General features: G+C 33.1%; 1 protein-coding gene and 3 long non-coding RNA genes across 7 annotated transcripts; 1 reads left to right on the top strand and 3 right to left on the bottom strand.

Moving 5' to 3' along the window:
* Positions 1-15393: 15393 nt before the first annotated feature.
* LOC147394797 (uncharacterized) lies at positions 15394-23554 on the bottom strand. Its single transcript, XR_015181635.1, has 3 exons — positions 16866-23554; positions 16072-16181; positions 15394-15983 (listed from the first exon to the last, which is right to left on the bottom strand). It is a non-coding gene; the product is annotated as an uncharacterized LOC147394797 (long non-coding RNA).
* A 7101-nt stretch (positions 23555-30655) lies between these two features.
* On the bottom strand, positions 30656-36627 carry LOC147394796 (uncharacterized). Of its 2 annotated transcripts, XR_015181765.1 has the most exons (4): positions 36177-36626; positions 35311-35423; positions 32702-35222; positions 30656-31380 (listed from the first exon to the last, which is right to left on the bottom strand). It is a non-coding gene; the product is annotated as an uncharacterized LOC147394796 (long non-coding RNA). The 2 variants fall into 2 exon arrangements; XR_015181764.1 differs by having other exon boundaries at positions 32702-35423; positions 36177-36627.
* Positions 36628-37863: 1236 nt separating this feature from the next.
* LOC147394794 (uncharacterized) lies at positions 37864-45798 on the top strand. Of its 3 annotated transcripts, none has more exons than XR_015181400.1 (3): positions 37864-38017; positions 44438-44541; positions 45571-45798. It is a non-coding gene; the product is annotated as an uncharacterized LOC147394794 (long non-coding RNA). The 3 variants fall into 3 exon arrangements; XR_015181401.1 differs by lacking the exon at positions 45571-45798 and adding an exon at positions 45353-45564; XR_015181402.1 differs by lacking the exon at positions 45571-45798 and adding an exon at positions 45319-45564.
* Positions 38403-43871, bottom strand: LOC147394795 (lysM domain receptor-like kinase 3). The gene is made up of 10 exons (XM_086454496.1): positions 43187-43871; positions 42231-42428; positions 41946-42085; positions 41757-41846; positions 41532-41637; positions 40511-40662; positions 40226-40323; positions 39964-40102; positions 39599-39697; positions 38403-38636 (listed from the first exon to the last, which is right to left on the bottom strand). Exons 1-10 carry the CDS (start codon positions 43869-43871, stop codon positions 38472-38474), a joined length of 1872 nt encoding a protein of 623 aa, XP_086310622.1. The 3' UTR covers positions 38403-38471.
* Positions 45799-63538: the final 17740 nt, after the last annotated feature.

The following is a 63538-nucleotide window of genomic DNA, read 5'->3' as shown; positions in this document are numbered from 1 at the left end:
ACTATTGACATTGTAAATTCATATCATATTTCCCATTTACATGACATAGACAACCATTTTCAAAAAATATAATTTCAAAATTGGATATATTATAGATTTCTTAAATATTAGAAGAGAGTCAAATTCAATAATTTCCGCAAAATAGATAGCCATTTCTGTAATTTCCCCTTAAAAGTTTTCCTCATCTTCAACCTTAAGATTTACCTCCAACTTTAAAATGTCAAGAACAAGATAAGATTTTTGAAAAATGAAGGATTTTTTGTTAATAATTCTCTTCTCACGTGTTATTATCTCATTCGTACGTTGGACACTCTGGGCTTTGATAAAGTTGTACACAAAGAATTTTCCATCACTTTATAGGCTAAGTGGGTCATGCATAACTAAATTATTAAATAGGAAAATTATTAACAAAATTTTTAGAGTCCTGATAAAATAACTGGCCAGGCGGCATACTCAATCGACTCTTTGATGTAGGCAAGTTCAGAAATCATAGATCTATATGCCTTGGGATACATGACTCCCTTGGGATACACTTTTGTATGGGAAAGTACAATCATGTATCCCGAGGTGCATAGATGGTAAAGCTCGAAGGTGATAAGGATGGTTGATATGCACGAGGTGACTCAAAGTAAGGCGTTTCCTGACGTCTTCTTACACGTGTTCTTGACGATAGAAATTTGTTGCCAGATTAGGTATGGTCGATATGCACAATGCCAATCAGTTAAAGCACACATGTATTTCCTCTTACACATGTCCTCGACCAAATTTGCTGTTATAAGTAGAATAATGATAAACTAACTCCCCCTCTACTCTCCTAACGTGGAATGTGCATAGAACCATAGATTTTTCCTCGGGATACACAACTGCACATCTCCATAATATATGTTCGAAATGCATTATGTGACTCATCTAAGGCAATTCCTGATTTCTTCTTACACATGTTCTTTAAGATAGAAATTTAATGCTAAATTAGGTATGGCCGATATGCATGATATCGATTAGTTAACCCGGAACAAGATTTCCTCTTACATGTGTCCACTCGATCAAATTTTGTTTCTAGTGTGAAATGCAATTCAATCTGGCCTGACCAATCAATCGATATGGATTCAGATATAGTCTTAGTTAATATGATCCAATCCAGATCCGGATCTAGGTCTTAATTTAAATATTTTTAGGATCTGAAGTATATTCAGATCCCGACCCATTCCATTCGTTAATATATTGTAGTTATTTAAAAATACTTTAATTTTTAAAAATGTGTTTAAAATGATTGATGCTTTTGGGTGAATAAATGAGAGAGGTTATATTTTATTCTAAGAATCAACTTATTAAAAAGCGTTAATAGAATGATGTTTACGTTGTGGCAGATGTGCGAAAAGTTATTTTAATTGCATCAAAAGGTGTGAATCTTAATAATGTTTCAAAAACCAAACAAATAACTGAAACAAAAATTTGTCAAATTGGAGGGATCATGATGGGAATTAGGTTCAATTTGGTTGAACCGATTTACATTTATTAAAACGTGTGGTTTACGAAAACGAATCAATCTTAATACAAAATGTCAAATCCAATTGGAACATCAAGTCGAACCAATTTAAAAAAAAAAATTGTCTAAAGTTAAGTGATAGAGATGAATCTTGAACATAACTTTCAGGTGAACCACATAACTTCTTGTCTTGTGGGTTTTGTATTTTTTGTTCTTTATGTGATTGTTTATCTTCTTTTTCATTTGTTACTATTTTTTTAATTGACACTCTATTAACATAATGAAACAAGATCTCAATGGCATAACATAAAAATTGTTTGGTGAATATTAAGACGTGTTTGATCAAATTACCAAGTGAACTTCACTAAGGTGTTCACATACATAACAAAGCAGTAGTAAAATTTGGTAAAAAGTTGATGTGAAGATTAGTTAAAAAGACTAATTTTCAATCTCTCTCCTAAAATTGAATTTCTTATCGGGATTTTCTCAAAATCTTTTCATCCTTAATGTACATCATCTTGCCCTCTTCCATCTCAAGTATTTTTTTTTTTTTTTTTTCAATTTGCTTAAATAGTTTTGCTAAAGAGCTCAATCTTCCCGTAAATTTATGTTATATATGATGCCATTTTCATCAATGTTTAATTATAAAATACAGCATATATTTTGGCATCCAACTCATTCTGAGCCTTAATCAAATACAATTATGATTCAAGTTGTATACATATTTATGTCATTAAAATGTTTTGAGACCACGATTTCTCCCAATACATCAACTACGGAATTTGAAAATGACAATAAATCCTCCAATTGGCCTTGATTTTGTAATATGAAATGAGATCTAATTTTGTTTTCCAAAAAGTCTTCTCACCTGATTGATAAAAAAAGGGAAAAAAAAAAAAAAAAAATTCCACCCAAGATGCGTGGTAATTTTTTGGTGATTTACATACAAATCAGGGTGGCGTTAGCAAAAGTTCACATTTCTACAACATACCTTCTAGTTCAGTCGGTCCACCATAGTTATTCTTTGATGTTTGTAGATTTCTAGAGCCCATTTTCAAATTATAACTCAATTTTCTACTGTTTAAAAACTTTTAGAGGGATATAATTGGATTTTCGGATCAGATTTGGATTGAGATACAATTCCAGATTGGATTCGGATGTACCTCAATCTGATCCGAACATATTTATATATATATATATATTCTTAATTTCATATAAATACATATAGATAAAACATTTTAATCTTTTTGATTTCCCTCAATATTTGAAGTTGAAAAATAGATTTTGATACTCCATATAGAAACACCTGGTTGTAGGCTCCATCTCAAAGCAAGAAGTGAGCATAATGGAATTAGTTGTACATATAGAAAGGCATAGAGTATCAATAACTGATCAAATTAAGATCAACATGGCTATTTCCCTTGCTAGGGAATCATTTCTAAGCAACGGGTGTTTCTATTTTTGCCTATAAAGATCAAATTGGTTTTTGGACACTAAAATTTTCCATATTTTAGTAGATGTAATAATAAAAGAACGGCTAAAATAGTAAAATTATTGGCCATGATTATGTTAATTTCTAGTGGGAATTTAAGTCTGACTTATACCTTCTTCTTCTTGGTTCCTCTTCTTCCGTCGTATGCCTCTCTTATCGGAGAGACATGGGAAAGATTCAACCATGATCCAAGTTTTCCATGTTGATGATTCGTTCTTCCCAACTCATCCATTCCGAATAAAGTATAAAAAAATATATATATTCTCCAGAAACTGAACTTCTTCGTCTCTTTTTATGTAGACAATAATAACAAGGCTATTTTTATATCTTAATCAAAATCTCTTTTGATTTTGTTTTAGGTGGAGGTGGTGGTGGTGGAGAGGCCTCGTTTTATAGTTAGAAAACCTTGAAGGAGATAAGTATGGTTGTTATGAACAATGCAAGTCATTAACGTGTGCCAAAATTTCTTCTTACTTTACCTAGATGGTAGAGATTCCCTGTCAAAATTAGGTATAGGCGTAATGCACGATGTGGCTCAATTAATGTGTAGCCAATTTTTCGGTTACACATTTCCTCGCTGATTTAGATTTTCTACCAAATGTAATGTACACAAATTATAGTTTACCTAAAAATTAAAAAATTTCGGGTGACACGTGTGTAAATTCGTTAGTTAATTTTTTAGGTATGGAAGTAACTATCGTTCTTGTAGTGAAAAACTCTAGTCTGACTAACAAGCCTTACCGAGGCTTTTTAACGCATTATGTGAAAGGAAAATTGGCTATAGTTGATTACCTTACATTGGGTAATCGGATATAACCATTTTCCCCTCCACTGTGAGTGTTCAGAAGCCTTAGTTAGGCTAGCCATGCTCTTTTGTAATTTTTATTTTAAAATATTTAAAAAATAATAATATTTACAAGAATAATGCTATTGCTTGGGCCTTTTTTTTTTCTTCTTTCGGGTATTACCCCGACCCTTATCCCACTCTTTTTCTTGTATCATTTTTCACCAATTTTTACCATTATACACTTATTACATTTATTCTTTTTTTTAAACTATGGTACATTCTTGTGAGATAAAATCATCATTATATTGAAGCCTCATCCGCTTTCGGGTTAAAGGCATAAAAGAGGAAAACACAATAAAGTTTAATATGTATTATTGGAATAGAGGGGGTAAAGATGAAATGTAATAAAGTTGAAAGGGTATTATTGAAATAGAGTAGTTGAGATAGACAACAAACTTGGAGGTGTACTTTTGGCATGGGCAAAGCTACTTTGGGGCGAGTTGACACTATAACCTCTACTGATGTTATAAAAATATTATAAAAAAAGGGGGAGATTTCTTGGGTTCAAATCCCCTTGTTGTGGTTTGTGAGGTATTACATGTACCTGAGGGATTTGGGCAAGATATTGTACTTAAGAGGTCAATTGCCTCACCCTTGCTGGGCAGACCTATGGGTCCAGAACTCCCATCATAAAAAAAATGTGTGATTCTCAACACCATTTGAGCCATTTTTCATTTGCTTAAATGATTTTGCTACATATTACAATTGGATTGCACATAAGAGCTCAATCTTCCCATAAATTTACTTTATATATGATGTCATTTTCATTAATGTGATTGTCTGTTGAGAGTGAGGGTGATTACAAATCAAATTTGTAAGACAAATAGCCTTTTTCAAAATATTATTTTTGTTTTTGTTTTTTGAAAATGTAATAGGGCAGCTAATTTTTTGGCTTCCATTACTAGAACACAGATTGGATTTTTTCTTTGTTACCTCTTGAGATAGGATTATTGTTACTGAGGATGCTCAAGAGAGGGCCTATGTAAGATTGTAATCTTTTTGTGGTTTTATTCTCTAGTACGGGCCTACCTTAACCCCCATTTACCTATCAAAATATATTTAATTATAAAATACTAGAAGGTGGCATGGGCAAACGCATATGTATCAAAAGGGTTTGTTCATAATTTAAAACATTAATTAAAAGGTTTTTGCAGATTAGATAATTAAAAAAGATATTTTAGTAATTTAGAAAATTAAGCAACGCGATTCTAAGGTTGTGGGTAACAATTTTATAAATTTTTGGCTAAAATAACCTTTGATTATACTAAATTTAAATATAAAAGTGAAGGTATTCAAGACCACTCAGATTTTGGTTTCTAACCACTTCTACTCCTCCTCGCATTATAATAGTAAAGATGACATGATCATATTTTGTCAACAAACTCATGGCTTAGTCATTTCTTCAATCAAACCATTTGTCTTCAGAAATGTTCTATACTTTGTACTCCAAATCTTTGGAATAAGGTTATGTTGTTGTTGTTGTTGTTATAGACGTCATTGCTTCAATTGCAGCTGTGTTCTCGTCTTTTTACAGCATTCTATTTGTATGAAAGTGTAATTTCCCGTTAATGCAGTCATAGGTCCTCTTTTGATGTCGGTATGGTTGGTTGTTCGACTTGCCCTGTGAACGTGACGCCGCCTAGTAATGGGAATTAGTACGGTCAGCAAAAATACTTTGATTAGTAAAAAACATGAATAAGAAATAGAGGATTTACAGTTGATAGGACCTTGTAGAATCAGTATGCAACAAGTGGACTTGATGTTATTGGTGTCATTTAGCAACTATACTCTATGTTTGGGTGAATATATAAGATATCTCCCTCCTTCACCTCATTCCAACTGTTGAGGATCAAACAAACAATGTCCAAATAGTTATAATGGTTAATATGATCACATTTCCCATTTACTTATTTACAAGGCATAAAGGTAAATTCATCAACCTATCCCTAACTTAGACAACCATTTAAAAAAAATATAATTACAAAATTGGATATATTATAGTTTTCTTAAATATTAAAAGAGAGTCTGATTCAATAATTTCCGCAAAATAGATTAGCCATTTCTGTAATTTTCCTTAAAAAAATTTCAAATATCAAGCACAAGATAAGATTTTTTTAAAGTAGAAGGTGATAGATATTTGTATGGAGATTTTTGTTACTAATTCTTTTCTCACATGTCGTTATATCATTGGTAAGTTGGACACTCTTGGCTTCTATAAAGTTGTACACTAAAAATTTACCAACACTTTATAGAATAAGTGGGTCATACTCATGCATAACTAAATTACTAAATTGGAATATTATTAACAAATTTTTTAGAGTCTTTGGTAAAATGACTCGCAAGGTCACATACTCAATCGAGTCCCTGACGTGATAATTTTGGAACTGTAGGTCTGTATGGCTTGAGATTCACTTTTTATGGAAAAGTACAATCGTGTATCCCGAAGCATACAAATCTATGGTTCGTGAACTTGTCACATTAAATAGTGGATGAGTATGCTACTGAACAAGTCATATTATCACCAAAATTTTTTTTATAACAAATCAATAATATTAATTGTTGGTGAGAAAATAGCTAAGAATAATACCATTCTTATAGAGACCATTAAAGATCCTTATCACAACCTGCACACCTCTCCTGATAAGTCCTGGCACCAAGGCTAATGGGCATAACCTTGTCAAGATCCAAGTTTCCTGTGTGGACCATTTATTTTTCCCAAATCACCCATTCCGAATAGAATAAAAAGCCCATGGTATTCAAGAAATTCAACTCCAGTGTCTCTTTGTACGCGACGCACCCCATTTGGAGAAAAAATGTCCATCGTATGCTACTTCTACCTACATCTTGCTTGATAACAAACTCAGATTGATGGCCGCGGTGGTAGAGATGTGCATTGTGTATAATGCGAAGATACTCAATGTGTGAAGAGTTGAGTGATTATAGAATGGTGATAGTGCCCATGTAGAGTGAGATATCGTTTTATAGATGGTAAAGCTCTTAGGTGATAAGGATGGTCGATATGCACGATGTGACTCAATTAAGGCGTTTCCTGACGTCTTCTTACACGTGTTCTTCAGGATAGAAATTTGTTGCCAAATTAGGTGTGGGCGACATGCACGATGTGAATCAGTTAAACAACGCCAGGGTTTCCTCTTACACGCGTCCTCGACCTGACTTGGCATGTGCATAGAACCATTGATTTTCCTCGGGATACACAACTGCACATCCCCATAAATATGTTCAAAATGCACTATGTGACTCAATTACTATGGTGTTTCCTGTTTTCTTGTTACACATGTTCTTTATGATAGAAATTTTCTGTTAGATTAGGTACTGTACAATGTGAATCGGTTAAGCCATGCCAAGTTTTCCTCTTACATGTGTCCTCTCGATCAAATTTTCTGTGAAAATTAAGTATGGTCACATTCAACTTGAATGTTCCTTCTGATCGACCCAACTTACATTGTAAATGAGTAATCCATCTCAATTGAATTTATATTAATTTCTCACCCATTATGGTATTTTCCTATATTTTTAGGAAACATATTTTATCTCTTATTTAGGGATCCTTTTTCTGAGGAACATCCTCCGATCTCAACCATTCATTTGAGGCTAGTATTGTTCATTTTTTTTTTTTTGTATTAATTTCCAGAGAGAATAAGTTGAACAATGCCCTGCATCTCTTGCTTCATGTCCTTCCTCGCAAGTCCCACACATATCTTTTGTGGAGAAGATAATTGAAAGATTGAAACATGATCCAAGTTTCCCATGTCGATCGTTCATTTTTTCCAATGTCTGAAAACATATTCACTCTCAACATGTCTCGTTAAAGACGAAGAGAGAGGGCTAGTTTGAACTTTTATTTTTACTGTTGTGGTCATGTTATTTTCTCTACTCTCTTTATTTTACTTGTATTTGCTTTACAACACATTCTTAAGGTTTGGTTGTTGAAATTGATTGCTTGGGTGTTATAAAGGATTAGTTTCAATAATCGGGTTTCCGTTCATTTCATTAGTTTATGAGAAACAATTTCAGATCGAATTCGGATGTATCACAATCTGCTCCGAAAAAATCCAATCCAAACATATTTTAATATTTTTTTATTCTTAATTTCATATAAATGCACATAATTAGAACATTTTAGTCTTTTTTGGTTTCCTTCCATATTTGTAGTTGAAAAATGGATTTTTTTTTTTTAAATTTCTATGATTTTATGTTTTTAAGTTTTTTTGAAAATAAGACATGCTTTTGGATCAGATCGATTTCATATTAAGGATTAAATGAAACGGAACAGATTCAATTCGCACATTCATTAATCCAACCAGATCTGGTACATGTTTAAAAAAAATTGGATCGGTATTTAAGTGTTACTGATCCGATACATGGGTCTGTAACCTTATCATGGATTGATCAATGGTTCTTTGGGTGCCTAGTCTGGATCACTTGGATACAATCCCATAAATTATATGAAGATCTTTCTTTATCTCCAAATATTGATCAATAGTTATAGGAAATTCGTACTGTAAGTTATGGTGCACATTTTAAATTAATATATTTATGAAAAAAAATACAATCTTGATTGGATCAAATTTCATCATCTAACCCAATTTCCATCAATTTCTTCAGTCAATGTATTTATGTCGACAACTTTCTTTTTTTCCTTTTTTATTTTTTTTATTTAATTAATTTATTTTGATACTTTTGTACATGTCAAGTAAGCCCCCTGCTTTTAGTGTTAAGAAACAGAGGCAATCCAACCATGAAACGAATTGAGAAAAAAACAAAATATAAAAAATAAAAATAAAACAATGCAAATCTCACAAGAACACAAGAACACAATCATTTATGTGGTTCCCTATATATTGAAGTAAGTCCACGAATGCACAATCCACTATATGAGAGGTGAAATCGCCAAGATACAACAGTTCTCTTCTCTCAAAACCCTTTCCTTCTCTCAAGAGCACACTAACCACCAAAACCCCTGTTCTCATGAGCACACTTTCCTTCTCTGAAGATCACAATAACCACCAAAACCCCTGCTCTCCCGAGCACAATAATAACATTACCTCAAAATTAGGGAACCCGTTTTATATATGGGCCCAAAAAGGGAATTGGACCCAAAATGTGGAACTAGCAAATGCTCAATTAATTTTAGAGGCTTTGGTCCACAATGTGTGAATCAATGACACTCAATTCACATAGGCACAAGGCAAAGTGAATCAAGCTTCATCTTTGAAATACGAAGGAATCAATCTTCATTTCCTTAAACCATGCATATTGAATCTGTTTATTGAATAAAAATCAAAAATCAAAACAAGATGTGAGCATAAATGAATTAATTGTACATATAAAAGGAGAGAGAAACCCACAAGAGTATGGATAATCGATCAAATTAATTTTTTTTTTTGTGTGTGGCTAAACAAGCGAAATTTTATTAAGAAAAAGAAAAGAATTACAAAATCCAGGTATTTGGGAGACCCAATTGGTCGCAAGCAAAAGCCCTTCTAACTGAAAAAGGAAGATTTTATTAAAGATAAACATATATAACTATTGCCCTTAAAAGAGAATATTTTCTAGGTAACCGATGTTTCTCTTTTCATCTGGTTTGTTGGACACTATGGACATATAGGGAAGTTGGAAACTAGAATTTTCCATCTTTCAATAGATGCAATAAGTCATGAATGGCTAAAATAGCAAAATTATTGATTGATATTTTAATAACTAATGCATTAATGCTAATTGTGGTGAGAAATTAAGATCGATTTATACCTCAACTTCTTGATGATCTGATCATGGGGAAAGATTCAAGCATGATCCAAGTTTCCATATCGATGATTCCTTTTTCCCAAGTCACCCATACCAAATAAAGTAAAAAATTTACACTCCATAAACTCAATTTCCTCATCTCTTCAGATGTAGACAATAATAGCAAGCCGATTTTATTCTGTGTTGGCCTTGATGGTTGTGGTATTGGCAACCCCTTAATATTGTGAGACATGTAAAAGGGGTGAGAGAGTATATAGTAGTGTTGGTGTCAAGGTAGAGGGCGGCCTCGTTTTATAGCTAGAAAACCTTCAAGGAGATAAGTATGGGCGATATGCACAGTGTGAATCACTTAACCCGTGTCCGAATTGCTTCTTACACATTACCTGGATGGTAGAGATTCTCTGAGAAAATTAGGTATAGGCGTAATGCACGATGTGGCACAATTAATGTGTGGCCAAATTTTCGGTTACACATTTCCTCCATGATTGAGATTCTCTATCAAATGCAATGTAAATAAATGATAGTTTACCTAAAAAATAAAAAAATATAATCAGAAAAATATTTGTGTGACACGTGTGTGAATTCTTCAATTAGTGAAATACTCTATCTTGACTAACAAGTCTTACTGAGGCTTCTAGACATGTCATGTGAAAGGAAAACTGGCTATAGTTGATTACCTTGTTAGAGTTTTTCATAGGATGCAATGTAATAATTTTTATTGTGCTAGGCCCTATCATTTAGGCTTAGATTTGAATAACTAAAAGTTTGATTTAGATAATGATGACGATTAGGATAGATTACATTCTAGAATTGTAATGATCTATTCTTATCTTTTAATGTTTCTATTTAAACCCTATGAGAGCTCACTGTGATCATCCAAGAATAATCAAATATCATTCATCTTTATACCCTACATTGGATAACCGAATATAACTGGTTTCCCCTCCACTATGAATGTCCAGAAGCCGTAGTTAGGCTAGCCCTACTCTTCTTTAATTTTTATTTTAAAATATATTTTTTAAATAATATTTACAAAAATAATACTACTATTCTTGGAGTTGAACTTTTTTTATTTTTTTTTTCTTTCAAATATTTACCTTGAAACTAGTTTGGACCATTTGGGCCTTTTATTCTTTCGGGTATTAGCCCAACCCTCATCCCATTCTTTTTATTGTATCATTTTTCACCAATTTGTACCACTATACACTTATTACATTTATATTTTATTTTAAACTATGTTACATACCTTGTGAGATAAAATCATCGTTATTATTGAAGTCTCATCCTCTTTCGGGTTAAAAGCATAGAAGAGGAAAAACAATAAAGTTTAATAGGTATTATAAAAAAAGGAGGGAGAAGATGAAAGGTGTTAAAGTTGGAAGGGTATTATCGAAAAAGAGTAGTTGAATATAGACAATAAAATTCAAGGTGTATTTCTGCAGGGGTGAAGCTACTTTGGACGAGTGGGTACTATTGCTTTGACTGAAATTATGAAAAAAAGTAAAAAGTAAAAAAAGAAGGGGAGATGTCTTGAGTTGGCCACTTAGAAGGATTTATTCCTACTTACCGGGTATGTGTGGTTTGTGGGATATTATATGTACTGGGGTATTTGGGCAAGATATGGTGTTCTAAGAGGCCAATTGCCTCACCCCTGGTAGTCGGGGCTACGGGACTAAAAACCCTGTCATAAAAAAAAAGTGCAAATCCCAACACAATTTGGGCCATTTTTTTCATTTGCTTAAATGATTTTGTTGCAGATTACTATTGGTTTGCACATAAGAGCTCATTCTTCCCATAAATTTGCAAGCATCCTCAATCAAATTTGTTGTTATAAGTAGAATAATGATAACCCGACTCCCCCTCTTGTATACTCCCCTGATGTGGCATGTGCATAGAACCATTGATTTTTCCTCGGGATACACAATCGCACATCCCCATAAATATGTTCGAAATGCACTATGTGACTCAATTACTAAGGCGTTTCCTGATTTCTTCTTATACATGTTCTTTATGATTGAAATTTTCTGTTAGATTAGGTATGGCCGATATGCATGATGTCAATCAGTTAAGACGCACCACTATTTCCTCTTACTTGTGTCCTCTCAACCAAATTGGTTATTAAGTATAGTCACATTCATCTCGAATGTTCCTTCTTATTGGTAATAAAACCAACTTACATCGTAAATGAGTAATCCATCTCAATTGAGTTTATATTAATTTATTACTTATTATAGTATTCCTATATTTTTTGGAAACATATTTTATCCCTTATATGAAGTTTGGATCAGTAATTTGAGCTAACTTTTCTACTATGGAATATAAATCAATTGAGGTGCAAGCTTGGTTACAAAATAATTGGTATAAGGATTTGTACATGCCTCTTAGGGATTCATTTTCTGAGGGACATCCTCCGATCTCAACCATTCATTTGAGGCTATTTTTTTCTTCATTATAACTATCCAGTTTATATTAATTTCAAAAGAGAATAAGTTGGGGGGTTGTACCTTGCTCTTCCAGTTGAACAATGCTCTGCATCTCTTGCTTCATGTCCTTCCTCACAAGTCCCGCACGTATCTTTGTGTGGAGAAGATAACTGAAAGATTGAAACATGATCCAAGATGGTTGTCTAAATGGATTACGGTAGTCCAACACCACAACCCTCTAAATTTCATAGGAAAAAAAAAACAATTTCTTTTGGACTTGATCCAAGGTTTTGACAAATGGACGACTATCGAACTTCCATGGAACTCCTAAATTTTAAATTAAAATTCTAGATAAAAATTAAATTTTTTTTTTCAAAGTTGATAGAATTTTATTGTCTACAACCCTGTTGCATTGGATCATGTATTTTGATAACGACTTGGTTAGTCCGACTCAATTTTATTCTGATGTAGAACCAAGGAATAGGAGTCATTTTAAATATGAAAATAATTGTGACATACCACAAAATAGAAAGAGTGCTCTTCAATCGGCTGACATGGCATGTATAGGGAGATTTTTTTTTCCTTGGGATACACATTTATGCATCTTTTACGAGAATACATAGTTGTGTACTGAGAGGAAAAAGATGTATGATATCGTATCCGTGCCACTTCAGCCGAGTATTGGCTGAGTGAAGGCTTTCTACTTAAAAATTCATTATTCACATAGAAAGTGTGGATGTAGACCGTAGAACCGTGGAATTGGAATCGTATCAAGATGAAAATGGCGTGACATGCATACCACAAAAACAAACAAAAAACACACAAACACAAACATGGAGGTTGGAAACATGATTTCAATCCTCTTTTTAAAGTGGAGGATAAAGATAAAGATAAGATATAGGGAAGTTGGACACTTGAAACAAAAGGGATAAAGATAAAGATATAGGTAACCGATGTTTCTCTTTTCATCTGGTTTGTTGGACACTATGGACAAAGCGGCCTCGTTTTATGGCTGGAAAATCTTCAAGGAGAAGTATGGGTGATATGCACGATGTGAGTCAGTTAACGCATGCACTAGTTTCTTCTTACAAATTACTTGGAATGTAGAGATTTCCTGACAAAATTAGGTATAGGTGTAATGCATGATGTCGCTCAATTAATGTGTGGCCAAATTTTCGGTTACACATTTCCTCAATGATAGAGATTCTCTATCAAATGCAATGTACACAAATTATAGTGAATACTCTATCCTGACTAACAAGCCTTACTGAGGCTTCTGGACATGTCATGTGAAAGGAAACCTAGTTATAGTTGATTACTTTGCTAGAGTATTACATAGGATGCAATGTAATAAGGTGTATTGTGCTACAACTTATTATTTAGGATTATATTTGAATAACTAAAAGATTAACTTAGATAAAAGAATGGCTAAAATAGTAAAATTATTGGCCATGTTTATGTTAATTTCTAGTGAGAATTTAAGTCTGACTTATACTTCTTCTTCTTCTTCTGATGTATGCCTTTCTTATAGGAGAGGCATGGGGAAAGATTCAACCATGATCCAAGTTTCCCATGTTGATGATTCCTTTTTCCCAACTCACCCATTCCGAATGAAGTAAAAAAAAAAAAAAAAATTATTCTCCAGAGAGTGAACTTCTTTGTCGATTCTCGTGTAGACAATAATAACAAGGCTATCTTTATATCTTAATCAAAATCTCTTTTGATTTTGTGTTGGTATTGATATTTTAGGTGGAGGTGGTGGTGGTAGAGAGCAGCCTCGTTTTATGGTTAGAAAACCTTGAAGGAGATAAGTATGGTTGTTATGAACAAAGTGAGTCATTAATGCGTGCCAAAAATTCTTCTTACACTTTACCTAGATGGTATAGATTCCCTGTCAAAATTAGGTATAGGCATAATGAATGATGTGGCACAATTAATGTGGCCAAATTTTCAGTTACACATTTTCTCGTCGATTTAGATTCTCCACCAAATGCAATGTACACAAATTACAGTTTACCTAAAAATTAAAAAAAAATTATAATTAGAAAAACTCGGGTGACACGTGTGTAAATTCTTTAGATATTTTTTTAGGGATGGAAGTAACTATCGTTCTCGTAGTAAAACACTCTAACCTGACTAACAAGCCTTACTGAGGCTTTTTGACACAACATGTGAAGGGAAAACTAGCTATAGTTGATTACCCTACATTGGGTAACCGAATATAACCTGTTTCCCCTCCACTGTGAGCATTTAGAAGCCTTAGTTAGGCTAGCCATACTCTTTTTGTAATTTTTATTTTAAAATATATTTTTTTAAATAATATTTACAAGAATAATGCTACTGCTCTTGGAGTTGAGCCATTTTTTTCTTCAAATATTTGCCTTTAGTTAGGACAAGTTGGGTTTTTTTTTTTCTTTCGGGTATTACCCCAACCAATCCTACTCTTTTTCTTGTATCATTTTTCACCAATTTTTACCATTATACACTTGTTACATTTATTCTTTCTTTTAAACTATGGTACATTCTTGTGAGATAAAATCGTCATTATATGGAAGCCTCATCCTCTTTGGGGTTAAAGGCATAAAAGAGGAAAAACAATAAAGTTTAATATGTATTATTAAAAAAGAGGGGGTGAAGATGAAAGGTAATAAAGTTGGAAGGGTATTATTGAAATAGAGTAGTTGAAGATAGACAACAAACTTGGAAGTGTACTTTTGGCAAGGGTGAAGCTACTTTGGGGCGAGTCGACACTATAGCCCCCACTGATGTTATAAAAATATAAAAAAAGATGGGAGATTTTTTGAGTTCAAATCCCCTCGTTGGCCACCCACAAGGATTTATCCTTACTTAACTGGTATGTGTGGTTTGTGGGATATTGCATGTACCCCAAGGATCTGGGCAAGATATTGTGCTTAAGAGGTCAATTGCCTCACCTCGGCTGGGCGGACCTACAGGTCCAGAACTCTAGTCATAAAAAATAAAAAAAAATTGTGCAACTCTCAACACTATTTGAGCCATTTTTCATTTGCTTAAATGATTTTGCTACATATTACAATTGGGTTGCACATAAGAGCTCAATCTTCCCATAAATTTACTTTATATATGATGTCATTTTCATCAATGTGATTGTTCGTTGAGAGTAAAGGTGATTACAAATCAAATTTGCTGGACAAATAGCCTTTTTCAAAATATTATGTTAGTTTTTGGTTTTTGGTTTTTGAAAATGTAATAGGGCAGCTAATTTTTTGGCTTCCATTACTGGGAACATATATGAGATTTTTTATGTCCGTATCTGTTACATCCTGAGATAGGAATCATTGTTTGGGAGGATGCTCAAGAGAGGGCCTGTGAAAGATTGTAATCTTTTAGTGGTTTTATTCTCTAGTATGGGATCTGCCTTAACCCCTGTTTACCTATCAAAACAATATTCAATTATAAAATACTAGAAGGTGGCATGTGCAAACGCATATGTATCAAAAGGGTTTGTTCATAATTTAAAACATTAATTAAAAGGTTTTTAAAGATTAGATAATTAAAAAAGATATTTTAGTAATTCAAAAAATTAAGCAACATGATTCTAGGGTTGTGGGTGGTAATTTTATAGATTTTTGACTAAAATGACCTTTGATTATATTAAATTTAAATATAAAAGTGAAGGTATTCAAGACCACTCAAATTTTGGTGTCGAACCGCTTCTTCTCCTCCTTTTCTCATTATAATAGTAAAGATGACATGATCAATCAAACCATTTGTCTTTAGAATTGTTTTATACTCTGTGCTCAAAATCTTTGGAATAAGGTTATGTTGTTGTTGTTGTTGTTATAGACGTCATAGCTTCAATTGCCACCGTGTTCTCGTCTTTTTACAGGATTCTATTTGTATGAAAGTGTAATTTCTCGTTGATGCAGTCATAGGTCCTCTTTTGGTGTCGGTATGGTTTGTTGTTTGACGTGCCCTGTTGGACGCCGCCTAGTAATGAGAATTAGTACAGTCAGCAAAAATAATTTGAGTAGTAAAAAACATGAATAAGAAATAGAGGATTTATGGATGATTGGACCTCGTAGAATCAGTATGCAACAAGTGGACTTCATCTTATTCGCGTCATTTAGCAACTATACTCCATGTTTGGGTGAATATTTAAGATATCTCCCCCTTCACCTCATTCCACTGTTGGATCAAACAAACATTCATCAAACTATCCATAACTTAGACAACCATTTAAAAAAATATATAATTACAAAATTGGATATATTATAGTTTTCTTAAATATTAAAAGAGAGTCTGATTCAATAATTTCTGCAAAATAGATTAGCCATTTCTGTAATTTTCCTTAAAAAAATTTCAAATATCAAGCACAAGGTAAGATTTTTTAAAAGTAGAAGGTGATGGATATTTGTATAGAAAAATGAAGGATTTTTGGTACTAATTCTTTTCTCACATGTGAATATCTCATTGGTACGTTGGACACTATGGGCTTTGATAAAGTTGTACACCAAGAATTTTCCAACACTTTATAGGGTAAGTGGGTCATACTCATGCATAACTAAATTACTAAATAGGAATATTATTAACAAGTTTTTTAGAGTCTTGGTAAATGACTTGCAAGGTCACATACTCAATCGACTCCTTGACATGACAAGTTCAGGAACCGTAAGTCTGTACGTCTAGAGATTCACTTTTTATGAAAAAGTACAATCGTGTATCTCAAAGCTTACAAATCTACGGTTCCGAACTTGTCACATTAAGGAGTGGATGAGTAAGCTACCTGACGAGTCATATTATCACCACTAATTTTTTTTATAACAAATCAATAATATTAATTGTTGGTGAGAAAATAGCTAAGAAAAATACCATTCTTATGGAGACCATTAAAGATCCTTATCACAACTGCACACCTCTCTTGATAACTCCTGCACGAAGGCTAATGGGCATAACCTTGTCAGGATCCAAGTTTCTTGTGTGGACCATTTATTTTTCCCAAATCACCCATTCCAATAGAATAAAAAGCCCATAGTCTGTATGTGACGCTTAAAAAAAAATGTCCATCGTATGCTACCTCTACCTACATTTTGCTTGATAACAAAACTCAGGTTGATGGCCGCGGTGGTAGAGACGTGCATTGTGTATAATGGGAAGATACTCGATGTGTGAAGAGTTGAGCGATTATATATTGGTGATAGTGCCCATGTAGAGTGAGATCTCGTTTTATAGATGGTACAGCTCGAATTAAGGCGTTTCCTGATGTCTTCTTGCACTAGTTCTTAACGATAGAAATTTGTTGCCAAATTAGGTGTGGGCGACATGCACCATGTGAATCAGTTAAAGAACGCCAGGATTTCCTCTTACACGCGTCCTCCACCAAATTTGCTGTTATATGTAGAATAATAATAACGTGACTCCCACTCTAATATACTCTCCCTGACAGGGCATGTGCATAGAACTTGATTTTGTGGGGATACAAAACTGCACATTCTCATAAATATGTGCGAAAAGTTATTTTAATCCCATCAAAAGGCATGAATCTTAACAATGTTTCAAAAACCTAACAAATAACTGAAACAAAAATTTGTCAAATTGGTGGGATCATGATGGGAATTAGTTTTAATTTGATTGAACCGATTTACATTTATTAAAACGTGTGGTTCACCAAAACGAATCAATCTTAATATAAAATGTCTAATCCAATTGGAACATCAAGTCGGACAATTTTTAAAAAAAAATTGTCAAAAGTTAAGGGATAGAGGTGACTCTTGGTATCGATTTGCCATTTCTTCATAGTGAGATCTAGATCCAACCCTCATACCTCTTTGGATGTTACTTTCAGGTGAACCACATAACTTCTTGTTTTGTGGGTTTTGTATTTTTTTTTTCTTTATGTGATTGTTTATCTTCTTCTTCATTTGTTACTATTATTTTAATTGACTCTCTATTAACATTATGAAACAAGATGGCGTAACATAAAAGGTGTTTGGTGAATATTTAAGGCGTGTTTGATCAAATTATCAAGTGAACTTCACTAAGGTGTTCGCATACACAATAAAGTAGTAGTAAAATTTGATTAGAAGTTGTTATGAAGATTAGTTAAAAAGATTAATTCGCAATCTCTCTCCTAAAATTGAATTTCTTATCGGGAATTTCTCAAAATCTTTCATCTTCAATGTACATCATCTTGCCCTCTTCCATCTCAAGTATTTAATTTCACTTTTTCCTTAGCTTAAGATAATGAAAAAGGGCTCCAAATCTTTGATAACCTTGTGCTCCATATTATTGATAAAAACTTGGATCATAAACAATGTGCCACTCTCAAACATTTTAATCTTTTTGATTTCCCTCAATATTTGAAGTTGAAAAATAGATTTTTTTTTATAAATTTGATATGATTTATATTTTTAATTTTTTTTGGACATTGATAATTTGAAAATAAGGCTTGTATTCGGATCGGATTGATTTTGGTTTAAGGATGAAATGAAACAGATCAGATTCGATTTGCACATTCATTAATCAGACCGGATCTATAACACGTTTAAAAAATTCCGGATCAGTATTGGAGTGGTACTGATCCTGTACCAAACCAATCCATTACCATCCCTGGTTGTAGGCTCCAGAATAAGGTTACTCGATTCTTAGACTGACCCATCTTTAATGAGTCCGAACTTCTTATGGATTGAACCATCTCAATTGCCAAGATACAATAGTTCTCTCCTCTCTCTAAACGCTATTTTGATCTCAAGAGAACAATAACAAACATTTGGGTCCAAAAATGGGTCTGGGCCCAAAAAATTTCGAGGCCGTTCACTTGGAGCCCTTTCACCTAAGAAAACTAGATCAGACTCCATCTCCCCCCTTGATATGGACCTTCCCTCACCCAATTGATCTAATATGTTTGGAAAAAAAAAAGTCAAAGCAAGAAGTGAGCGTAATGGAATTAATTGTACATATAGAAAGGCATAGAGTATCAATAACTGATCAAATTAAGATCAACATAACTATTTCCCTTGCTAGTGAATCATTTCTAGGCAACTGATGTTTCTATTTTTGCCTTTAACGATCAAATTGATTTTTTGGGACACTAAAATTTTCCATATTTTAATAGATGTAATAATAAAAGAATGGCTAAAATAGTAAAATTATTGGCCATGATTATGTTAATTTCTAGTGGGAATTTAAGTCTGACTTATACCTTCTTCTTGCTTCTTCTTCCGACGTATGCCTTTTTTATAGGAGAAACATGGGGAAAGCTTCAACCATGATCCAAGTTTCCCATGTTGGTGATTCCTTTTTCCCAATTCACCCATTCCGAATAAAGTAGAAATATATATATATATATATATATATATATATATATATATGGGTCCCGTTCAGCAACAAACATTTTGGCAAAACATTTTTCAAAACATGGGTTAGAGGTTTTGGAATGGGCTGATTTTGGTGAGGATGATCTATCCTCACCAAAAATCAGCCTATTCGAAAACTTCTAGCCCCAGTTTACAAGTTGAAAAATCGTGGACCGTCCATTTTTTGTAAACCATTTTCGATGGGGTTAGAAGTTTCGAAATGGGCTGATTTTTGGTGGTGATGATGATGATTTTTGTTGCTGAACATTTCCCTATATATATATATATATATATTCTCCAGAAACTGAACTGAAATATATTTATATCTAAATCAAATTCTCTTTTGATTTTGTGTTGGTATTGATGTTTTAGGTGGAGGTGGTGGTAGAGAGAGGCCTAGTTTTATGATTAGAAAACCTTGAAGGAGATAAGTACGGTCGTTATGAACAATGTGAGTCATTAACGCGTGCCAAAATTTCTTCTTACACTTTACCTAGATGGTATAGATTCCTTGTCAAAATTAGGTATAGGCGTAATGCATGATGTGGCTCAATAAATGTGTGGCCAAATTTTTGGTTACACATTTCCTTGCCGATTTAGATTCTCTACCAAATGCAATGTACACAAATTATAGTTAACCAAAAAATTAAAAAATATAATTAGAAAAATATTTGGGTGACACGTGTGTAAATTCCTCAGTTAATTTTTAGGGATGGAAATAACTATCGTTCTTGTAGTGAAACACTCTAGCCTGACTAACAAGTCTTACTAAAACTTTTTGACGCATTATGGGAAAGGAAAACTGGCTATAGTTGATTACCCTACATTGGATAACCGAATATAACCAATTTCCCCTCTACTGTGAGCGTCCATAAGCCTTAGTTAGGCTAGCCATACTCTTCTGTAATTTTTATTTTAAAATATTTTTTTTAAAGAATATTTACAAGAATAATGCTATTACTCTTGGAGTTGAATCATTTTTTTCTTCAAATATTTGCCTTCAAACTAGTTAAGACAATTTGGGTCTTTTTTCTCTTTCGGGTATTACCCTGACTCTTATCCCACTCTTTTTCTTGTATCATTTTTCACCAATTTTTATCATTATACACTTCTTACATTTATTCTTTCTTTTAAACTATAGTACATTCTTGTGAGATAAAATCATCATTACATTGACGTCTGATCCTCTTTGGGGTTAAAGGCATAAAAAAGGAAAAATAATAAAATTTAATATGTATTATTGGAAAAGAGGGAGTTAAGATGAAAGATAATAAAGTTGGAAATGTATTATTGAAATAAAGTAGTTGAAGATAGAACAACAAGCTTGAAGGTGTATTTTTGGCATGGGCGAAGCTACTTTAAGGCAAGTCGACGCTATTGCACTCACTGATGTTATAAAAATATAAAAAAATGGGAGATTTCTTGAGTTCAAATCCATTCGTTGGTCACCCATAAGGATTTATTTTTACTTACCTAGTATGTGTGGTTTGTAGGGTATTGCATCTTTCAGGAGGATTTGGGCAAGATATTATGGTAAAGATGTCAATTGCCTCACCCTTGTTGGGCTGACCTACGGTCCGGAACTCCCATCATAAAAAAAAAAAAGTGCGACTCTTAACACCATTGGAGTCGTTTTTCATTTGCTTAAATGATTTTGCTATAAATTACTATTGGGTTGCATATAAGAGCTCAATCTTCCCATAAATTTACTTTATATATGAAGTCATTTTCGTCAATGTGATTGTCCGTTGAGAGTGAGGGTGATTACAAATCAAATTTGCAGGACAAATAGCCTTTTTCAAAATATTATGTTTGTTTTTGTTTTTTGAAAGTGTAATAGGGCAGCTAATTTTTTGGCTTCCATTACTAGGAACATAGATGAGATTTTTTTATCTCCATATTTGTTACCTCTTGCGGTAGGAATCATTGTTAGGGAGGATGCTCAAGAGAGTGCCTATGTAAGCTTGTAATCTTTTTGTGATTTCATTCTCTAGTAGGGTGTCTGCCTTAACCCCCATTTACCTATCAAAAAAATATTCAATTATAAAATACTAGAAGGTGGCATGTGCAAACGCGTATGTATCAAAAGGATTTGTTCATAATTTAAAACATTAATTAAAAGGTTTCTGCAGATTAGATAATTAAAAAAGATATTTTAGTAATTTTGAAAATTAAGCAACGTGATTCTAGGGTTGTGAATAGTAATTTTATAGATTTTTTACTAAAATGACCTTTGATTATAGTAAATTTAAATATAAAAGTGAAGGTATTCATGACCGCTCAAATTTTGGTGTCGAACCACTTCTCCTCCTTTTCTCATTATAATAGTAAAGATGATAGTATCATATTTTGACATCAAACTCACGGCTTAGTCATTTCTTCAATCAAACCATTTGTTTTTAGAATTGTTTTATACTTTGTACTCCAAATCTTTGGAACAAGGCTATGTTGTTGTTGTTATAGACGTCATTGCTTTAATTGCAGCCGTGTTCTTGTCTTTTTACAGCATTCTATTTGTATGTAAGTGTAATTTCTCGTGTTGATGCAGTCATAGGTCCTCTTTTGGTGTCGGTATGGTTAGTTGTTCGACTTGCCCTGTGAACATGATGCCGCCTAGTAATGGGAATTAGTAAAAAACATGAATAAGAAATAGAAGATTTATAGATGATAGGACCTTTTAGAATCAGTATGCAACAAGTGGACTTGATCTTTTTCGTGTCATTTAGCAACTATACTTCATGTTTGGGTGAATATTTAAGATATCTCCCTTCTTCAGCTCATTCCACTGTTGAGGATCAAACAAACAATGTCCAAATTGCCATAATGGTTAATATGATCACATTTCCCATTCACTTATTTACAAGGCATAAAGGTAAATTCATCAAACTATCCATAACTTAGACAACCGTTTAAAAAAAAATATATAATTACAAAATTGGATATATTATAGTTTTCTTAAATATTAAAAGAGAGTCTGATGCAATAATTTCCGCAAAATAGATTTGCCATTTCTGTAATTTTCCTTAAAAAATTTTCAAATATCAAGCACAAGATAAGATTTTTTAAAAGTAGAAGGTGATGGATATTTAAATAGAAAAATTAAGGATTTTTGTTATTAATTATGTTCTCACATGTCATTATCTCATTGGTACGTTGGGTACTCTGGGCTTTGATAAAGTTGTACACTAAGAATTTTCCACACTTTATAGGGTAAGTGGGTCATACTCATGCATAACTAAATACTAAATAGGAATATTATTAACAAATTTTTTAGAGTCTTGGTGAAATGACTCGCAAGGTCACATTAGTAATCGACTCCTTGACGTGACAAGTTTGGGAGCCGTAGGTCTGTACACCTCGAGATTCACTTTTTATGGAAAAATACAATCATGTATCTCAAAGCATATAAATCTACGGTTCCCGAACTTGTCACATTAAGAAGTGGATGAGTATGCTACCTATCAAGTCATATTATCACGACTAAAATTTTTATAACAAATCAATAATATTAATTGTTGGTGAGAAAATGGTTCCCGTTCAGCACCAAACATTTTGGCTAACATTTTAGCTAATCATTTTTATCTTACATGGGTTAAAAGTTTTGGAATGTGCTGATTTTTGGTGAGGATGATCTCTACGGTGAGGAGATCATCCTCACCAAAAATCAGTCCATTCAAAAACTTCTAACCCATGTTTTGAAAAATGTTTTACCAAAATGTTTGGTGCTGAACATTTCCCTGAGAAAATAGCTAAGAATAATACCATTATTAGGAAGGCTATCAGAGATCCTTATCACAACCTGCACACCTCTCCTGATAAGTCCTGGCGCCAAGGCTAATGGGCATAACCTTGTCAGGATCCAAGTTTCATGTGTGGACCATTTATTTTTCCCAAATCACCCATTCCAAATAGAATAAAAAGCCCATAGTATTCAAGAAATTCAACTCCAATGCCTCTTTGTACGCGACGCACACCATTTAAAGAAAAAATGTCCATCGTATTCTACCTCTACCTACATCTTGCTTGATAACAAACTCAGATTGATGGCCACGGTGGTAGAAATGATACTCGATGTGTGAAGAGTTGAGCGATTATATAATGGTGATAGTGCCCATGTAGAGTGAGATCTCATTTTATAGATGGTAAAGCTCGAACGTGATAAGGATGGTCGATATGCACGATGTGACTCAATTAACGCGTTTCCTGATGTCTTCTTACACGTGTTCTTAACGATAGAAATTTGCTGCCAAATTAGGTGTGGGCGACATGCACGATGTGAATCAGTTAAAGAATACCAGGATATCCTCTTACACGCGTCCTCGACCAAATTTGCTGTTATAAGTAGAATAATGATAACCTGACTCCCGCTCTAATATACACTCCATGACGTGGCATGTGCATAGAACCATTGATTTTCCTCGGGATACACAACTGCAAATCCCCATAAATATGTTCCAAATGCACTATGTGACTCAATTACTAAGGTGTTTCCTGATTTCTTCTTACACATGTTCTTTATGATAGAAATTTTCTATTAGATTCGGTATAGCCCATATGCACGATGTGAATCGGTTAAGCCGTGCCAAGATTTCCTCTTACACGTATCCTTTCGATCAAATTTTCTGTGAAAATTAAGTATGGTCACATTCAACTTGAATGTTCCGTCTGATTGAACCAACTTACATTGTAAATGAGTAATCCATCGCAATTGAATTTATATTAATTTATCACTCATTATGGTATTCCTATATTTTTCGGAAACATATTTTATCTCATTATGGCATCCTCTGTCTCAACCATTCATTTGAGGCTAGTATGGTTCTTTTTTTTAATTTTCATTATAACTATCCATTTTATATTAATTTCCAGAGAGAATAAGTTGGGGGTTGTACCTTTATTTTCCAGTTGAACAATGCCTTGCATCTCTTGCTTCATGTCCTTCCTCACAAGTCCCACACATAACGAAAGATTGAAACATGATCGAAGTTTCCCATGTCGATCGTTTGTTTTTTCCAATGTCGGAAAACATATTCACTATCAACATGCCTCGTTAAAGACGAAGAGAGAGGGCTAGTTTGAACTTTTATTTTTATTGTTGTGGTCGTGTTATTTTCTCTATTCTCTTTATTTTACTTGTATTTGCTTTACAACACATTCTTGGGGTTTGGTTGTTGAAATTAATTGCTTGGGTGTTATAAGGGATTAGTTTCAATAATCGGGTTTCCGTTCATTTCATTAGTTTATGAGAAACAATTTCAGATCGAATTCAGATGTATCACAATTTGCTTGAAAAAATCCAATCCAAACATATTTTAATATTTTTTTTTCTTAATTTCATATACATACACATAATTAGAACATTTTAGTCTTTGTTGGTTTCCCTCCATATTTGTAGTTGAAAAATGGATTTTTTTTAAATTTCTATGATTTTATGTTTTTAAGTTTTTTTGAAAATAAGACATGCGTTTGGATCAGATCGATTTCATATTAAGGATTAAATGAAACGGAACAGATTCAATTTGCACATTCATTAATCCAACCAGATCTGGTACATGTTTAAAAAAAATTGGATCGGTATTTAAGTGTTACTGATCCGATACATGGGTCTGTAACCTTATCATGGATTGACCCATTTCAATGGTTCTTTGGGTGCCTAGTCTGGATCACTTGGATACAATTCCATAAATTATATGAAGATCTTTCTTTATCTCCAAATGTTGATCAACAGTTATAGGGAAGATCTTTCTTTATCTCCAAATGTTGATCAACAGTTATAGGAAATTCATACTGTAAGTTACGGTGCACATTTTAAATTAATATATTTATGAAAAAAAATATAATCTTGATTGGATCAAATTTCATCATCTAACCCAATCTCCATCAATTTCTTCAGTCAATGTATTTGTGTCCACAACTTTCTTTTTTTCCTTTTTATTTTTTATTTTTTATTTTTTATTTAATTTATTTATTTTAATACTTTTGTATATGTCAAGTAAGCCCCCTGCTTTTAGCGTTAAGAAAACAGAGGCAATCCAACCATGAAACGAATTCAGAAAAAAACAAAATATAAAAAATAAAAATAAAAACAATGCAAATCTCACAAGAACACAAGAACACAATCATTTATGTGGTTCCCTCTAGATTTATGTGGTTCCCTCTAGATTGAAGTAAGCACAGGATGGCACAATCCACTATATGAGAGGCGAAATCGCCAAGATACAATAGTTTTCTTCTCTCTCAAAACCCTTTCCTTCTCTCAAGAGCACAATAACCACCAAAACCCTTGCTATCACGAGCACAACAAGCACATAACCTCAAAATTAGGGATCCCCTTTTATAGTTGGGCCCAAAAAAAGAGTTGGACCCGAATTTTTTTTCGAGGCCTCCACTTCGACACCAGAAGAGCCCTTCACCAGAAGCCTAGATCAAGCCCCACCTCACCAACATGTGGAACTAGCAAATGCTCATAGGAGCTCTTCCAATTATATCACCTAGTAGCTTTGGTCCACAATGTGTGAATTAATGACACTCAATTCACATAGGCACAAGTCAAAGTGAATCAAGCTTCATCTTTAAAATACGTAGGAATCAATCTTCACTTCCTTGAACCATGCATATTGAATCTGTTTAGCAAATAAAAATCAAAAATCAAAACAAGATGTGAGCATAAATGAATTAATTGTACATAGAGAGAGAGAAACCCACAAGAGTATGGATAATTGATCAATTTAAGATTTTTTTTTTTTTTTTGGTGGTTAGACAAGGGAAATTTTATTAAGAAAAAGAAAAGAATTACAAAATCCAGGTATTTGGGAGACCCAATTGGTCGCAAGCAAAAGCCCTTCTAACTGAAAAAGGAAGATTTTATTAAAGATAAACATATATAACTATTGCCCTTAAAAGAGAATATTTTCTAGGTAACCGATGTTTCTCTTTTCATCTGGTTTGTTGGACACTATGGACATATAGGGAAGTTGGAAACTAGAATTTTCCATCTTTCAATAGATGCAATAAGTCATGAATGGCTAAAATAGCAAAATTATTGATTGATATTTTAATAACTAATGCATTAATGCTAATTGTGGTGAGAAATTAAGATCGATTTATACCTCAACTTCTTGATGATCTGATCATGGGGAAAGATTCAAGCATGATCCAAGTTTCCATATCGATGATTCCTTTTTCCCAAGTCACCCATACCAAATAAAGTAAAAAATTTACACTCCATAAACTCAATTTCCTCATCTCTTCAGATGTAGACAATAATAGCAAGCCGATTTTATTCTGTGTTGGCCTTGATGGTTGTGGTATTGGCAACCCCATAATATTGTGAGACCTAATGTAAAAGGGGTGAGACAATATATAGTAGTGTTGGTGTCAAGGTAGAGGCGGCCTCGTTTTATAGCTAGAAAACCTTCAAGGAGATAAGTATGGGCGATATGCACAATGTGAATCACTTAACCCGTGTCCGAATTGCTTCTTACACATTACCTGGATGGTAGAGATTCTCTGAGAAAATTAGGTATAGGCGTACTGCACGATGTGGCACAATTAATGTGTGGCCAAATTTTCGGTTACACATTTCTTCCATGATTGAGATTCTCTATCAAATGCAATGTAAATAAATGATAGTTTACCTAAAAAATAAAAAAAATATAATCAGAAAAATATTTGTGTGACACGTGTGTGAATTCTTCAGTTAGTGAAATACTCTATCCTGACTAACAAGCCTTATGAGGCTTCTGGACACGTCATGTGAAAGGAAAACTGGCTATAGTTGATTACCTTGTTAGAGTATTACATAGGATGCAATGTAATAAGTTGTATTGTGCTACACCCTATTATTTAGGCTTAGATTTGAATAACTAAAATTTTGATTTAGATAACGATGATGATTAGGATAGATTACATTCTAGAATTGTAATGATCCATTCTTATTTTTAATGTTTCTATTTAAACCCTATGAGAGCTCACTATGATCATCCAAGAATAATCAAATATCATTCATCTTTATACCCTACATTGGACAACCGAAAATAACTAGTTTCCCCTCCACTATGAACGTCTAGAAGCCGTAGTTAGGCTAGCCCTACTCTTCTTTAATTTTTATTTTAAAATATATTTTTTGAATAATATATACAAGAATAATGCTACTATTCTGTGAGTTGAACTTTTTTTTCTTCAAATATTTGCCTTGAAACTAGTTTGGACCATTTGGGCCTTATAATCTTTCGGGTATTAGCCCCAGGGCGGAGCTAGTAAGGACCTGGTGGGGGTAATTGCCCCCACAGAACTTTGAGACACCCCTATATTTTCAACTAATTACATGCTTCATTTGTCCCCACTCCCTCACCTCTCTCCCCATTTGCCCCCACACCTTCATCTCCCTCCAATTTTTGCCCCCACACCCACACTTCCCTTCAATCATATTTTTCAGCACAAATAATTTTCCCACCATTCAAGTTTTTCAACTATACAACTACCCATAGTTTGCCCCCACTACAAGAAAATCCTGGCTCCGCCCCTGATTAGCCCAACCCTCATCCCACTCTTTTAATTATATCATTTTTCACCAATTTGTCCCACCATTCACTTATTACATTTATATTTTCTTTTAAACTATGTTACATACCTTATGAGATAAAATCATCATTATTATTGAAGTCTCATCTGGGCTTAAAGGCATAAAAGAGAAAAACACAATAAAGTTTAATAAGTATTATAAGAAAAGGGGGGAGAAGATGAAAGGTAATAAAGTTGGAAGGGTATTATCGAAAATGAGTAGTTGAATATAGAAAAAAAACTTCGAGGTGTATTTCTGCAGGGGTGAAGCTACTTTGGACGAGTGGGCACAATTGCTTTGATTGAAGTTATAAAAATAGAAAAAAGTAAAAAAAAAAAGAAGGGGAGATGTCTTGAGTTCAAGTTCCCTCGTTGGCCACCCAGAAGGATTTTTTCCTACTTACCCGATATGTGTGGTTTGTGGGATATTACATGTATTGAGGGGAATTTGGGTAAGATATGGTGCTCTAAGAGGTCACTTGCCTCGCCCTTGGTAGTCGGGTCTACGGGTCTAGATACCCTGTCATAAATAAAAAAAGTGCAAATCCCAACACAATTTAGGCATTTTTTTCATTTGCTTAAATGATTTTATTGCAGATTACTATTGATTTGCACATAAGAGCTCATTCTTCCCATAAATTTGCATGTGTCCTCGATGAAATTTGTTGTTATAAGTAAAATAATGATAACGCGACTCCTCCTCTTGTATACTCCCCTAACGTGGCATGTGCATAGAACCATTGATTTTTCCTCGGGATACACAATTGCACATCCCCATAAATATGTTCGAAATGCACTATATATGTGACTCAATTACTAAGGCGTTTCCTGATTTCTTCTTAGACATGTTCTTTATGATTGAAATTTTCTGTTAGATTAGGTATGGCCGATATGCATGATGTCAATACGTTAAGACGCACCACCATTTCCTCTTACTTGTGTCCTCTCAACCAAATTGGTTATTAAGTATGGTCACATTCATCTTGAATTTCCTTCTAATTGGTAATAAAACTAACTTACATCATAAATGAGTAATCCATCTCAATTGAATTTATATTAATTTATTACTTATTATAGTATTCCTATATATTTTTTGGAAACATATTTTATCCCTTATATGAAGTTTGGATCAGTAATTTGAGCTAACTTTTCTACTATGGAATATAAATCAATTGAGGTACAAGCTTGTTTACAAAATAATTGGTATAAGGATTTGTACATACCTCTTAGGGATCCATTTTCTGAGGGACATCCTCCGATCTCAACCATTCATTTGAGGCTATTTTTTTCTTCATTATAACTATCCAGTTTATATTAATTTCAAAAGAGAATAAATTGGGGGTTGTACCTTGCTCTTCCAGTTGAACAATGCTCTGCATCTCTTGCTTCATGTCCTTCCTCACGAGTCCTGCACGCATCGATAACCAAAAGATTGAAACATGATCCAAGTTTCCCATGTCAATCGTTCGCTTTTTCCAATGTCCGAAAATATATTCACTCTCAACATGTCTCATTAAAGACAAAGAGAGAGGATTAGTTTGAACTTTTATTTTTACTGTTATGGTTGTGTTATTTTCTCTTACTCTCTTTATTTTATTTGTATTTGCTTTACAACACATTTTTGAGGTTTGGTTGTTGATATTGATTGTTTGGGTGTTAGAAGAGATTAGTTTCAATAGTCGGGTTTCCGTTCATTTCTTTAGTTTATGAGAACCAAAAGGGATTCCTGGTGGTGGTTGTCCATAAAAGGGGTTTATCTAAAATGAGGTTTTCTCTTTATTAGAAAGTGAAAAAATATTGAGTCACTATGTATGTATTTCTTCTTCTTTTGTAAAACCTAAATGTTCAAGATTCTTGAGTGTGATCTTCACATTGTAGTCACGGACTCGTGACAACGGGAGTGAGATCGATTTCTTTATTTGAGTAGTAGATTTCTACTTGCTAGATTGCCCGTGGATGTTATTTTGTGGATACCATCTATTGAATTCGTGCCAGCTCATTACATCATTTGCATCTTCATTTTACCAAAATTGGATTCCTTCAAGAGTGGTTTTGGATCTCCATTGTATCTTTTATATTTTAAGATTCTAATAGTTTTCAGTATTTCTACAACACACCTTCTAGTTTAGGCGGTTAACCATAGTCATTCTTTAATAACGAGAAGCCCCTGAGTTGCATTTCCAAACTCCCATAATGGTCTTCATTTTGATATTTTTGACTTGTTGAGCCGATTTTTCCAACTATACCTTCTTTTGATGGACTTTACTAATTGATTTAAGGTCAAAATTAACCTTATTGCATTTTTATTTTTTTTTTAAGTTTTCGAGGGACCAAACAATCTAAGTGGTTGTAGGTAGGGCTGGCAATGATCCGAAAAAAACATGATTAATTGGATTTTTGGATTGAGATACAATTTCGGATGTATTCCAATCCTATCCGAACATATTTTAATATATTGGAGTGGTACTGATCTGGTACATGGGTCTGTAACCTTATTATGGATTGACCCATTTCAAGGGTTCTTTGGGTGCCTAGTCTCGATCACACTTAGATACAATTCCATAAATTATATGAATATCTTTCTTTATCTCCAAATATTGATTAACAGTTATGGTGCATATAATTAAACTAATATATTTATGAAAAAAAATATGATCCTGATTGAATAAAATTTCATCATCTAACCCAATCTCCATCCATTTCTTCAGTCAATGTATTTGTCTCCACAACTTTCTTTTTTTTTTTTTTAATTTAATTTATTTATTTTAATACTTTTGTACATGTCAAGTAAGCCCCCCTGCTTCTTGTGTTAAGAAAACAGATACAATCCAACCAAGAAACGAATTGAGAAAAAAAAAAATGCAAACCACACAGAGTACACAGTCATTTATGTGGTTCCCTTTAGATTGAAGTCCACGAATACACACCCTCTCAACAGCACAATAACCACATAACCTCAAAATTAGCGAACCCCTTTTATAGTTGGGACCAAAAAAGGGTTTAGGCCTGAAAAATTTTCGAGGCCGTTGTCACTTCGACACCAGAAGAGCCCTTCACCGGAGAAGCCTAGATCAAACCCCACTTCACCAACATGTAGAACTAGCAAATGCTCAATTAATTTTAGGACCATACCATCCCATCCCATAGAAGCTCTGGTCCACAACGTGCGAATCAAAGACACTCAAGTCACATGGGCATAAGGGAGAGTGAATCAAGCTTCAACTTTGAAATACGAAGGAATCAATCTTCAGTTCAAGACACTCAATTCACATGGGCACAAGTCAAAGTGAATCAAGCTTCATCTTTGAAATACGAAGGAGTCAATCTTCAGTTCAGGACACTCAATTCACATGGGCACAAGGCAAAGTGAATCAAGCTTCATGTTTGAAATACCAAGGAATCAATCTCCAGTTACTTGAACCAAATATGAAGGAATCAATCTCCGGTTCCTTGAACAATGCAATTTGAATCTGTTTAAAAATTAAATCAAAGCAAGATGTGAGCATAAATGAATTAATTGTACATATAGAAGGAGATATAGAAAGCCACAAGAGTATGGATAATTGATCAAATTAAGAAATTTTTTTTTTGTTTTTTTGTTGCTAAACAGGCAAAATCTTATTAAGAAAGAGAAAAGAATTAAAAAATCCGGGTATTTGGGAGACCCAATTGGTCGCCAGCAAAACCCCTTCTAATTGAAAAAGGACGATTTTGTACAATTGATCAAATTAAGATAAACATATATAACTATTTCTCTTACAAGAGAATATTTTCTAGGTAACCGATGTTTCTCTTTTCATCTGGTTTGTTGGACACTATGGACATATAGGGAAGTTGGAACCTAGAATTTTCCATCTTTTAATGGATGCAATAAGTCATGAATGGCAAAAACAGCAAAATTATTGATCGATATTTTAATAACTAATGCATTAATGTTAATTGTGGTGAGAAATTAAGTTCGATTTATACCTCAACTTCTTCTTGATCAGATCATGGGGAAAGATTCAACATGATCCAAGTTTCCCATGTCGACGATTCCTTTTTCCCAAGTCACCCATTCCAAATAAAGTAAAAAGTTTACACTCCATAAACTCAATTTCCTCATCTCTTTGGATGTAGACAATAATAGCAAGCCTATTTTATTGTGTTGGCATTGATGGTTGTGGTATTGGCAAACCCTTAATATGGTGAGACCTAATGTAAAAGCGGTGAGAGAGTATGGTGGTGTTGGTGTCAAGGTACAAAGCGGCCTTGTTTTATGGCTAGAAATCTTCAAGGAGATAAGTATGGGTGATATGCTCGATGTGAGTCAGTTAGCACGTGCACTAGTTTCTTCTTACAAATTACCTGGATGGTAGAGATTCCCTGAAAAAATTAGGTATAGGTGTAATGCACAATGTCGCTCAATTAATGTGTGGCCAAATTTTCGGTTACACATTTCCTCAATGATAGAGATTCTCTATCAAATGCAATGTACACAAATTATAGTGAAATACTCTATCCTGACTAACAAGCCTTACTGAGGCATTTGGACATGTTATGTGAAAGGATAACTAGCTATAGTTGATTACTTTGCTAGAGTATTACATAGGATGCAATGTAATAAGGTGTATTGTGCTACAAGGTATTATTTAGGATTAGATTTGAATAACTAAAAGATTGATTTAGATAATGATGATGATTATATTTGAATAACTAAAATATTGATTTAGATAAAAGAATGGCTAAAATAGTAAAATTACTGGCCATGTTTATGTTAATTTCTAGAGAGAATTTAAGTTTGACTTATACCTTCTTCTTCTTCCGATGTATGCCTTTCTTATAGGAGAGGCATGGGGAAGATTCAACCATGATCCAAGTTTCCCATGTTGATGATTCCTTTATCCCAACTCACCCATTCCGAATGAAGTAAAAAAAAAAAAAAAACTATTCTCCAGAAACTGAACTTCTTCGTCTATTCTCATGTAGACAATAATAACAAGCCTAAAGATATCTTAATCAAAATCTCTTTTGATTTTGTGTTGGTATTGATGTTTTAGGTGGAGATTGGTGGTGGTAGAGAGCGGCCTCGTTTTATGGTTAGAAAACCTTGAAGGAGATAAGTATGGTCGTTATGAACAATGTGAGTCATTAACGCGTGCCAAAATTTCTTATTACACTTAACCTAGATGGTAGAGATTCCCTGTCAAAATTAGGTATAGGCATAATGTACGAGGTGTCTCAATTAATATGTAGCCAAATTTTCGGTTACACATTTCCTCGCCGATTTAGATTCTCCACCAAATGCAATGTACACAAATTATAGTTTACCTAAAATTTATAAATATATATATATATATATATATATAATTAGAAAAATACTCGGGTGACACATGTGTAAATTCTTCAGTTAATTTTTTAGGGATGGAAGTAACTATCATTCTTGTAGTGAAACACTCTAGCCTTACTAACAAGCCTTACTGAGGCTTTTTGACGCATCATGTGGTGGGAAAACTAGCTATAGTTGATTACCCTACATTGGGTAACCGAATATAACCAGTTTCCCCTCTACTGTGAGCATTCAGAAGCCTTAGTTAGGCTAGCCATACTCTTTTGTAATTTTTATTTTAAAATATATTTTTTTAAATAATATTTACAAGAATAATGCTACTGCTCTTGGAGTTGAAGCAATTTTTTTCTTCAAATATTTGCCTTCAGTTAGGACAATTTGGGTTTTTTTTATTTTTTTCTTTCGGGTATTAACCCGACCCTTATCCCACTCTTTTTCTTATATCATTTTTCACCCGTTTTTACCATTATACACTTGTTACATTTATTCTTTCTTTTAAACTATGGTACATTCTTGTGTGATAAAATCGTCATTATATTAAAGCCTCATCCTCTTTGGGGTTAAAGGCATAAAATAGGAAAAACAATAAAGTTTAATATGTATTATTAAAAAAGAGGGGGTGAAGATGAAAGGTAATAAAGTTGGAAGGGTATTATTGAAATAGAGTAGTTGAAGATAGACAACAATCTTGGACGTGTACTTTTGGCAAGGGTAAAGCTACTTTGGGTCGAGTCGACGCTATAGCCCCCACTGATGTTATAAAAACGTAAAAAAAGATGGGAGATTTCTTAAGTTCAAATCCCTTCGTTGGCCATTCACAAGGATTTATCCTTACTTCACTGGTATGTGTGGTTTTTGGGGTATTGCATGTACCCCAGGGATTTGGGCAAGAGTGCTTAAAAGGTCAATTGCCTCACCCTTGTTGGGCGGACCTACAAGTCCAAAACTCTGGTCATAAAATATAAAAAAATTGTGCGACTCTCAACACTATTTGAGCCATTTTTCATTTGCTTAAATGATTTTGCTACATATTACAATTGGGTTGCACATAAGAGCTCAATCTTCACATAAATTTACTTTATATATGATGTCATTTTCATCAATGTGATTGTCCGTTGAGAGTGAGGGTGATTACAAATCAAATTTGAAGGACAAGTAGCCTTTTTCAAAATATTATGTTTGTTTTTTGTTTTTGAAAATGTAATAGGACAGCTAATTTTTTGGCTTCCATTACTGGGAACATATATGAGATTTTTTATGTCCATATCTGTTACGTCCTGAGATAGGAATCATTGTTTGGGAGGATGCTCAAGAGAGGGCCTATGAAAGATTGTAATCTTTTTGTGGTTTTATTCTCTAGTATGGGATCTGCCTTTACCCCCGTTTACCTATCAAAAAAATATTCAATTATGAAATACTAGAAGGTGGCACATGCAAACGCATATGTATCAAAAGGGTTTGTTCATAATTTAAAACATTAATTAAAAGGTTTTTGCAGATTAGATAATTAAAAAAGATATTTTAGTAATTCAGAAAATTAATCAACATGATTCTAGGGTTGTGGGTAGCAATTTTATAGATTTTTGACTAAAATTACCATTGATTATATTAAATTTAAATATAAAAGTGAAGGTACTCATGACCACTCAAATTTTGGTGTCGAACCACTTCTTCTCCTCCTTTTCTCATTATAATAGTAAAGATGACATGATCATATTTTGACATCAAACTCATGGCTTAGTCATTTCTTCAATCAAACCATTTGTCTTCAGAATTGTTTTATACTCTGTACTCAAAATCTTTGGAATAAGGCTATGTTGTTGTTGTTGTTATAGACGTCATTGCTTCAATTGCCTCCATGTTCTCGTCTTTTTACAGCATTCTATTTGTATGAAAGTGTAATTTCTCATTGATGCAGTCATAGGTCCTCTTTTGGTGTTGGTATGGTTGGTTGTTCGACTTGCCCTGTGAACGTGACGCCGCCTAGTAATGGGAATTAGTACGGTCAGTAAAAATACTTTGATTAGTAAAAAACATGAATAAGAAATAAAAGATTTATAGATGATAGGACCTTGTAGAATCAGTATGCAACAAGTGGACTTGATCTTATTCGCGTCATTTAACAAGTATACTCCATGTTAGGGTGAATATTTAAGATATCTCCCTCCTTTTACCTCATTCCAACTGTTGAGGATCAAACAAACAATGTCCAAATTGCCATAATGGTTAATATGATCACATTTCCCATTTACTTATTTACAAGGCATATAAGTAAATTCATCAAACTATCCCTAACTCAGACAACCATTTATAAAAAATATAATTACAAAATTGGATATATTGTAGTTTTCTTAAATATTAAAAGAGAGTCTGATTCAATAATTTCCACAAAATAGATTAGCCATTTCTGTAATTTTCCTTAAAAAATTTTCAAATATCAAGCACAAGATAAGATTTTTTTAAAGTAGAAGGTGATGGATATTTGCATAGAAAAATGAAGGATTTTTGTTACTAATTCTTTTCTCGCATGTGAATATCTCATTGGTACGTTGGACACTATAGGCTTTGATAAAGTTGCACACTAAGAGTTTTCCAACACTTTATAGGTTAAGTGGGTCATACTTATGCATAACTAAATTACTAAATAGGAATATTATTAACAAATTTTTTAGAGTCTTGGTAAAATGATCAGCAAGGTCACATCCTAAATCGATACCCTGATGTGACAAGTTTGAGAACCGTAGGTCTATACACCTCGAGATTCACTTTTTATGGAAAAGTACAATCATATATCCCGAAGCATACAAGTCTACGGTTCCAAACTTGTCACATTAAAGTGGATGAGTATGCTACTGATGAGTCATTTTATCACCACTAAAATTTTTATAACAAATCAATAATATTAATTGTTAGTGAGAAAATAGCTAAGAATAATACCATTCTTATGGAGGCCATCAAAGATCCTTGTCACAACCTGCATGCCTCTCCTGATAGGTCCTACGCGAAGGCTAATGGACATAACCTTGCCAGGATCCAAGTTTCTCATGTGGCCATTTATTTTTCCCAAATCACCCATTCCGAATAGAATAAAATGCCCATAGTTTTCAAGAAATTCAACTCCAATGTCTCTTTGCACGCGACACACCACATTTAAAGGAAAAATGTCCATCGTATTCTACCTCTACTTACATCTTGCTTAATAACAAACTCAGATTGACAGCCGCGGTGGTAGAGATGTGCATTGTGTATAATGGGAAGATACTCGATGTGTGAAGGGTTGAGCGATTATATAATGGTGATAGTGCCCATGTAGAGTGAGATCTTGTTTTATAGATGGTAAAGCTTGAAGGTGATAAGGATGGTCGATATGCACGATGTGAGTCAATTAAGGCGTTTCCTGATGTCTTCTTACACGTGTTCTTCACGATAGAAATTTGTTGCCAAATTAGGTGTGGGCGACATGCACGATGTGAATCAGTTAAAGAACGCCAGGATTTCCTCTTACACGCGTCCTCGACCAAATTTGCTGTTATAAGTAGAATAATGATAACCTGACTCCCGCTTCAATATACACTCCCTGACGTGGCATGTGCATAGAACCATTGATTTCCTCGGGATACACAATTGCATATCCCCATAAATATGTTCGAAATGCACTATATGACTCAATCACTAAGGCGTTTCCTGATTTCTTCTTACACATGTTCTTTTCGATAGAAATTTTCTGTTAGATTAGGTATAGCCGATATGCACAATGTCAATCGGTTAAGCCACGCCAAGATTTCCTCTTACATGTGTCCTATGGTCACGTTCAACTTGAATGTTCCTTCTAATTGCTAATAGAACCAACTTACATGGTAAATGAGTAATCCATCTCAATTGAATTTATATTAATTTATCACTTATTATGGTATTCTTATATTTTTCGGAAACATATTTTATCCCTTATTTGGAGTTTGGATCAGTAATTTCAGCTAACTTTTCTAGTAGAGAATATAAATCAATTGAGGTACAAACTTGGTTACAAAATAATTGGTATAGGTTGGAAGGTTATGTTAAGCCAATTAAAAGTTTTTTATGCATAAATGGGTTGGATTTGACCCAAAGCCGAATTTAGCTGGTTTGGATCTTTCGAGTTAAACCGAATGAAAATGAGTTGGATATGGTTTGATGTTCCATGATCTGACATTACCCAACTCTATTCTATTGATGATTTTTCTGAATCTAGAGATATTATTGACACACGAACTTTTACTAACAACACATCAATCCTTTTGAAATTAAACGATTGTCCTATAAATTGGTGTGTTATAAACAAAAGTTGGTTTGTAAATAGAATCTCTCTTGATTTTAAGAGACTGGTGTGCTTCAAGGAAAGTTGGAGCATGAAACAACTGGATCGTGTCAAAAAGAAAATTTACAAGGGTATTTTAGGACTACTAGTATACTTCAGTTCAAGGCATGGCCGAAATTTTCTTCTCCTAATTAATAATTATAAAAGAGAGTTGATATTGCCACACCAATTTTTTCTAATGATACACCAATTCCCAATTATAAACAATTGGTGTGGCGTTAGTAAAAGTTCGTATGGCAATAGTAGCTCTCTTATAAAATCTGAAAATTCTCTCTCCTTCAACCTTTTACTTCACTACTTCACTCAGAGCTTTATCGGATCAAACTAACATACATGTGTGCCCTAACTGATGATGATGTCTGTCACAGAACTCAACTATGAAACAACGCTCATCATGTCGATCGAGGTGTTTTTCTCAGATTTTGTGAGTTTTATTTATTTTTTAAATATTCTTCTCATTTAAATTATTAAATATTTGACTGATTTATCTTCAATTAAACACAAGTAGTAGTATAGAAAAGATATATTAGAAAGAAAAAAAAAAAAATCAAATCTTTAACATGAACAGCCATAATGGAAAAGATTTGAGCTTCTTTGAGGCATTATCTCGAATACAAGATTGGCTAATATGTTATATGCATTTTCTCCCAATTTAGAATCGTATTTATCGGTGATGAAATCATACAATTATGTCGACATGATGTTGTTATTATAAATTAAATACAAATTCAGGCATATTTTATTTATCAAATCCTCGCATTAGAACATAAAAAAGATCACATTCTTCTATGTTTTCTAATCATGGTCAGTGTTGTAGTATGGGTACTGCATTCATGTTGAAATGCTTTAAGTTACATCATAGGTGTTAGGTAAGTTTATCATCTTCCATTGAATAACCCACTGAAAACTTGGCTATTCCCTCCAAGTGAGGCTTCCCATTCTACTGAGGACATCAGAATCTGAGAGAGTATCACGACAATCTCTCGCATCTCTGGTCTATTTACTGCATCTTCACTCAAACACCATTCGGCAATTTCCGCCATCTAGAACAAAGAGATTGGTCAAGTCGGATAAAGAACACATGCATACATGCATGTATAAGTACACACATGCATACATACATACATATTATTTATGATCATGCAGTTTTCATAAGTTTCTATTTTTAAATGATAACGAGTTTTTTCTCTGATAAATATTTATATAGTTATACCATACTAGAGAGTGACATGCAAATGCACATTTATCAAAAGGGCTTATTTGTAATTTAAAATATTGATTAAAGGGTTTTTATAGATGAAATAGTAAAAATAAAATAAAAATACTTTTGTAATTTTGAAAACTAGGCAACGTGGTTCTACGGTCGTGGGTTGCAATTTTTTGGGTTTTTGACTAAAATGACCTTTGATTATATTCAACTTGAATATAAAAGTGGGGGCATTTATGACTACTCAAATTTTGACGTCGAACCACTCCTACTTTGCTTTCTCTCATTATAATAGTAAAGATAGTTGTACTAATGAGTAATGGATGGGAATGGTTTCTTGTGGAAGCATGTGTAACCTACACTTGAAGGCCTAGATGGTACGATCTATGATTTTGGGGGCTTACAAGACAGACCAGGTCATGTGGTGTGGCATAATGTGTGGAAAACCTGGCTTGGAACAAACTGGGCATATAAAACTAAGTTAGCTTACGTGCCAGTTAGAAGGCCTTATGCATTGAAGTCCCAATACACTAACTTAGAAGAACCTATAAGTCGAACGTCCTAAAAGAGCAATAGAAAAATAAAAAGAATGTGAATTTATGTAGTGAGAGCGAATATGAACAAACTAGAATTAACTAGAGACATGTCTTTAGACAAAATTAAATGGAGGAATAGGATTTGTTCAACCAAACCCAATTTTTTTGGGATAAGGCTTTGATGATGATGATATTGTTGTTTGCTTACCTTTTCTGTTTTGTATGGAGGAATTATAAGTATTGGGAGGTAGAAACCGCTAACCTTGCATATGTCGTCCATAGGATAGCTTCCTCTGAGATTACCATCTATCATGGTTTCCAGGGCATTCTCTGGGTCTTCATCCCGAAATATTTTATAGACCTGATCATATCATTGTATTAGGAGGCTAATACAATAAAAAATAAATAAAATGGCAAACCAATACACCAAGATCCTTCTCCTTTGCATATTGATAGAAGTGGAACAAATCAATGAAGAAACTGACGGGAAGAATTGGATGGTTGTGATCATCTGATCAAGTTGGTCTTTTGCCAAGATCTCCTAGATAGGACCCATTGTAATAGGGATAATGTTTTCTAGTTGAATGAAAATTGAAAATTACTCTGGTTAATGAGAAGAGAGCTTACAACTGAGATCAGGGATTTCAACTTGTTGGGTTCCTGGTTGTCACGAATTAGAGCACGCTGGCCTGTTATAAGCTCAGCTAGAACCACCCCAAATGCAAAAACGTCAGATTTGGAGGTCGTTTGCAGCTCACGCACTGACCTGCCAAATTTTTATAGAGAGGAGCATTAATGAATATTAGAACCTTTTTTTTTTAAAGAACAACATTTTCTTGCAAGAGTTGGTTCTGAAAAATAAGATTAAATGCAAAATTTTTACACTTACTCGGGAGGGAGGTAACCAGGTGTTCCAACCAGGCGTGTTGCTATCAATTCTTCTTCACCTGTACGTTCAACAAGCTTCGCCAGCCCAAAATCTGCAACCTGTATATAAAAAAGAAGATCTTGAACTACCAATGATGAATACTGAAGTTAGTAATACTTGTAGCCTTAGAAATCAAAGCTAAATAAAATTAGGATCATACACAGTAACAGACCTCAAAATAAACTCCTTACTTGAATACAAGCTTGTATGCTTAAAAAAGTGGAAAATGAGTTTTGTTTCAGTTACCTTTGCTCTGAGTCCCTCATCGAGTAGAATGTTGCTTGTCTTTATGTCACGGTGCACATAGCGTGCCTTTGTGTGGTCGTGGATATATTCGATACCCCTTGCGGCATCAAGTGCTATCTGTGCTCTTGCAGTCCAAGAGAGAGGCTGATGACCTGTTCCCATCCCAATTAAAGTAAGAATTATTGCAGGAAGTACTTAAAAAAATTCTAACTTAGGGTACCACCAAATAAAATCCAATATTCACAGAATTTCGAAAATCTGCAATTTTGAGAATCAGAATAGCTAGAAATACTCCGGTACGTATGCACATTTACATTTATGTATTTTGTCTCCTATGAGGGGTACCTCAGATTTTCTAGTTGGATGAGGGGGGCATTTATCCACTATTCTGTCTTCAAGGTCGTTCAGTAGCTTGTACATTTTCAGTTAATTAGTTCTACTCAGGCTATTGAGGAATTTACGTGGAAACAATGGAAGACGAGTTGATTTTTATAGGGTCCCATCTTCTTTGGTTTGCTGGTTGTCCAATATCTTTTGTTTACCTGCCTTAGTGTTGAACATCTATGTTATTGAACAACGGTGGATCCCACTACCTTTATCCACCACATAAAGAGGGGGTGGGATTTAATCTTTCTACAAATCTCAAGGACAACTTTAATTTTATTGTCTTTCCTCTTCTCTTCCTTTCCAAGAATACCACTCCAACTTTATTGTCTTTCCTCTATTACCCCTTTTCCTATAATTCCCTCCAACTTTATCGCCTTTCCTCTTCTACCCCCATAACCCCAAAGAGGATGCCCATGCCAGTAGGAATGGGCTTGTATGTCTATATGATCTGATAGTTAGTGCAAGGCCCATGTTGGCAATGGAACTCAGGAAAGCATGTAGAGAAGATTGTTCTTTATTTAAGCAATCCAACTCAGTGAGCCCTTCTCATTCAATAACAGTTGTTACCATTCTTTTGCTTTTTCTAAGAACACATCTGATTAGATAAGAGGGCTTAAGATTATGGTATAACAACCTTTTAGTAAAGGGTCATGAAGGTGGTCATTGAGTGAGCCATTCTGAACATACTCATAAACCAAGTAGAGGTGGTCATCTCCACTCGCATATCCAAGCAGCTCCACCTAAGAAACAATTCTCACAAATAGAGAGAATGAAAGGGGAAAAAAAGAAAAAACAAGAAAAAACTATGCTTTTGGAAATAAATATTTAATGCAAATAAGTTGTTGGGTTTACTTCTTACCACATTTATGTGATGTATCTTGCATAACACCTTAAGCTCTGCAAAGAACTCCTTGGACTTATTAGATTTCATCTTCTTAATTGCGACTTCCTATCACTCAAATAAATCATTGATAAAGTTATTTATGTTTAAACCAAGATAGATGAGAATAACTATGAGAAACTACAGAAATGGGACGACATTTTATACCTGCTCTCCTAATACACCATAATATACTGTCCCATATCCACCCTCACCAATTTGTCTTGTTTCATTGAAGTTTGATGTAGCCTCTTCAATATCTTCTAGACTGAATATTACTGGTCTTTCTGACTCAATTGCTGTCATATCTGTACAATGCAATTTTCTGTCTTAAATGAGCGATTATTCATGAAAAAGGGAAAATTAGATTAGGCTTTATTAACAACTATATATGCAACTAAACATGGTTGTTCATCAAAGTTAAAATATGGTGTGGGTTGAAGTTTGTTTGACCTTGTATGTTGTACTGGCTCTGCAAGGAAGCTGTTCTCTTTCCGCTGAGGCTTTTCAAAACAGATTTAGGATCTTCCTCTGTTGACTGATGGGTTCTTTTTCGTCTAAAAAGGAATACAATCAAAGTGGCTAGTGAAAGCAACATCGCCGATGACAATATGCCAATGATTATTGGCCACTTATCTCGTTTTCCTGATTTAAATGACAAACAAAGGAAGTCGTGTTGAAAAGGTCTATGTAGAACCTGTAGATCCAAATTCTACAACTGATCAACAAGAAAAGTGAATTTGGGTGATAGAAACAGTTTGCAAATTTCCTCGGACATGATCCAAAAAAAATAAAATGGGACTTAAAATTTTTAGCCAGTTTTATTTCTCAATAAATACTTAAGAAAAAAATAAAAAATAAATACATATTGAGAACAATTACTTGGAAGTATGAATATTAAGAACATGTTGACAACAATCATATATATGGAGGGGAGCGTTCAAGGGACATAAGTAAAAGCATATGTAAAAACAATCATTTTTCAAAATATGGGTTAGAAGTTTCAAATTAAGCTGATTTTTTGTGAGGAGGATCTCTATGATGCGAAGATCGTCCTCACAAAAAATCTGCCCAATCTGAACCGTCTAACCCCATCAAAAGTGATTTAGAATTTGGGCCATCAAATTTTTACCAATAATTTGTAGACCATCTTTGATGGATTTAGAAGTTTCAGATTGGGCTGATTTTTTGTGAGGATAATCTTCTCATCATTAGCTCAATCCGAAACTTCTAACCCATACTTTGAAAAATGATTGTTTTTACATATGTTTTTTCTTATGTCCCTTGGACACCTCCCATCGATATGTATCACATTAATATGAGAACTAATTTTTATTTTTATTTTTTATAAGTACATGAGAGCTAAATCAACAAACAGAATTTAAAAGATAGAAAGGTCTACAAAAAATGATGGATTTTAAACAAAAGATCATGCGCACCTTCCTTAGGGGCTCGAGTTCCATTCTTTTCCGTAGGAATATAAAATACCCATCCAACATCAATATATCCCGGATTTTGAATTAATTCATCATTCAAGCGTTCAATCCCTTTCAATTGAGCAGATAACTGGTTCGCAATCCCTAATAAAGTGTCATGCTCTTGCACTGTGTATGTTACCACCACTTGAGTATTTCCTGCCAAACACCCACATAAAAGATGTATCGGAATCACGTTTCCTGGAACAAAAGGGGGATCTTCTCCGCCAACCTCCCAAGCTTGCCCACTATAAATGTTTCCTGTGATGTTCACAATTGAATCACCAAATTGGTAAGTGTAGGACGTGTCATAGAAGTATCCAACAGTGCCATTTACATCTTTGCAGTTGCAAGGGACTGATATAAGGTAGTCTTTTTTGGTGCCATGGGTTATGCGTTTGATTTGGGTTGATGCGTTGACAGAGTAAAATGTGGCAATCTCTTCTATTGTGAAGCCTCTGTCTATGTGATACAAGGTGGAGTTACATGTCATGATCTGCTCAGAGCAAGCAAAAGGGAACATACTGCTGGACTTGATAGAGATATAGGAGAGAGTTTTAGTGAAGATAGTTGTGAGAAGGGGGAGGAGGATGAGAAAGAAGACATTTTGGGGAGCCATGGATGTTGGCATCGGTGTGTTTGTGTGTCAAGGTAAAAAAGAAACCTTGTAAAATGTAGGAGGAGATAAAGAGGTAGTTGTCCTCTTTGACATAACGTTACGTGTTTGTCATTTTGTTATATAGTATCAAGTGTTCATTTGTTTAGCTGAATTTATTTCATATATAATCTGTCTGCATCACATTGAGTTCAAATAATATTTCTGAATTTGTTTATCTATGCACGAATACATGGGAGAGGATCCTCTGTAGTAGTGTTTTCCTACAGTTCCCTACAGTGAATTTGAGAACAGCGTTAAATCGATCACTTTTAAACTCAATAACAACACAATCCTCTGGTTTTTGGAGCATAGATCGGATTTAAAAATTAAAAAATCCACAAAAAGAATTTTTAAAACCACAATCAATGATTTTGAAAATTAACAGTCATTGAACTCTTAAATTTAAAGAGTTTAGATTTAGTGTTTTGTTCAAATAATATTTTTGAATTTGTTTCTCTATGCACATATACATCTACACACCTCCGTCAGGCATGATCTTTACCGTTGAATCGATAATCTTATTTCAGGTGTGCAAGAAAGAATCTTTATCGTCCAAGATCAATATGGAAAAAATGTGTCTGGATTGATTAACAGAGCCATGTGTGGGGGGCATGTTTTTACCATTATGAAGGTAACACATAAGGGCAAAGCAAATCTCTATTTCATTTTATGTTTTATTTTTCTCATTTATATGCTTCTATTCTTTTTTAATGTTAAAACAACTAAATGGGTAAAACCATAATCACAAAGTCGGAGTACGGGTTTAAATCGGCAAGGGAAAACTTCGGAAAAAACATTAAAAACGGGAATAAAATGATGAAGATAAAAAAATAAAAAAAATAAACTAAAAGTTATGAAAAAAATATATAATATCTAATGAAAAGTCATAAAATCAAGTTATTATCATCAAATCCTATATTTTTACATTTATGAATTACCAAGTTCTATTATGTATCAAATCCCACATTTAAAAAAAGAGAGAAAATGTTTGCCCTTGTGAGAAAAAATGGGAAAAAGTTGGGCAAAAAAAAAAACAAACGGTGACTTTTGTTACAAATGAAAAAGTTGTTTTTTTTTTTTTTTATCATTTTAATCGTCAGATATGCAAGTCACATTTTAAACACAATTTTTTCAAAAAATCGCCAATTTTTATTACTATGGGGCATAATTAAATTTATTCACATTTTTCCCCCATTTTCCACTTACTTTAATCACTTAAATTACTTGTGTTCCTGCTGTGTATTTCAATCAAATATTCTTTATTCATATAAATTAAAGAGGTTCGCATTGGAGCGACCTTGGTTCTTCCGTCTGTATTATTTATATGTCCGTTTGGACTTGAATGGATTTTTTTTTTTTCCAGCTGAAGGGTCTCTTTATTTTTCTTTTTTTCTAATTTAAATTGTAGTCAACAAAGAATTTGGGTGGTGTTGTCCTCTCAGATGAATAGGAGTCCAAGTCTGATGCGGACTTCTTGCATAAAAAACTATGCAAGGGGGATCAATAGAATCATGAATTCGCCGTATTTCAATTATCACAGCTTGATGTGTAATGTCTTGTGGAATACTCGTTTGGATATTGGACTCACTCGACCTATACATAAAAAATTAAACTTGATTGGTGTCTTGTAGTCATTTAATTTGATAGTTTTTCATGATAGATTCCTTGGGCGTGTGACAAGGCATTTTCAGGAGGAGAACATCGAACGTTTTTTGTTTATGAAAATATCAAATTCACTTACGACAGGTGTTCGTATCAAACTTGTTTTCAGGTGATCTGCTCTCCCTCTTGTGACTACTTGCAGTTGTATATTAATATGCTAATAAGTCATTTATTAGAAGACAGATAGATGGATTCTTTAGCTAAGCTACAACGGATATTAAATTTATCTTCCGGGTATGTCAATGGGTTGGGTTCAACCCAAACCCAAACCTGACCTGACATCGACTCAGGTTCTCACCGTGATCCACCCCAGTTTTTGGTCAACAGTTTCGGAGTGTTGATCTATTGAAAGATTAGAAATTGGTGATTGGCTTTAGAATAAGTGTGTATAGACTTTGTTCATGCCATAGGTTTACATCTTACACTCATATTCTGCATAACTCGGCTCAGGCTCGCTCATCAATTGAGATGATTAGCTACGAAATAGGATGTAAAGCCAAGATTAACTAGAAATAATGTATCCCATCTCTCTCGGCCGTAAGATAATTGGATCTGCTGTGACTTGGGCTGTCTGGGTTTTGATCTTGACCTGCATAATTTGTGAGCTTTTTTTCTATTTTATTTTATTTTTATTGGACAATCTTATTCTAATGACATCCCAAAGCATGGGGTTTGGCTGGCAACTGAAAAAAAAAAATCATTTAATAATAGGGTGATTTAGAAATACCAGATGCGACTGATATTTTCAAACTGATGACTTGCCTTTTGACCTCAGTCTTCTCTTATAGATTAATGAAGTCGACCCCAATGCCGCCATTTTCAACTTGTAACCAAAAGCCCTTTGATTTTTTATTTTCCATGATCATTATTTTTCCTTTTCAAGCCATAGTTTCAAACTTGCCTTAATTGTGGACAACCCTTAATTTTTCTATCCAAAATTTCATCATCTTCTACTTCAAAACTCTTACCTTGTTCCTCGGGTGTGAAGGTTAAATTAATAGAATCTTAAGGTTGAATATTACAGTAAAGAGGTTTAAGATGAGAGACTTTGGACATAAAAAAATTAGGGTTTTGGGTTATAAGATGAAGATGAGAGCATTTAGGTCAATTTTGCATTTGCATACTAGACAAGACAAGTCAGGAGGGACATGTAATAAAAAGAAAGAGAGATGCTACATTGACTTTGTTGAACTCAGTGTCTAAAGAGTCATGCTACGTTGACTTTGTTGGACACTGTGTTCAACATGTTGACGGGGTAGTGCACTGTTAACCATATATTTGTTTAAGAGTTGTGCTATTGGGACCATCATATACACTCTTTCCTTCGACTTAACTTTAAAAAAAAATAAAAATGAAATTACACCAATACCCTCATTAAATTACTCTATACACCATTATATTCTCCATTTTTTCATATCTAACGAATGAACATCCGAACCTTCTCACCATCTTCTCTATCCATTCTGGCCTTCTCTATTATTTATCTCTTTCTCAATGTTCTTCTTTATATTCATCTCTTTTTGAGTTTTGTGAGAGATGGAATTAATGGAGATTAGATTTTAGGATTTTTTTTTTTTTTTTTTAAGAATCTTATTTATTTATTTTGCATTAAATCATCAAAGAAGATGGAAAATCCACTATTAGAATTTTGAAAACTATGATTTCAAATCAAAGAGCTCGAAGTTTTTTGACATATTTTATTCAGTGGGTTCAGATTGAATTTAGTTTAACGATTCAGTAAGTATCCTACTAAAAATTACAAAACCAATTCGAAGGCCTACCAAAACATTCAAATTTTTTTAATAGATATTGTCCAGTAGATTCAAACATAACCTATTTTAAAAGATTTTGTAAATATCCTATCGAACATTACAAATCTGATTTGGTTGGTAGCTACCAAACATTACAAAATAGATTCAATAGACGCGATTGGAGGTGTTAGGGTTATAAGAGTAAAGTTTTGTTAGGTAGATGCCCACCAAATCAATTTAATTTTGTAATGTTCGATAGAAAATTATGTTCAATAGGATATTTATTGAATCGAATAAAATAAATTTGATCTGAACCTGTCAAACAAAATTGATTAAAAATCTTTGAATTCGTCTATTTGAAATCATCATTTTGAAGGTTTTAATAATAATTTTTTTTCATCTTCTTTGAAGAAGTGTAAAATAATAAGAAAAATAAGGTTTTTCTTTTAAATGTAAAATAATAAGAAGAATCAGATTTTTAAAAGAAAAGAAATCCTAAAACTTAATCTTCATTGATTGGCCTTTAACAAAATTCAAAATAAGCAAAAAGAAGATGAATATGAAGAAGAATAAGAAGATTTGAGAGAGAGAGAGAGAGAGAGAGAGAGAGAGAGAGAGAGAGAGAAAAAAAAGGAGATGGTGGAGAAGAAGAGAATGCAGTTTGAATTTTTCAATCCCAAGATGAGAAGATTAAGGAGAGGGGTATGGAAAAGGATAAAAATGTAATTTTATAAAAAAAAAACTTAATTGGGTGTAAAAAGGCTATATGATGGGTCCCATTGGTACGACTCTCTGTAACAGAGGTTAAAAAGTCATCGGTTCTTCATGTAGTTAAAAAGATAAAGAGTCTGGCTGACTTCGTTGGACACTGCGTTCAGGGCAGCGCTCAACACTACGCTTATGTGACAGTGCACAGAGAAAGCAAGAGAACCGTCGATTTTTATGGTTACCTGAAGAGAATATTAAAACGTTAAAGAGAACACGTGGACACGAAGATTTACTAATCCTTCTGATTCAGTACTACCACTTATTATCATATAATATTACTACATAGATTACCACAATAAAATTTTAAAAAAAAAACTACATAATCAAATTTTACAATAAATACACCACCACCACCACCTCTTCCATAACGTAGTAGACTCCCACAAAATGACAAAAATACCCATTTCTAGTATTGTTGTTCGGACCATTGCTTAGTACCCCCTCACACGCTTCTCAATTCCTCTCTTTTGTTTCTGTGACATTGACTTAAAGCTATCACACACATACTTAAAGATCCAAGAGAGAGACGACAGTCCAGTGAGCCCAAATGCACTGGACGTAACGAACCCAACCACGGCTAGCACGATTATGATGGAAGCTGGGACCAACACTGGACTACATATAACAAATAATGGTGTGGACAAAGCAAGGCCTATAAGGGTTCCACTGAAGGTGAGACCAGCAAGAGTGAGTAAGATAACACCTATAGGGAACACTGTCACAACTGCTAGGATTTGTGGGGTTGAAACGCCCTTCTTTGTCTCAGTAGCATTGGTGGCATATTGTTCTTCAGCCATTGAAGCTGGTTTTATGAAGAAATGGGTTTGAGAGAGGACCAAACTAAAGATGTACGTAATGGAGTTGTGTAACTGTGTAAAGAGAGGTGTACTTAAAGAGAGGGTGGTGGGAGTCACACGTGTAAATATGTGGACACGTGTGGGTGAAATGGGACACTAAAGGCTTGCATGAGAAACAAGTTTTGTAAGGTATCTATTGCCACTTGTGGAGTGAGGTTTACGGTTTTGTGAAAGAGAAAATTCAAAGTGGGCCATTTGGAGCCCAAATTTTGAAAACCAAACCCAACTTAAATATTATTTTAATAGACTGGGCCTTTATTTTTCTTAGAATTAAGCCCAAATACAGCGTACATGTCTAGTTAAAGTTTATCCCAAACTTAGCCAATAAAAAGAAGCGAGGCCCATGATTATTGAGATTAAAAGCCCATCAGACCAACCCACCCTATCAACACCTTTATAAATAGTTAAATAAGTCTCTGCATTATACAAGAAAAACCATATCATTGTAATCAAATCGTTGTCCCTAAGACTCTAGGGTTTGTTCTTCTATTAAATTTTGTCCAAAGCATGTCTTTTATAAATCCTAGTGTGTTCATATCCACTCTCCGTATGTATATATATATATATATATATTATTGGATTTTTAATTGACCTTCGTTACATGACCATAATTAGTAAATTTGCGATTGATTCGCAAATTAGACGCGAATTAAACAAATAATACTCTTCCCGATCAAAATTATCGTTGGTTTCAAAGATTTGGATTAATTCACGAATCTTTGATTCCCAACGAATAGATCGCGATTTGTATGTATATTTCGTAAGTATTTTAGTAAAATACTTCGTATTTCTCTGTTTTTAGTTCTCACTTCAAAACTCAAGAGAAGGAAAGAAAAAAAAAAAAAAACATACGTTGAAAATCGTTCTCACAAAAATAATTAATCTTGAACAACTTAGAGAGCTTCTAGAATATGTTGATGATGATCATGAACAACTTGAAAAGGAAGATGAAATTGCATCTAATCGTGAAGATATTCTTTTTGACGAACTATTTGGTTCATCTACTTCACATTAATAACTTTTTAGAAACAACAAGAAATTTCTTTTTTAATTTAATTAGGTCATACGGCATAATGATTTTGGCTTTAATTAGTATATCATGTTTTATACTTTTCATTTACATTGATTATTAAATGGATTAAAACTAAATCTTTAATTGCGAATATATATTTTATTGGATGAATGTGATTGTGAATTGTTTACTTAAGATATTTTTAATTTAAATATTGATAATTTTATTAGTAGATTAGAATTGTAAAGTCATATCATATGTTATATATATATATATCCAAATTTTTGAAAGTTTTAAAAATGATTGGATCCGAATTATTCTCAAATTATTTTCGTATCGTATTTTATCGTCTTACGTTTTTCGTCAAATTTTCAAACGAATTGATGCATTGTTATTCCGAATGATACCTGATTTATTTCCGTACCATTTTTTTTTCCATCCACTGAATTGTTGACCATGCACATGACCAAACAATCTCAAATCAACTTTCCTTAGTTTATTACCTATCATATTGTTGGTTGATTGAAAATTATAATTAGTCTGTCAATGTTTTGCATTTTTTGAGCTTTTTATACTGCATTGTTAATCATTTATCCATATGTTTGTAGGTTTGAATGATATGAATGGATTCATTATCAGTCATAAAAGTTCGTGCCCATAGTTATAGCGTTTAGTGATAATTATTCTTTTAGGGTTTATTTTTTGAATTGTCAATGGAATTGGGCAATATGGTTTTGAGGAAAAATATTGGGTTTTAAAATTGAACCACTTGTTAATTCAACGGGTTGTATATTTTTTTAAACCCAGGGAGTATCCCCACCTTTACCAATCTACTTGGTACTGCACCATCCAACACCTTGTCATATGTTACTGGATTTCAGTAGTCACATTCATATGGAGGGGCATGTAAGAGACTTGAAATCACGACCTAGGAAGCAAACCCAGACACTTTTTACCATATCAGCTAACCCACGGTGGGTACTCAATGGGGTTTAATATCTCTGAGAATTTCATTATCGAGAACATATATTTGCTTGTCATGAGATAATTGAATTTTATGAAAATAAAAAACATGGAATTTTCCTAAATTATTTGGTGTTATAAACAAATTTTTAGTGTATGAATGTTGATTGTCATTTTAAGTGATGTCTTAAGTTTTATTTGGTGTATTATGAATGTATGATGTATGATATAATCTCAATAACTGGAGCGTTATAAGTAAAATTTGATGTGAGAATATAAATTACCTCTCCCATAATGAATGAGAGAGAGTTTTAGGTTTAAAACCATAAATGAGCCAACGTCACAATTCTACATAAAAAAGAGAACCAATAATTTGGTCAAAGATATAGGAGTTTTCACTCTTTAGTGTTCGTTCACGTTTCGTGTGTCCCTAAATCTGTCCCTAAGGGCCTATTATCTTAGGGCGAGAACATATTCGTCCCCTAAAGAAGAACAAAGCGTGGATAAACAGTGTGCAATTATCTGTGTGTGACAACGAGACTACAAAACAAATATAATTTACGACTATAATCCTTTTTTCTCGCAAAAATTACAAAGACTGCCACAAGGATTTTGAACCCATGTCGTGTCTATCAATTATCAACACTCATACAGACTTTAATCAGTGTCTACTCGTGTTGGAAATCAAATCGAAACCATAGAGATATGAACTGGATGATGTAAAGGAGAGAAAAGTCCACTTAAATACCATGATAAATTTATGGGTCTAACTCAAAATCAATTGACAATGAGGAGAGACACTCAAGAGCTTATAAGGGGAGAGACAAGGCAATGAATGTCTGATGTGAGACTAAAATCAATAGCTTCGAATAATTTTTTTTATGTTTGTGGAGACGATGTATTTTTGGGGAAAAAAAAAGTAAGGGTTTCATTGCAAGAGATTTGGTTAGATTAAGGGTATGTTTGATTATACATGAAAAATAGGGTGGAAAATCAATTTTCATGAAAAATGACATTTTTCAAGTGTTTGATTGCACATGAAAATGAAAATTCATTTTCCACCCCATTCAAAACGTCCACTAAATCATGGATTTCACTTTCCCACCCATATGAGTGGGAAAATGAAATTCACCAATATTTTTCATTCTCAATTCTTTCCTACCACCACCACCACCACTATTACACTAACCTCGCCGTTGTCGTCATCGCCGTCATTACCATCGCCGTCGTCATCGGCTCCATCTCCGACCACCTTTTCTCTCTCTCTTCTTCTTTTTTCTTCTTCTTCTTCTTCTTCATCCCTCACCTCTTCTGCCACCACCACCACGTTCTCCTCCCATCTTCCTTGCTTATCTCCGTCGCCGCCGCCACCGTCGTCGTTGTCGTCGCCACCACCTTCGTAGCCACCGTCACCACATCCTCCCCTCTCCCTCTTCCTCGTCATCTTCTTCTTCCTCTCCCCCTCCTCTCATCTTCTTCCTCCTTCTCCTCTTCTTCTTTTTTCTCATAATTTTTCATAATTTTATCCAAGTGAAATCAAATAATGGAATTTGATTTTCCAACCCTACCTATTTTCCACAACTAATTTTTCATGGATTTCAAATTCCATGGAAAGTGACTTTCCATGCAATCAAACATACCCTAAAAAGAAAATTATTCAAAAGTTGCATACAATGGATTTTAACAATATATTGATAATCAATATATTTAGGTCATACTCTATTAGTCTCTAATGAAAGACCACAGCCAAGGGAGCATGTCATCATTTTGAAAATTCAGGGTATTTCTATTTTTCATTAACATAAATTAAAAATGCTTGAATTAAAGAAGGATGTGATCTATATAATTAAAATTAGGAGCATGATTGGTTAAATCGATCTCATATTTTTTAATTAAATTTTCATAAAGATGATGACCATCATTATAAGTTGCAAAAGAACAATTGTCTTAGTAACCTAAGTGTAGAAAGAAAGTGTGTTTATTCTTATAATAAACTAAGGCGTGCCGACGTTGCCTCTCTATGTGGCATGCCTTAATTTCTTAATGATAGCTTACATTCTAAAAGTATAATATTTAATCCCCTCATTGCTACTTTGTTTATGTGGCTTTGTAGTCTTAGAAGTTAGAACTTGTCACATGTTAAGCTAAGTTCCAAAGCTCCAACCATGGTTATTCATATAATATAACACAATCGAATTGCTATAGTTGTTTGACACAAACCTTTATGTGAAATTCATTTTAATAATTTTATTATTTTTTCTTTTTACTCCTTCAATTTTAGTGTTACTCTTCTAATTTTATTATATTTCATTTTTTATTTTTTTTAATTAATTAATTTATTTATTTTTTCATCTTTTATCTCTTTAATCTCAAAATTCTTTAATAATATAAGTAAATTATTTAAAAATAAATAACTCATCATAATGAAGAAGAACCCCAATGATACTCCCTATCATTCGTTGTCATTCGAAGGACCAAAAATGAAGAGGGGGTAAGGGAGATGAATCCAAACATGAATTGACAATTTTTGAAGGATAAGTGGCCTACCACCGATTGATCAAAACATCAACATGTCCCTTGATTTTTCACATTCGAAGGATGGTTTAAGGGCACCTACCCAGAACTAACCCTACAAGGGTATTATCCTAATGAGATGGTTCTTTCTTTATGATATTTTTTTGGAACAAATATTAAAAAAGCACCATGTATATATAGTGATTCAAGCGAGATTCTGTCTACCAAAAAAATCTCCTTTTGAAAAGGTCCTTTTGAAGGTACATTCCTTGAAGAAAGAGTTATGGATGATCCTCTAAGATTGTCAATTAGAAGCCGAGTCTTTCACACCTACGGTGGTAGGCCAAACACTCAAAGCTCTCTTAGTTTCTCTCTCTCTCTCTCTCTTGATCTTGTGTCTCTCTTCCTAATTCAGTATGGTCGCATAATAATTTATTTGCTATATTCTTAAACCCTTCTCTACTTCCCTAAGGACGGAATTAATCCCAACTCAATTTTTTTTTGGGTGATTTGGAGACCCTTGCATTTAGCTGTTAATTTGAGATACCCTGGTGTTTTCAATTGATGTTGGCTCCCTCCCCCACCCGCTCCCCTCCCCATTTATTTTTTATTTTTTTATTTTTGTGATTAGACTTCCTTTTATCATATAGTGAATATTTCATTTACCCCCACCTTTATTTTCAAACTGATGACATGCCCTCTTTGACCATTTCTTATTTCCTAAGCTAACAAGAAAATGACCTAAGTACCTCTTTTTCAAGTTGTGAGTTAAAAATCTTTTTTATTTTTCTTCCCTAAATACATTATTTTCAAGCACTTCAATCTTTGTACAAAATTAATTTAAATACATGTAAGTTCACCTTTAATCCATCATTTGGAACATTGTCTTAATTAATCCTTTATATAAAACCCTAAATTTTTTTTATTAAAAATCCCATCATCTTCTACTTCGTAAATCCTATCTTATTTTTTAGATTTGAAGGTTAAAGTATATTAAACTTAAAGTTGAAAACTAAGGTAACAAATTCTACTCAAGTGGTTGAAGATGATTAGTATTAGGAAGAGATTAAATTTTAAAGATTTTTAGTTTTAGGTTAAAGAGATTAATGAGATCATTTACCTTTGTCTATCAGAAAAGACTGAGGTCGAGGGAGCATTTAGGTGTGTTGGCGGATATTTGTATGCTTGTCAACGGATATTAAAAACTCCAAATCCCTATTTGAATTTTCATATTCAAATTTAGATGTATTTTGACATTTAAATCAATTTCGGATACGAATATAGATGTTGCTATATCTAATCCAATAATATTCAATTCGAATTATTTACTGACTAATAAATATATTAAATATCTTAAAATATTTATATATTTTTAACAAATATTTATAATTGGGATTTCTCTCACGTACACCTCTTCTCTCCACACGTTTTAGGTTTTTATCTTTTAGAGTTTTGAGAAGTGAGAACGGAAATGAGTACTCATCTTCTCTAGTGATTTCTCTACCATCTTCTCTATCGGGGTCTTCTTTCTTCTCTTGTAAATTCCAGATTCTCATATCTCCTTTCTTACACTTAAGGTTAAGGTTTCTCATATCTCCCTCTCTCTCACTTGAGATTAGAGTTTCTAACACATCTATCTTTCTTCTCCAATGACTTCTCAATCTTCTTCTGACCTTTCAAGTAAGTCCTCACCTCTCTCTCTCTCCTCTTCTTTTTGATGTTTGACGAGGATCTTTTTGGCATGAGATTTGATTCAGCTATCGAATCGAATAAAAAAATATACGATATTCTTTTTTTTCCTAGACAGATTCAAATTTGATTATAAGTTTATACTATTTGTCAGACTTCATAATCAAATTTGGATGTTCATACATTCGATTTGATTAACATCCGTTTACAAGCCTAGATATTTGAGATAGTCTATGTTTTCTAACTAATGACATTGCCCTTCGACTTGGGTCTTCTTTCACAGACTAATGAGAAATGACATAAATGCCCTTTCTTCAATTTGGATGTTCAAGAAATTCAACCTTACCATTAACTATATTTTGCTTCACCTTATACAAGAAAATCCTGGCTTTGCCTTGCTTTTACATTAATTGTAAATATATTTAATGGGGAATGCAAACGTCCAATACTTTATGAGAATATTAGTATTCTCCTCCTCATTCACTTTCAAATAATATCCATACTTATTTTATCTTTGTTTGAAAAAGATAAGGGTATGATGATCTTTTACATAATAAATGATTATTTACATAATAAATACTTGTCTTTTATATAATAAATATCAACGTAATAAATGCTTTTATTAAGAGAATGACAAATGCATTTATTATGTAAAAGTGCAATACACCCTTATCTTTTTCAATAAAAAGCAAAATTGACCAAAGTTTTTATTAAAAAGTAAATGTGGTGGATAATTCTAACATCCCTGTGAGGCCATGGATGTTAGCATTCCTCATATATAATTTATTCATTTATTCATGTTTTTATAATTAGGAAAGGAACAAATTCTAAGCACATGCTGTTACGTATACTCCTTCAAAATTGGAAACATGTTATTTATTAAGAGAATTTTAAATGATAAAAATATTTGCTTAATTTTATATTATTATACATATAAATTTTTAGGAATATTTTTGTGGATATATATATATATATATTCAAGGATATTTCTAGAATTTAAAATTTTCAATATACAATTTGGTCAATAATACTTACCATTCTCTCATTATAGTTGTAATTAACGAATGAAGATAAACCTGCACATTATAGAAATGGTACATATGATATTTCACCCAGAGCCTATAGGTATTGATAAAAATAAATAAATAAAGAGAAAAAACCCAATATAATATTAATGATTTTAATTGTCATAACTCATCTTTATCCCAATCACAACCATGGCTTTAAATCTCTTCCAAGACAGGTTCACAAGTCGTCTCAAAGATATGGTTTATTCTAATTTTTAGGTGGCTGTTTTTTTTTTTTTTCTCAAGAACAATGATTTTCTAACATCCCCTCTCTGACACACCCGCTCCTAACGAGGCATGTGCCAAAATCATAGATTCTTTTTCTTGAGATACATAACTGCATATATTTATGGAGATATACAATTGTGTATTTCAAGGGAAAAAATCTAGAGAAATTTATCAAAATGGTATAGTTTTCATAATTAATTATCAAAACAGTAAACTGTAGTAATTAATTTCGAAAATGGTAATTTTATTGTTTTAGGAATTAATATTTTTTACCAAAACGGTAAAAACAGTAAAATGTAAATTATTTTACCAAAAATATCATTTTTTGTTTTACATATGTATTTACCATTTTAACCTTAGAAATAAATTAAAATCCAACTAAATCTTTCTCTTCTTTTTAATCATCCCAACACTAAATAGAAATATGAAAGAGAAGAGGATTTTTTTCGTAATTTTAGTCACAAAAAAAAGGGTATTTTCGATTAAAAAAAATTTATATTTTATTATTTTTACCGTATTGGTAAAAAATATTAATTCTGAAAATGATAAAATTACTGTTTTTAAAATTAATTGCTACAATTTACCATTTTGATAAATAATCCAAATGTGGTGTATGTTTTGGTAAATTTGCCAAAAATCTATGGTTCTGGCCATGTCACAGCAGGGGATGTATGAGGCTTGTTAGAGGAGGCGTTAGAAAATCATGATTCTTTTTTAAAAATGTAGTCTGAGACGACTCAAACAAACTGGATATATATCTCATTCGGAACGACTCGGTCTCGTTCATGGACAAGACGAGATGTCAAAAGGAGTTTTAAAACCATGATCAAAACTATTATCTACTCTTTTAGTAGAAAGAGAAGTACCATAACCAAGCTCAGTAGGGACCATACTAATATTATATGGGTCCACAAATTCTCTTAGTTGGAATCTTCTACCCCCAACCTCTAATTGAATCCTAACCTACAGTGCCAAAAGGACAAATTGAAGAAGAAAAAACTGTAGCAATGAACACGCACACCCAACAAACACTCAAGAAAGCAGAAAGTAAAACTCGAACGCTGACACTATAGCTTTATGGTACACTACTACCAAACATCAAAAGATTGCTTAGAAAAGTAAGAAACAACCCCACCAAAAAGATTGAAATCCTGACTACCAGATCTGATGCTTCTTCCATCACCTATTTTCAAATACCCAAGAAGGAACGACGTTGTTCTTCCTCGTTAAAAAGGCGATTCTCTTGGCGATTTCGATAAAGGGTAGCGGAGGAATTGAAGGACGTGACCCTCGAATGTCAGGGATCATAGAAGATTATATTTCTTTCTTCCTTTCTTTCTTTTTCTTTTTCTTTTTCTTTTTTTTTTTTTTAATTCAATTTTTTTGAGATTTTTGGTTGACCTCGTAAATAAGAGAGCTGCTTTTGACACCCCCCACCTTTTACTTATTAGACTCCAATTAAAAATCCAGACAACAAGTGAATGATTTAGAATAAGTAAAAGTTAGGGGTGCCAATAGAAGCTTTCTACTGTTTTTTTTTACTAGATTCCTATATGTTAGGTTTAGGATTTTATAAGAGCGTAATCATAATAGTAAATGTAGATGTAGATTTTCGCTCTACCTCGTGATCCTTGTTGATACTTCATAAGTTCAAAGGAGGGCCTGCTACAAAATTACTTCGACGCCCAAATTAAAATTTTAGTGTCAATCTAAAAAAGTGCACTCTAAGAAACTTAAAAAAAAAAAAAAAAACATATAGAGTTTTTCACTTGCAGATCTCCCTTAATTTTTTCTAAGATTCTCGTCGAAGTGGTTGCACCTGCTCCATGATTCGCCTCGATTCCTATGAAAGCAATTACACCTAATCTATCAGTTGCAAGAACAGTTATACATAATACACCAGATTTTATGGAGTTTTTCCCGACTTACACACTAGCGTAATTTCAAAAGGCCAGTCTTAATGTTGGTCAGTTGGCTTACCACGCAATTCGGTGGTGTTGATTATGATTCCTCAAGATTGCCATGTGTCACTCGCCCGAGAAATACCATCCACAGTAAACTACTACTGGAATTATTTGAATAAGTGTTATAACATTGAGATTATAATTTGAATCAAACCTTTATTATGTTTGAAGAGTGTTTTTTCAACTTTAATTGGGGGGAGATAAATAATTTAAAAAATTAGGTTGTAATAAGTAAAAGATGAAATGCCAATAACAGATCTCCTAAATAATGATGAGGAGTATTTGAAATGCCACTAAAGTATTATTGGTGAGTCAAGGGATATTATTCAAATCGTATATGATTATTTTTTAATTCGAATTTCTTTATCTAATATCAAAAGTTGAATAAAAAATCAAGTAGATATTGCAAATCAATATTCAAATTCTAATCTGAGTAACCTATTAGATATTTATAATATCTTATTCATTCGATAAATAAATAGGATTCAAAAAAACAAATTTGAAATAACAATATCTAGTATCAAGCATGATTATCTTTCTTTCTTTTCTTCTCATTTTTTAATTCAATATTTTTTTGGGTTTTCTTGATTTACCTCCATAAATAATGAGTTGCATTTGAAACGCCCCCTCAGTTAGAAGATCGATTAGTTGCTCTTTGAATTATTAATTTTTTTTTAATGAGAACCTCTTAGAATTCGGATAGCTATTTTAGTCCTTATCCTTCTTAGTTTTTACACTCCTCTTGGCACACCGTCTCTTTGCGATTGACCCATGCATGTCTGGCAATCACTTGAGAGCCCTGCATACAAATAATAAAATTAATAGGTGATTTGTTATATTTGTTTATAACAATTTATTTTTTATTGTTTTGGATCCTACCATAAATGTTCAAATGCTCATGATTACAAAAGTCTCAAATCTAACAATATGACTTACCAATCAGATTGTCTAAACACTCATGATTAGCAATGAAAGCATTTAAAAATCAGTAGGGGTACCTTTAATGAGTGAGAAACTTAGAAAAAGTAGATTAAGATAATTTGGACATATCCAATGACAATCGGTTTTAGGCTCACTTGAAGAAATATTCAAATTGAAAATCTTAAAACAAACAAGAGAAGAAGACTCAAAAGAATTTAAATGAATATAGTAAAATTGGTACTGAGACAACTCAAATGATAGAAGACCCGATCAGGAGAGTCAGGATTTTGCCCATGTAAAGACACCTAAGAGCAAAAAAAATTTCGAGGAGACAATAAAAACGAATTATTTTTGTGGAGGTAACATGGACAAAAAAAATTTATCTATTAATATTATTTATTACAATAACTCATAAATTTTTATAGATTAAGAAAATTCTTGTGGGAGAAAATGCCTCTACCATAAATAAAGTCATCCTTGGATATGACTCTAGAGAGAGTGGAATAGAAGACTAATTTGTTTAACCAATCTCAAATGTTTAGATTTAAAACTTTGCTGCTATTATTTATTTTTTACAAGACAAATGAACTATTGAGACATGTAAAAAGCGAAGGTGTATATAATAGAGAGCTGCTATTTGCAGTCCAACTTTTATTTATTGCACCCTATTTTCTTAAATTATGTCACACCCCAATTAAAAGATTAAAATACGCTCTTCAAACATTATACATGTTTGGCTCAAATTATAATCTTGACATTATAAAGAATCCAACTAGCTTTAACTAACTTAGTAAGATTTCAATTCGTACTAAGGGTCGTTGAAATCACCTTGTGACATCCAAAAACATGATCTAATGCCACAGGATGGTAGAGGATACAATTCTATGAACTTTGATTTTTTATTTTTTCACAAAATATTACTTTTTGTCGTTGAATTTTAATTTTATACTTGGGAATTCCATGGAAGTTCCATAGCCATCCATTTTTAAAACCTTGGATCAAATCCTCCAAAATTTTATTTTTTGAATATATATATTTATTTATCTAAGTTTTTCCATGAAATTTAGAAGACTATGACTAATGATAATTTTTTGGATTTCTTTCAAAATCCCATCATCTTCAACTTCCTTAAAACCCATAACTTATTCTTGAGAGTTGAGGGTAGAAGAAGACAAAATTTTAGGTAGAAGAGTAAAAATGTTATCCTATCCAACTCAATACATCGCAAATTAATTCATTGATTCAATGATTTAATCAACCAATCCCTTATTGATGAATTACAATTGGTCAAACAATGAAAGCAGTAAATCAAATATGTTTAAATTGATTGGGCAGTACAAATGTACCTCAATATCTAAAGAGGCAAATCCGAAAAAAAAAAAAAAAAAAACCCATTAATCTCCTCTCACACACACACATTACACATCTGATAATGTGGTCATGGGCATATTATCAGAGTAACAGATTTGCAATATTCCACAATTAAAAAAATAATAATAATAATCTTGAGGGGTCAAACATCTTGTAAAATCTTTGTGGGTCTGCTAACATTCAATTTTATAGATGACTTCTAATTTTTTTTTTTTTTTTATCATTGATTTTTTATAATAATATATATATAATTTATTCTATCTAATAAGAGTTAAATTATTAAAGGAATCGTTATAATCTGACTTACCCATGTGACATACTCAATCGACACCTTTATCGTGATAGACTTGAAAACCGTAGGTCTACTCTCTTTACTATACAGAATTACGGTTTCCCATATAAAGATGAAGTTTTATTTATTCCAAAAAGAGAATGTCACGACTCTTATTAAAGGGTTAGCGACCCTCGACCTAACTAAGTCTGCAACAAATATTTTTATTTGGAATTTTTCTAACCTAAAGGAGTTTGAGATTAATCGTACGGATCTACTTCATTTTTCTAACCTTAAACCAGGATCAGTCATTAATGTATCCGGGTAACCATTTCAGTTGCGTATCTGTATGGAGCATCCTTCCATCTTGACCGTTCGTTTGACGAAATCTGTCAAGCCTCGTTTGAGGCTTGTGTTTCCTTTTACTTCAACTCGTTTTCAAACTAACAGAGAAATCCGACAAAAGGATAGAAGAAAAAAAAGAGAAAACGATTACAGTTTGAGCAGTGTTAGTATACGCCTCGTGGCGTACACCTTTCAGGCGTCCTCCCAAGTTAAAAACAGTCTATAATCCTCGAGATGTTTAGTTAACAATCTGGAGGAAATATCTTAAGGTATTGACCTAAGAATGACGCCACACGAGTCGGCAATGGGCGTACACTACACCGTTTTTCTCTTTCACCATAGTCAATAGCCGACATATGTGCGTGTGAACAAGACAGACACATGTGCGTCTGTTGTCTTGAGAGATCGAGAGACAGAGAAAGCAAAGGGAATTAGAACATGAACGAGAGATTAGGCAATCGAAGAAAATAAGGAAATTCTGGGTTCGTCGACATGTCAAATCTCTCATGTATACTACTTCTCTCTCTCTCTCTCTCTCTCTCTCTCTCTCTCAACCTCAACAAAACAAAACAAAACAGCTACAGTTATCTTTCTTACACATTCAACTATGGAGAATTACTGTATTTTGATTTGTGAGAATATTTTATTTGAGATAAAACTTGCCATGACATGACTCACTCCCGAAAGTGCCATGTGGCAAGGCATAATTGGTGATTTCATAACTTTGGGTCCACCCTTCAGTGGACCCTTTTTTTTTATTTATTTTTATTTTATAACCTTTAGTGTCATATTGGTGATTTATATAATTTATTATTTTATTTTTTTGGTATGAATTAAAATTATGGGAAATAAATTTAGTTTTCAACTAGAATTATCAATATATGAACCAATTTATGGTATGGGAAAAGCTCAACAACAATTGGGTTTATTGTACAATCAAAAATAAAAAATATGTGAATAGTTTATATTTTTTTCATATTAAAAATTACTTCATTGTTTTTTTAAAATTATTTGTTGTATGATACATTTTATAATATAAAAAGAAAAAAATGAACACTTACAGTCCAATTTAGCTAACTTCTTGACTTGGTTGGATGGAGGTAGGCTTTGGATATAAAAGTTCAATCTTGAGTAAATTCTTAAGTAGTCCAAAATAATTCTGCAAAAGATTAAATTTTTCTAACACTGTATATGTAATTGTGCATCAAACACACATTTGAGAGAGAGAAAGAGTAGTACTGTATTGTCTGATGGTATGATAATAGTGCAGGATTGGGGAAGACAAAGGTGAATAATTCCCAATTCTGATCACATGCAACAACTAATACTTTTGTTGGTTCAAGTTACCCTCACATGGATGAAGAAGCTTTTTGTGATCCTATAAGAGTAGGTTACTGTTTATCTGTACTGTTTCAGATAATGACATCGATACAATGGGTTGGGAGGCGTGGAGGTGATATACATATATGCACAAGTAATATAAAGTCAACAAATTCACAGTACAATTTTTCAGTCTAAAACATAAAAAATTAAAAGAGACAAAAAAAACTTGAGAATCTTGACTGAAACAATTTTTTTCTCAAAGTAGAAAATCACATTCTCTTGATTGTTGGTTTTATAAACATTTCTAAATGGGTTTTCTTTTCCAATGAGAATGGAGATGATGTGGGTTTGTTTGTATTTTTATTTTTATTTTTTATTTCATTGATGATTGGATGTTAATTAGAAGTCATAGTCGTTAAGTATAGATTCATAAGTTGATGCTAACTAAGCTAATGAGTTAGATTTAATATGAAATTAACTTATAAGTGAAAACTGAAGTTATTGTAATAAGGTACATGTGATACATTAGGATGTTATTAGATAAGATACTTGTATATCTTAATATAAGATATGTTTGGTTTTCTATTTAAACCCTTATTTAGTTTGTCAAATATCAATCAAGTTTTGTTTCTATCAAACCTTATGCCATTTAGTACATATTCTTTACATTTTGAAACCACTATATAGCTCAGGGCTACAATTCAGCTCATCAGTAAAATATTGTTCCAGCTGAGAAAGTCATGTGGTGGTCCTTTCAACTAGGTTTCTTTCCATATAACAAAGCAAACATAGAACTGAGAAAATATATACTTAAAATATAGTCTATATATGAGAGGTCTGAACCATAGACTTGGGCTAGAGAATCCCCTTTAAAGTTTTAAATTTAAAATAGGCAAAAAAAGAGAATGAATTCTCCATTCTC

This window comes from Akebia trifoliata, chromosome 9, assembly GCF_017979445.1.
Source record: "Akebia trifoliata isolate Shusen 1 chromosome 9, ASM1797944v1, whole genome shotgun sequence".
NCBI lineage: Eukaryota > Viridiplantae > Streptophyta > Magnoliopsida > Ranunculales > Lardizabalaceae > Akebia > Akebia trifoliata.
The sequence above is the reverse complement of the archived record's forward strand: the minus strand, read 5'-3'. Positions and strand labels throughout refer to the sequence as shown.

Bases quoted from the DNA above. Each gene is read 5' to 3' on its own strand.
- LOC147394795 (XM_086454496.1), bottom strand. From the start codon at position 43,871: ATGGCTCCCCAAAATGTCTTCTTTCTCATCCTCCTCCCCCTTCTCACA. The intron at 42,086-42,230 runs GTCAAACAAACT...TGCATTGTACAG, and splicing joins GAGCCAGTACAACATACAAG to ATATGACAGCAATTGAGTCA. The intron at 40,663-41,531 runs GTTGTTATACCA...GGATGGGAACAG, and splicing joins TCATGACCCTTTACTAAAAG to GTCATCAGCCTCTCTCTTGG.